Here is a 72,089-nt window from a genome sequence, read left to right as displayed (position 1 = left end):
AGAAGGAAGGAGGAGGTAAACGATCGAGTATGCGGTCAAACGACCGTGTAGAAGCCTATCTATAGACTTGATACTCGATCGTGTAGAAACGAGTACTATCGTATAGTAACTCGACACTTGATCGTTTAGTCTCGTGTAACCTTTTTACTCAATAGTGAATTCTTGTGAGATGATACGACTAAATGATTTGAAAAATAATTTTTCTTTTTATCTCACAGTTACCATAAAACCGTGAATAACCACTCACTCAATTCGGTTATTGAGAAAAAGAAATATTAATTATCATATAATTAATAAATTATAAATAAATACAATAACTAACTTATCATATTATTTTTATAACCTATAGTTTTAATATTGCATCATATGCAACATATAAACCATAGTTCTTTTTCTTTTTTTATGGAATTTAATATGAATCATACTTATATTAATTCCTTCAATCAAATAATGTATCAAACACATTATATCAATTATATTATATATAATTGAATTAATTTAATTATATCATATATGATAAAATTCCCTCTTGTTAATTTGAACACTTCAAACTAACCCAAAATCTGATTATCAACTTGAACCCATTGAGCTACCAAGGGGACCTTATAGACTTGTAGCTTAAAGCTCCAACGATACATGAATAACTAACTAAACTCTTTAATCACGATATCCACCATCCGTTAACTGTCAGACACTCCACTAAAGATCGACAGTTGCACTCTTCGTGCTACAGATATATTTATGTCCATTGGATATAACTAATCAACATTGCGATGACCTTTCACAAATCGCTTGTAAGTACAGCTGGACCAATTTACCGTTTTGCCCCTATAGTTACATCTAACTTCTTAAGTACCACTAATTCCTCTAATGAAAAATAAGTCATAGTCTCACTATGACTGCGTCCTTTCTTCCCAAGAGAGTGTATGACCACTATGTTCAAGACCCAGAATCAGCTCTTAAAGGAACAATTTATCTACTTACCCCTGCATCGGAGAAGGAGTGAATTTCGTCTTGTGTAGCTAAGTTCCCAACTCCCCAATCAGACGAATCCCCAAAATGGTAGGCTTGTTGAGTTGACAATCTGGCCACTCTCATCCATACAAATCAAGGGACCGCCCTCATAGGTAGGAGTTCCCAACTCACTCAGGATTCAAGTCATGTCACCTATGAGTCATCCTAGTGAAATGTAAGTCTTTATTATCAACGACGTTATATAAAGAGACTAATCATTTCGTGGTCTAGTCTTATACAAACTCTTTGTATAGGATATCCTGCTCGTATGTCTCCACATGAATGATTAGGGTCAGATTATTTGTAGCACTTTACAACACTTGTAACATCTATAAAGCGAGTTGTATCCGTAGTGTCACCAGGATAAGGTATCCCTCCTTTATCCATATACTACAGACCATTTAAGTTATTAATTTAAACAAGATCCACCAGTATGTCTCTATATACTTGTTTAATTTACATAAAATAACCTCGAATCTTAGTTTATTGGATTGAGTAAATGCTTATAAAATAACACTTATTTTATTAATAACAATATGTTTATAGAGTTTACAAACTATGAGACTACAAGGAGTTTAGGACACCATTCCTAACACCTGTGAAGGCCCTGAGCGAAAACATGGATCGGTCTCAATTTCAATTATTTCATAGAATGCAAATTACATAATACATTATGCATACAAAAGTTAATTTACAGCATGCTATAAAAAAAATAGGGTTTCATGAAACCCTTACCTTTGAAGAACAATCTTCTTCATGTGGAATGCCTCTTCTTGCAAATTGATCATGATCCAATTTGATCTCCAAATGGCCACCACCACGAAAATTACCTCTGTATTCTTTAAGATGAGAATCTAAGGAGTTGTGAACTTTTGAGAAAATTGGAAGAGATGGAGAGAATGAGAGGAGAAATTGAGTTATGAAAAAAAAAAGTCTATCTCACACACTCTAAGATTTTTTTTTTCACCACCCTCACACACAGTGAGTTGAGAGAGATTAGGGGAAGGAAGTTATTTCCCTCTATAAAATTCAAAATTAAAATTAATAAATTTATTTTAATATATATATATATATATATGTTATATCATATATAACATATAACCTATGTTTTAATATTGTATCATATACAATAACCTATAATCTTAATTCTCTCATCAATAGTATTAAATATAAATATTATCTATATTAAATTCAATTATAAGAATTAAATTCACATAATTAATATTTGAATCATGTTCAAATATTTATTTCTTCTCAAATAAACTTTATATTATAATATATCATATACATTATAGTAATTATATCATACATAATTATGAAAAATTAATTATATCACATATAATTAATTTTCTCAATTAATTTGAACAATTCAAATTAATCCAAAATTGTTTCTCGTTTAGTCCATGTTGAGCTACAAAGAGGACCTCATGGACCTATAAATTAAAGCTCCAATGGTACTTAAATAATTAATTAAACTCCTTTAATTAGATTATTCAACCTCTATTAGCTGTCAGACATTTCACTAAAGATCGACAGTTGCATTATTCACAATACACATATATTTTTTCATCCATTGGATATAACCAGTCAACAGCGTGATGACCCTTCACAATTGCTTGTAAGTACAGCTAGGCCAACATTAAGGTTTTACCCCTGGAGTTACATCTAACTCCTTAAGTACCACTAATCCCTCTAATGAATAATAAGTCATAGTCCAATTATGATCAAACCTCTGTTAGGCCAGGAGAGGATGTGACGCCAACTTTGTTCAAACCTTGGAATTAGCCCTTAAGGGAGTAAGTTATCTACTTACCCTGACATTGGGAAAGATGTGAATCCCGTAGCTATGTTCCCAGCTCCCCAATCAGACGAATCCCCAAAATGGTAGGCTTATTGAGACGGCGACCTGGCCACTATCACCCATACAAATCAAAGGACCGCCTTCATAGGCAGGAGTTCACAACTCACACAAGATTCAAATCATGTCACCTATAGTCATATTGGTGAAATGTAAGTCTCTATTATTAATGGGGTTATATAATGAGACTAGTCATTTTGTGGTCCGATCTTATACAAACTCTTTTGTATAGAATACTCCGATCACATATCTTCACATGAATGATCAGGATCAGATCATTTGTAGCACTTTACAAAAATTGTAACATCTACAAAACGGTCCATATTCATAGTGTCATTAGGATAAAGTATCCAACCTTATCCATCTATTATAAGACCATTTAGATTATCATTTAAACATGAAAACCTTGTATGTTAGTTTATTGATTTGTGGGTTTAATGCTACTAAATGTCAAATAAAACATCTCATATTTTATTAAATAAATAAAAAGTTTGTATAATACAATTACAAATTATAAGACCCTACGAGATTTAGGATATCAACCCCAATAACTTAAACTTGAAATTCAACTATAATATAAAATACAATAAATATATTTGAAAAAAAAAAAACGAAATCGAAATGTTGTTATAATTTTTAAAGAATGCATTACATTTGTGTTAATATATTTTTCTCTTCATTCAAACTTTCAATTCAACAATCATATTTCTTAAACTGGCAAAATTTTTTAAATAAATTTTTAAATACTACAAAATGCTTAATGTTCCGAATTGTGAGAATTGTCAAAATCAAGCAATGAGTTATAGGTTTGTGACCATTTGAAAACTTTATTATCAGCTTCTTTTTTTTTTCTCTTTTTCAAATCAATGTTGAGTTGTCATTTCGATTTAAATATCAATAATAATGTAAAGAATTTGAGTACAATAGTTACAAACCTTGGACCTTTAAAACAAGGACTATGCTAAGACTATAATAATAATCTTTGCTATAGTACATACTATTTTATAATTCTCAATTAGCCATGGTTAACATTATTTCAAAACCATCATTAGATACGATACCTACTATTTTCTACTTTTTTTACTATTTTATATTTATCATTTTTTTATTATTTACTATCGTATTTATTATTATTTTTAAATTAAAATAATTTATATCTTAAATAGATATTATTTTAATTCAAACTAAAATAATTTACAGTTGAACATAAACTATTATAACCTAAATATAATAACGTAATTCTAAATTTGGTTATTGTTACGTGGGTTTAACAGATAAATTTGTGTGGTTTTTATTTATTTTTATTATTATTCTTTTTCAACGAGTCGTATTTGGAACTTGTAAGTAATTATTATAATCAAACTAAATAATTACATGGTGGGGACAAAAATGGAAAACAAAGTACTCAATCACAGTCTCCATAATCAAAATCAAAATAAAGAAATTCCCACTCTCTGTGGTTTTCATTGGCCCCACGCAACCTTCAAATGGATTCACTTGCTTTCCAAAGCGCGTGATAATCACACAAAACGGCTCCCGTAATAATTTACGGAATCTCCTTTTTTATCATTATTTTTTTAGAGAAATCTCTTTATTTGAATTTATATGATATTCTCCACAACAGGCTTCACTGATTCGCTATTTAGCGCGCGTGACTTACAAGTTTATTATTTTTGGCGGGAAGAAACGGTTCTTTTTTTGTTAATTTTCCTGAAATCCTTGCAAGTACAAAAACAAATTTACTAATTTAATTAGTAAATTTGTTTTTTTAGACAATAAACTATTACGAGTCTGTTTAGATTTACTTGACAAAAAGTACTTTTTTTTTTTAAATTGATTAAAATAAATTTGAAAAACTATTTTGAATGATTGCTAAATATTCCATTTTCTTTCTAAATGATTTATTTTTTAGATTAAATACTTGAAATATATTCCAAATATATCCTAAATTGGTGGGTGTTAGATAAATTTTAATCTTAATATTGAGAGAAAAGTATCAATTTATAAAGTAAGACTTGTAATTGTATCAATTAAATTCTTAAACTTTCATATGTGTATCAATTTAGATCCTTAATTAGAATTTTATTTGAGAATCCTCAATGCATCAATTCAAGTCATCTTTTTTTTTTTTTTTTTTTTTTTTTTTTTTTTTTTAACTATCATTTTAAGTAGTCTACACACATATGAGAATTGATGTATGAATAATTTTCAAAGACAATGATAATGGATTGTCTAAATTGATTTGGTTACGTAATTTATGAGTTTAATTAACACAGATTCTAAGTTTCACACCATGTTTTTTTTCACACGAAATTTGGAGGTGTTAACTCATACACTTACAAAAACTTAGGATTTAAATTTGATTAAAATAGTAGTTCAAGTTTTCATTGATACAACTCTCAAAGTTTAGAAGTATAAATGGATATTTTTTATTTAATTTTTTTTAGAATCAAGTTATTCCCTAATTTTAATACTAAATGGATGTGATTAGATATAATGAATAAATTAGAAATAATATGTCAGACGTTTAACTTTAAATATTGTTCAATGAAAAAAAAAATTAAATATTGTTATAAGATAATTATTTAAGATTTTATATTAAAATACAAATAATATTTATTTTAATTATTTATTTCACAAAAGATTAAGAAAACCAAAACTTATTAAAAAAAATTATATCAGACAAATTTCATTTTAAATCCAAAAATATAAGAAAAATAAATTCAACATGGCATTGATGGTAAATCACTTTTTTACTAAAAATGTTGAAAAAAATCATAAACAATAAAACTTCAAAAAAAAAAAAAAAAAAACTCAAACATTCGGACTTGGGATCAGAGATGTCCAATTTTCCAACAGAGACGGGACCCTGCGGGACATGGCCCCAAACGGGGCAGGGATTCCCCGATTAAGCGGAGAATGGGGAGGGAGTAAGGGGGAAAATTCCCTATGAGCTAAACGGGGACGGGGACGGGGAATGCATTTCCCGCCCCTGCCCTCACCTCGTTTCCCGTCCCCGCCCCGATTAGCATCTACATATTTATTTAGTATAGTTGTCTAATGTTATATTATTATTATTATTATTATATAAATATTACTTTTAAATTTCAAATTTGATTATTTATTGGGAAAGATAATGAATATGTTGAAATTGAATATTTAAATTTAGATTACATATGTGAATAATTTGATTTATATTTATTTATTTCTACTAAAAAAATTAATTAGCCATTTTAGGCCAAAATTTGAGTAATTTATCTTTAAATTCAAATTGTCATATAAAATTAACAATTTACTGATAAAGTTAATTATTTAATTAAAATTTTTTCACATTAGTGATTTAAATTAATTGATTTTTTAGAAAAAAAAAAAAAGTAACTGGAAAAAACTCCCCATGAAGAACCTGATCCCCGTAGGGAATCCCCGACCCAATCCCATGGAGAATTTCACGGGGATGGGGAATGGTATCCCTGGCCCCACCCCGCCCCGTGGACATCTCTACTTGTGGCCTATCTGATTTGACCTGGAAAAAAATGTTTTCCAAAATTTCATTTTCATTTAAGCACTTTATCAAAACTACTTAAAATAAAAATGTACTCATGTGTTTGGTAACACTTTCTCAAAAGTATTTCTATATTTAAGTTTGTTTGTTTCATTTTTTATACATTAAAACCATTTCTATTAATGTCAAATTACTATAAAGGATGACTATAAAATGTTGCGAACTAATAATTAAAAATAATATAATGGTCGTTGAAGTTGGTAGTCTGAGGTAGTCACCATCGAGGTTGGTGGTGGTGGCCTAGGTAATCCCCAGTAGTGGTGGCTAGAGTTGGCCGATGACAGTGGAGGTTGGAGTTAGGGTCCTTTGGTGGTTGTACAAAATGGTCATCGGTGGTTGTCGGTAGAGTTGGTCACTGGAGTTGGTAGTCGATGATGGTCATTGGAGGTGGTTGTTAAACTTGGTCGTCGGTGGAATTGTCAACGTTGGTTGTCGACAGAGGTTGTTGGAGATGATTGCTGGAAGTTTCACCGGAGTAGGTTGTCGAGGTGGTCGTCGGAGGTAGTCGGTGGAGTGCAGTGGTAGTATGACAATATAGTTGAAGTGAAATAGTTAACTATTAAAGATATTTTGATAGTTTTAAGAATTATACAAATCATGGAGAGATTTATCATTAAACACTCAGCAATTGTTTTTCTAAGCATTTATTTCAAGGGTTATTGTTATTCCTCAACCAACTTATTCCATAAACTCATATTTTTCAAAAGTTATTTTGAGTGGTTGCTAAATACTCCAACTTTTTTTCAAAAATGATAATTTTCAAAATTAAACACTTAAAAAAGTTAAACAAATACAATTGCATCATAAAAAAAAAATAAAAACAAAAACAAAAGAATAATGTAGGTCAAAATTAAAACGTGTGTGTTTTTTCAATTTAGGAACAAAAAAAATTAATGGATTTTCTTAGTTTTAACAACATTTAGGGTAGGAATTTCAAACTTCAAACTTCTAATTTGTTGAGGGTTGCCCCAAGCAAGACCCAAGACAAAGGCACCCCTAGAGGAATCTGAAAGTTAAAAGCCTCGAATGTTGGGTCAGTCAGGTCGAGCTCGTCCTTATCACAAAAAGGTAATGTCTGAGTCTAGCCCAGTGACTAAAAATTTGCACCTTGAGGACTACACTAATGTTGATGTCTCTGGTATGGCATATGTCCAAACGAATGTCAAATGACGAACTCTATAAATAGTACTCCACAATTACCTCAAAAGGTAAGCAATATTCTGAGTCCTTAGCTAAATTAAACACTTCATGTGCTAACTTATGCATCGGAGTGTGCTCTGCTCGGCACCACACTTGTGTGTGTTCTCTTGTAAGTCGGCCAAGACACATTTGCAAGCCCAATAGGAACTTAGTCCACGAGCCCAACACCACGACGAGATTTGCGCACTAACAAATACAATGTTTTAATCTATTGAATTGTACTCAAATTGGCAGAAAAATAAAAATCTAGAAGATTATATAATTCAAGGGGTAAAATATAAGTTTACCTATACATTTAAGAACTACACAAACAAATTTCAACTTTTTTTTGTTTAAAGTTTCCAATTTAATCTAAGCTATCGTAGTGATGAGTCCTCTAAGTACAATTAATATATCAACCAAAAACTTATATACCAAAATATTTTGATATATAAAAATGATCATAACTCAATTAATTTAAGACATACAATTTTGATTAACAGGTGAGAGATTCGAATTCCTCAATCTAATGATTGTATTAAAAAAAAAAAACATGGACAGTTTATATGTGTTGGGCCTTTGCAAGTTGAAGACAAACGAAAACTTTTAGGCTTTACAAATAAAACTAAGGCCTAAGTAAAAGAAGAAAACCACTTGATCTATGAGGAAAACCATCTGAAGGCAAAACCACGTGCTAAAAGCACAATCCGCGTGAAAGAAAATATTAGCTCTACACGTTAATGATATGATCTTGTTCAAAGCACTCACTAAAATGAATCGCTTTGAATGACTACACTAAATGAATTTCTTTCTTTTTAGATGAATTCGAGAGAGAGGAAAAAGAGAAATGCTGTCAAAATTGCTTGAGGAAGATGAAGAATCTGGAGGTAAATAAATAAGAAGATGGAGCAGAGGAAAAGAAAGACAATGACACAAAGAATTTTATGTGGTTCGGCCCAAAATAGCCTACATCTATGGAGAGGAGCTAATATTAGTCTTGGAGAAAATTTTGAAGATCTATAGATGAGTACTTAGCTAGTTTTATTTTTTTTATTTTTTATTTTTTATTTTGTACAGTACATAAAAGGCTAGCTCCACCTTGAAATTAACTTCAAAGAGTTTCTTCCAGCTCCCCTTTTGCTAAACCTCTTATTCTTCAACCTTTGCCTCTCAGCTCAAACTCTATAGTATCGAGGCACTTCTGAAGTTTGAGCTGAATGAAAGTCTTGGTTAACGTGTTGGAGGCATTCTCTGAGGTATGAACTTTAAGTACTTTTATCTGTTTGTTTTCAATTTGTTCTCATATGAAATGAAATTTCACATTAATGTATTTCATTCGATTATGATATTGTGGATGCTTAGATAGATGTATATTACTCTGATTGTCACAGAATATTTTTACTGTATCTTGCTTAATACCAAAATCACGAAGGACTCCTTTTAGCCATAACCCCTCCTTTACTGTCTCTAAAAGAGCTATAAATTTAGCTTAATTAGTGGAAAGGGCTACTACTAACTGTAATGTAGCCTTCCAACTTAGTACACACATTCCATATAGGAAGATATAACCTGATAGGGATCACCTTTTATCTAAGTCTCCAGCATAGACAGAGTCAACATACCCCATTAATTCTGGTTCTTTGTTTGATGCTTGCTGATACAGTAGTTTGGCACTTGAAGTTGCCTTCCAATGCCTCTTACCCGGATTAGTCATGTACCTACTTACCAGACTTGTAGCATAAACAATATCTGGTATTGTAGAAATCATTAGGTACATTAGACTTCCCACAACTTGGGAATAGGGAATAGTTTACATTATCTTCAAATGTTCAATGTCTGACTCTTTTGGTGAATTTTCTACTGAAAGTTTGAAATGATGTGCAATAAGAGTACTGACTGCTTTAGCTTCTATCATGTGATATTTCTTGAGTAATTTTTGACAATATTGTGATTGATCAATGTTGAGTTTGTATGATTTTCTATTTCTGCTTATGTCAATGCCCAAAATTCTGTTTGCATTACCCATATCTTTCATTTCAAATTTTGATTTCAATAGGTCTTTGACTTGATTTAAGTCTTTCATAGTTGTTCCTGATAGCAACATATCATCTACATAGAGAAGTAGATAGATAGAACGTGCATAGGTGTTAGTGTTTATATAAACACAGCTATCATAAGAACTCTTAGTGAACTCTTAGTAAACCCATTCTTCTGTATAAAATCATTGAATCTTCTAATTCAACACCTAGGAGACTATTTAAGGCCATAAATTGACCTTTAAAGTAGACAGAAATGATCTTCTTTTCCTCTGATTTCACAGCCTTTAGGTTGGCTCATATAAATGACTTCATCTAAGAAGCCATGTAGGAAAGCTGTTTTGACATCAAGTTGCTCCAGCTTTAGGTCTTGTTGAGCCACAACGAACAATAGAAGTCTAATAGATGTTTGCTTGACCATAGGGAAAAATATCTCATTGTAGTCAACATCTTGTCTTTGAGTGAATACCTTTGCAACCAGCCTAGCTTTATATCTAGGTCCTTGATCATTAAGGACTCCTTCCTCGTACTTATAAACCCATTTGGATGCAATTGGTTTGCACCCTTTAGGTAAAAGAGTCAACTCCCAAGTGTCATTTTTTATAAGTGATTCAACCTTTTTATTCATTTTCTCTATCCACAATTTAGATTTAGGACAGCTTACTGCTTCTTCAAAGGTAGAGGGTTCAAGTTCATTGTTCAAGTCTGAAGCATTTAAAGCTAAATTGATATAGTCATCATATCTTAAAGGGGACACTATAGTTCTTCTTTGCCTATCTCTTGCTAGGCTATAACCCCTTAAGTTTGGTTCCTCTTGCTCTGGATCAGAAACAACATTTTCTACATCTTCTTCATATTGAGGTAGCTGATCAATATGTGATTCTGAGCTTGAGGGATCAGAAGTAGGATTTAGGACCTGCTCCACCTCAATTGCATCAAACATTCTTTGAAGTGTTGTAACATTTGAGCTAGGATTTTGCATAAATGTTTCAATCTCCCTAAAAATGACATCTCTGCTTGTTATACACCTTTTTTTTCTGTAGGATGCCACAATCTAAATCCCTTCACACCTTCAGTGAAACCCAAAAACATACATTTCACTACTCGGGCAGCTAACTTCCCCTTTTTCTGGTGTACAAAACCTGTGCAACCAAACACCCTTAGGTTGTTTAGATTAGAAGGGTGTTTGGTCCACCTTTCTTTTGGAGTAAGTAGATCTAGAGAGGCACAAGGGCATCTATTAAGAGTATAGACTATATAAGATGCTGCCTCAGCCCAAAACTTCTTAGGAAGAATGGCATCTGATAAGAGACTCCTCACTCTCTCCATGATTGTTCTGTTTAATCTCTCTGCCACCCATTTTACTGGGTGTGTATCTGACAGTCTTGTGTCTAATAATCCTCTACTGCCTACAAAAAATATTAGACTCTTCTATACATAACTCAAGCCCATTATCAGTCCTAAGACACTTTATTTGGCTATTAGTCTGTTTTTCAACCATAGTCTTCCATTCTTTGAATTTATCAAACACTAAATCCTTAGTTTTAAGGAAAAATACCTAACATTTTCTAGAGTAATCATCAACAAAGATTAAAAAATACTTGGCTCCGCTCAAGGATTGGAAAGGTGAGGGGCCCCATAGGTCTTAATGCACATAATCAAGGATAGCCTTGGTTGTATACTGAGCCTTGACAAAACTCTGCCTTGTAGCTTTGCCTATCACACAATGCTCACAGAAGGATAGACTTTGATGAATTCCTCTAGGTAGAATTCCTTGATTGGCAATAGCTTATAGACCTTTGGCACTAATGTGAGAAAGTCTTTTGTGCCAAAGATCTCCTTCAGTAGGCTCTTTAGAAGTCACAACTAAGGCTGAATGCACTTTTTGAACTCCTTAAACAACATAGACCCCATTTATTTTAATCCCTCTGAAAATAGGCTTACTATTATTGAAAACTTCACAGTAGTCTTCCTTTCCTCTGTATTCATAGTCAATTGAATCAAACATGCCTAGTGAAATCAAGTTCCTCTTCAATTTAGGCACATGTCTAACATTTTTAAGTAATTTGACTGACCCATCTTCAAGCTTGAGTGAAACAAAACTAATACCAATCACTGAACATGAGTTATTATTACCCATGTATACTGGGCCTCTTTATATGTGCTGAACTAATCCTTATGAGGTGTCATATGAAAAGAACACCGTGAGTCTAGAACCCAATATAGGTTCTTATCTGATCCATCATCTACCTTTTGATTTGATGTAGCTAGGGCATCTAAATAGAAAAAAGAGTCTTCACCTACTGAGGCTTCTCCTGACTGACTTGGCTGGCTTTTCTGTTGAGGCTGTGATTATGATTGTTTATTCTTCTGTTCATTTCTCCATTTCAAGGTTCTACAATCCTTGGTTAGATGCCCCAACTTCTTACAATATTTTCATCTAACCTTGGATTTTTCTTTACCTTCTTCTGTCGAATTATGCTTGCCTTTTTCTTTGTTGCTTTGTTTAGACTTCCTCTTAACAAATAAACCCTCATCACTAGGTTTCTCTTCTTTGCTGGTTAGAAGCTCCATTTCTCTGATTTTAAGGGCTGAAATTATTATATCAGTTGATAAGAAGTCTCTACGATACTTTAAAGTTGTCTTAACATCTTTGTAAGAATCTGGAAGTGAGTTAAGAAGCATAAAGACTTCATTATCGACCCAAATCTCTTCACCTTGAGTCTTATATTCAGTTCTAATCCTCTTGAAGTCGTCTAGATTTTCAGTTAATGACTTTGAGGAGCTCATCTTGAAGGTGAAAAACATTTCCCTCAAGAACAGTTTGTTCAGCAAGTTCTTTGTCTCATACACCTTATTCAATTTAGTCCACATCTTGAAGGCTGTTTCTAGGTTAATTACCTGTCTTAGTACACTATTTGACAGGTTTAGAACAAGAGTACCATGAGCAATTAGCTCCGTATTCTCTCTTTCTTCTTCTGTTACTGTGATAGGTAGTTTAGTTGGGTCTTTAAGGGCCTTGTGTGCCCTTTGTTGCCCCAAAATCGAGCCAAAATCTCATTTTTCATCAAATTTTTCAATATCATATCTTGCTACTGCCATTTTCTACTTCTTTGATTTTGAAAGCTCCAAGATTTACTTTCTTTTAGATCTTGACTAATCTTGAAGTTTTCTTGCAAGCTCTGATACCACTTGTTGGGCCTTTGTAAACTGAAGACAAACGAAAAATTTTGGGCTTTACAAATAAGACTAAGGCCCAAGTAAAAGAAGAAAACCACTTGGTCTATGAGCAAAACCAGCTGAAGGAAAACCACGTGCTAAAAAAACAATCCGCGTGAAAGAAAATCTTAACTCTACACGTTGACGATCTGATCTTGTTCAAAGCACTCACTGAAATGAATTGCTTTGAATGACTACACTAAATGAGTTTATTTATTTTCAGATGAATTCAAGAGAGAGAGAGAGAGAAAAAAAAAGAAATGCTTAAAAATCTTAAATGAATTTTGTGTTATTTAATTGTCGATTTCGTAACAGTTCCCTTAAATGTTGACTCCAAGACAAGAACAATGAGGCCCCACCTTCTTACTGGCTCGAGAAGGATTTTGTTTATGGTTAGACTATATACTGATTGTTCATTAGAGGATTAATGGTACTTAAGGAGTAGGAAGTAACTACAGGGTAAAATGGTAATTTGACGAACAACCTGTGAAGGATTGATTTACATGAAATGATTAAAAATCAATGAACATTGTAGATATTCTATAGTTCATAAGAGTGAAACTATGGGTCTATAATGGAGTACCTCATAATTAAAGAATGTTGATTAATTTAAATTAAAGAATTTAATTAATTAATCTCATATCATTTAAGCTTATAACTATAAGTCCATTAAGTACCTAAACAGGGATTTAGGTGTTGTAAATTTGAAGTGTTCAAATATTGTTTAAGGGAATTTATTGTATATGATACAATTTAATATAATGTATATAGATACATTATAGTATATAGTTTATTTAACTTAGATTGAAATTTAATACTATATAATATGAGAGAATAATATTTGAGATTCAAATATTAAATAATATGCATTGGTTGATATTAAACTTTTACAGTAAACTTAATGTGAATGGGATTCATATTAAAACTATAAGTTATGAAAGAGAGAAGTATATTTGAATATGATTCAAATATTAAATTAATTGAATATTTGATATTTAATTTAAAAATAAATAATGTTAATTTGATTAATTAATTTATTTATTTAAATTAAATTATGTTTGGTGTAATTTTAAGTTAAATTAAATAGTTGGTGCAGAGGAGTAGTCAGTGGGGTAAGGGGATTTAACTCCCCTCACGTATTATTCTAAAACGCTAACAGACAAAACAGAAATCTCTCTTCCTCACACAAAAAGAAAATAAAGAAAAGAGTTCTCTGTAATTTTTGCTTCCCTCTTCACCAAGAACCAAAAGCTCCCACACTTCCTTGTTCCTAAGAGGATAGCAGAGAAGACTGGTGGTCTAGTCTTGCTCATTTTTCGATCGTGTTGTCAATTATAGTGGATTAGGATAAGATTAAAAAAAAGGTTCTACAAAGGTACTCCTCTTTTCTTTAATCTTGTAGAACTAATGTTTAGCATAATTCTTTTGTTTATGTTATGTAATGAGGTAAAGTGATAGATCGCTTCCGAACTGGGATTCGATCCTTTCAAGGCCAACATAACTAACCAAAACAGAATAATAACAATGAATAACCAAAAGCTACCTAATTTACAAAGGTTTCTAATACCCCCTTAAAGTTGGAAGGTGGACATCAATAAAATCTAACTTGGCTAATAGTTTGGAAAGAGCTGAGGAAGACAAGGCCTTTGTAAACATATCAGTCGGCTGTAAATTTGAACGGATAGGCAAGACCCTGAAAAACCAATATACAACGTTATTACTCACAAAGTGACAATCAATCTATATATGTTTTGTTCGTTCATGGAAAGTTCGATTAGAAGCAATAGCAATGATAGCTTGGTTATCACAAAAGACCGTAGTTGGCTGTAAGCATTGTATTTCCATATCAATAAGAAACTGAGAAATCCACAAAAATTCACTTAAATACTATAAATGGAATAGCAAGTATTGAGGCAAGCTCCTCAATCAACATCAACAAATGCCTTGAGATGAAATTCATTAACTGGCTTGATCAATATATCTAGCCCTAGGGTCCTTTTTAAGTACCTTAAGAGGTGATGAGTAGCATTTCAATGAGCATCAGTCGATTTTTGTAAAAAACTTACTGAGGCAATGAATAGTAAAGCATAAACCTGACCATGATATTTGCAAGTATAGAAGTCGTCCAATCAGCCTTCTATAGCTAGTGACTTCCTTTTCTTCTAAAAAAGTACCAGTGTATTTTGAAAGCCTAATATTTGGATCCGTAGGTAGTAGGTGTTGGATTTGATGCCCTAAATCTCGTGGGTTCTGTAGTTTGTAATTGTATTGTACAGAAAATTTATTTATTTAATAAATTATGAGGTATTTTATTAGACATTTACTAGCATTAACCCATAAAACCAATAAACTATGAAGACCCTGAGTGGAAGCGGAGATCGGTTCCAAAAATTATTTTCACAGAAAGTAAATTGCATAATAGAATATGTAATAAAACATAAATTCACAGCATGCCAAAATAAAATAAAATAGGGTTAGAAGGGAGACTTACACTTGAAGAACAATTTTCTCCTTCATGAATCCTCTCCTCCGGAATTGATCACAAAAAATAGAATCCAAAATGGCCACTACCAATAGGAGCCTTCTGTATTCTCTTGGAATGAGAATCACAGGAGTTGTGTGCACTTTGTGATTTTGAAAGAGAGGGAAAGAGAGAAAGCCTGGATCTTTTTTTTTTTTGCAGAGAGTTCTCTGTACACTATTTTTATTTATTTTTTTCACAACTCTTTTGCGAAGAAGAAAATATCTTACCTAACAACTTCCCATTCACTACGTGAGGATGAGAGAATTAAGAGGAGGAAAATTATTTCCCACCATTTAAATTTAAAAATAAAATTAAAACTAAAACAAATTAATTTTAATTTAAAATAAATAAATTATATATATAAATATAATAACTAACTTATTATATATATATATATATATATGTTATATCATATATAACACATAATCTATAGTTTAATATTGTATCAAATACAATATAACCTATAATTTAATTCTCTCATTAATGCATAGAATTTAATATAAATCCAATTTATACTAAATTTAATTATATGAATCAAATTCGCGTAATTAATAATTGAATCATATTCAAATATTTAATTCCTCTCAAATAAACTTTATATTATAATGTATCAAATACATTATACTAATTATATCACATATAATTAAGTTAAATTGATTATATCACATATAATTAATTCTCTCAATTAATTTGAACAATTCAAATTAATCCAAAATTGATTCTCATTTAGTCCCTGTTAAGCTAAAGAGGGGACCTCATGGACTTGTAGATTGAAGTTCTAATGGTACTTGAATAATTAATTAAATTCTTTTAGTTAGATTATTCAACCTCCATTAACTGTCCGGCACTTCACCTAAAGACCGTCAGCTGCACTGTTCACACTACAAATATATTTTTATGTCCATTGGATATAACCAATCAACAATGTGACGACCCTTCACAATTGCTCGTAAGTACAGCGAGGCTAAAATTACTATTTTGCCCCCTGTAGTTACATCTAACTCCTTAAATACCACCGATCCCTCTAATGAACAATAAGTCATAGTCCAACTATGACTAAACCTCTCTCGTGTCAAGAAAGGGTGTGGCGCTACATTGTTCAAGCCCTAGAATCAGTCCTTAAGGGAGTAATTTATCTACTTACCCCCACGTTGGGGAATGAGTGAATTCCGTCTTGTGTGGCTATGTTCCCAGCTCCCCAAACAGACTAATCCACAAAATGATAGGCTTATTGAGTCGGCGATCTGGCCACTCTCACTCATACAAATCAAAGGACTACTCTCATAGACAAAAGTTCACAACTCACTCAGGATTCAGGTCATGTCACCTATGGTCATCCTAGTGAAATGTAAGTTTCTATTATAAATGACGTTATATAATGAGACTAGTTATTTTGTGGTCCAGTCTTATACAAACTCCTTTGTATAGAATACTCTCGCTCATATGTCTCTATATAAATGATCAGGATCAGATCATTTGTAGCACTTTACAACAATTGTAACATCTACAGAAGTGTGTTGTATTCATAGTGTCACCAGGATAAGGTATCAAACCTTATCTATCTACTACAGACCATTTAGGTTATCACTTAAACATGATCTACATGTATGTCTCTACTACATGTTTAAGCTGTAGATGATAACCTTGGATGTTAGTTTATTGATTTATTAGTTTAATGCTACTAAATATCAAATAAAATATCTCATATTTTATTAAAATATTTATACAATCTGCAATTACAAACTACAGAATCCTACGAGATTTAGGACATTAACCTTAACATAAACAAACATCCAAGGTTATCTTCTGAAGCTTAAACATGTATGTAAAGACATACAGATGTGTTTAAGTGATAACCTAAAGGGTTTGTAGTAGATGAATAAGATTGGGTACCTTATCCTGTTGACACTATGAATACGACCCGCTTTGTAGATGTTACAATTGTTGTAAAGTTCTATAAATGATCTGATCTTAATCATTTATGTAGAGACATGTGAGCAGAGGTGTTCTATACAAAAGAACTTGTATAAGACCGAACCACGAAATGAATAGTCTCATTATATAACACTGTTAATAGTAGAGATTTACATTTCATCAAGATGACCATAGGTGACATGACTTGAATCCTGAGTGAGTTGTGAACTCATGCCTATGAAGGCGATCTTCTGATTTGCATGGGTGAGAGTGACAAGTTCAAAATGCCTACCATTTTGGGGATTCATCTGATTGAAGAGTTGGGAACACAGCTATACAAGATGGAATTCACTCTTTCCCTACCATTAGTGTAAGTAGATAAATTGCTCCCTTAAGGGCTGATTCTAGGGTTTGAACAATGTGGCACTACATTCTCTCTTGGCCCGAGAGGGGTTTAGTCATAGTTATACTATGACTTATTGTTTATTAGAGGGATCAGTGGTACTTAAGAAGTTAGATGTAACTACAAGGACAAAATGGTAATTTTGGCCCAATTATACTTACGAGCAATTTGTGAAGGGTCATCACGCTATTGACTGGTTATATCCAATGGACATAGATGAAGGAAATCGGAAGTGAGATTTCCATGAGCAACGGAAGGAAGATAATTCCAAATCACAATCATGAATGAATATAACATTTACAATCAACTTCAATACAAACGATTATACAATTAATACAGAAATTACAGCATGAAAACTCAAAAGCACAAAGGGAAAAACTGTACGAACAATGGCAGAAGCGTTTCAACACTCCGTTGCACACGAATGCTCGAACAATAGCAACCTTGAACGCTCGATCTACACGACCGTAACACAACACGAACACTTCGCGCTCGTCCTCAACAATCGCCTCGGTCACGAACTCCCCAGCGACACAAACGACCTCCACAACACCATGAACGACCTCTAGAAAACCTCGAGGTTGTCGAGTTGAGTCTGACACCACCAAAAAGGTTACCTTGGTATTCTCGGTGTGAGAATCCAGAGGGTGGGTTCTGTTTGGACTTGGTATGAGGCATACGGAGGAGAAAACACCGATCGTGTACACGACTGGACAAGTGGGAGATGGCAGAGACCTATCATATAGGTCGATGCCCAATCGTATAGATAAAGCTAAGTGAACGTCTAGAAAAAGCTATGTGATTGTTTAGCTCATCGTTTAGCTCGGTCTGTCACCTACAGACTCTACACAATCAGTTACTTTGAGCAAACGATTGTCTAGTAAAACTATGTGATCGTTCAGTAAATATTGCACGATCGTTTAACTCTACTCTGCATGATAATTTAGCTCACCCAGCCGTCGTTTAGTAAATCTGTATTTACTTGGCGACTCCGTGAGTTTCTTTTGTGAGAGAGAGAAAACTCAAAACTTCTTACAAAAACTTCAACGTTTGTAAATCTCCTTTTTGAGAATAGGAAAACCATTTTCCTTTTGAACTCATGGTTACCATTTATTCAATAACCACCCACTACTTTGGTTATTAAAAAAAATAATTAATTATCCAATAATTAATATTATTATAAATATAAATGATAACCAACTTATCATACTATATTTATAACCTATAGTTTTAATATTTCATCTCATGAAACATATAAACCATAGTTCTTTTTCTATTCCATGGTACTTAATGTAAATCTCATTTACATCAATCCTCTACTAGATGTATCTCATACATCATACCGATTATTCATATATAATCAAAATACCTCTTGTCAATTTGAACATTTCAAATCAACACTAAGAACTGATCTTCAACTGAATCCATTAAGCTGCCAATGGGACCTCATGGACCTGTAGCTCGAAGCTTCAACGATACGTGAATAACTAACTAAACTCTTTAGTCATGGGATCCACCATCCGTTAACTGCTAGACACTCCACTAAAGACCGACAGCTTAACTCTCCTTACTACAGATATATTATGTGTCCATCTTAACCAATCAGCAATGTGACAACCATTCACAAATTATTCGTAAGTACAGCTGGGCGAATAACCGTTATGCCCCTGTAGTTACATCTGTCTCCTTAAGTACCACTGATCCCTCTAATGAACATAAATCATAGTCCTACTATGACTGAGTCTTCTCTTCCAAAGAAAAGTTTGGCTACTATGTTCAAGCCTCGGAATCAGCCCTCAAGGGAGCAATCTCTCTGCTTATCCCTGCTTCGGGAAAGGAGTGAATTCCATCATGTGGATTAAGTTCCTAGCTCTCAGAGCAGACAAGTCCCCAAAAAGGTAGGCATGTTGACTTGGCAATCTGGCCACTCTCACCCATACGAATCAAAGGACCACCCTCAAAGGCAGGAATTCTCAAAACACTCAGGATAGAGGTTGTGTTACCTATGGTCGTTTAGGTGAGATGTAAGTCTCTAGTATCAACGGCGTTATATACAGAGTCTAGTCATCTCTTGGTCCAGGTCTTATACAAACTCTTTGTATAGGACACCCTCGCTCGTACGTCTCTACATGAATTGTTAGAATCTATCATCTGTAGTAGTTTACAACACTTGCAAATTTCTACAAAGTGGGTCGTATCCGTAGTGTCACCAGGATCAGGTATCCCACCTTAATCCTTATACTACAGACCTATTTAGATTATCACTTAAGGCATGATCCACTTGTATATCACATATACATGCTTAAGTTCACATAAGATAATCAAGGAGCTTTGTTTATTGGATTTGAGTAAATGCCAGAATTAAATAACACTTATTTTATTCATCAAATAATGTGTGTCTTTACAAAACAACGAGACTCTAGGAGAATTAAGACACCAATCCCAACAATAGAAATATATCTGTAGTGCGAAGACTGCAGCTGTCGGTTTTTAGTGGAATGAGCGACAGTTAATGGAAGTTGATTAAATTAATTAAGGGGTTTAATTAATTGATCAAGTACCATTGGAGCTTCAATTTATAGGTCCATAAGGTCCTCTCTGAAGCTCAACTGGGATTATTGAGAATTAATTTTGGATAAATTTGAACTGTTCAAATTAATTGTATATGATATAATTAATTTAATTTAATTATATATGATTTAGTTAGTACAATGTATTTGATATATTATAATATAAAGTTTATTTAGAGAGGAAATAAATATTTGAATATGATTGAAATATTAATTATATGGATTAGATTCACATAATTAAATTGAATATAAATTTGATTTATATTAAATACCGTAAATTATTGAGAGTTCAAACTATAGGTTATATTGTATTTGATACAATATGAAAATTATAGGTTATGTGTTATATTCGATATAACATTTTGTTCAATATATACTATATGATAATTTGGTTATAATACATATATATTAAATTATTTTTTGAATTTAATTGAGGGGGAGTTATAACTCACTCCCCTTGTTTCTCTCATTAGAAAATGTGGAGAATGAGAGGTTACATAGATTATCCTCCTCCCAAAGCTACAGACGGTGTGTGATTCCGGTGAAGGTCTCTCTTAGCAAAAAAATTCCTCTCTTCTAAATTCTCCCCCTCTTCCAAAATCAACAAAGCCCACACACTCTTGTAGTTCTTAACCCCTAAAGGAGAATTCAGAGGATTATCTATTGGTGGTGTCCATTTTAATTTTTGTTAAAGGATTTTGATTGAAGACTTCGTGATAAGTTGAGGATTTTTGTGAAGATTTATGGACTTCAAGGGTTAGTATCTTTGAACCCTACTCTTTTTTCCTCTGTTTAACATGCTGTAAATTTATTGAAAATGCATATTTTGTTCTCTGTAATTTTTGTTTTGTGTGAAAAACTAAACTTGAGACACAACTCCGCTTCCGTTTCGAACTTTACAGTCCCTTCAGTATGGTAGGCTTAATATCAAGGTAACCAGTGTCTTCAAGAATCTGCAAAGAATATTTCCATTGAGAAAGAAATAAACTTTGTTGTGAACAGGATAACTCCAATCCCAAAAAATCTTTGGCTTGTTCTAAATCCTTTAGTTTAAAATGACTCTTAAGGATCTTTTTAACGAAGTTAATCTCATAAGGAGAAGGTCGTGTCAGCAGAATGTCATCAACATATACCAATAACACAATGAAGTTAGTACCATTGCCTTGAGTGAAGAGGGAATAGTTAGATTTTAATCTTAAATTGTTAATTAAATTTTAATCTTAAATTTTATGAGAAAAAATTATCCGTTTATAAATTTTGGGGTTAAATCACTTAAAACACTAAACTAATAATTAATAATTGTAACAATTTAAATCTTGAACTGTATCAATTTTATACACCCCATAATGTTTGGTTTGAAAAAATATAGTGTAAGGTTGATAATTGTATCAATTAAACTCTTGAACTTTTATAAGTGTATCAATTTAGACTCTTAATTAGAATTTCATTTGAGAATCTTCTATGCAACAATTCAAATCATCATTTTTTTTTTTCAAATTGACATTTGAAGTAGTCTATACACATGTGAGAATTGATGCATAAATAATTTCAAAGGCAATCATAATAGATTTGTCTAAATTGATTTGTTTGTGTAAATTTATGAGTTTACTTAATACAAATTCTAAGTTTCACACCATTTTTTTTCACACTAAATTTGAAGCGGGTGTTAAGTGATACACTTACAAAAGTTTAGAATTTAAATTTGATATATTTATTAGTTCAAATTTTTATTGATACCACTTTCAAAATTTAGAGGTATAAATTTGATATTTTTTCTATAATTTTAATACTAAGTGGATGTGATTGATATAATGAATAAATTAGAAATAATATGTCAGACGTTTAACTTTAAATATTGGTCAATGAAAAAAAAATTAATATTGTTATAAGATAATTATTTAACATTTTATATTAAAATACAAATAATATTTTGTTTTATTTTAATTATTTGACAAAAGATTAAGAAAACCAAAACTTATAAAAAAAATTATATCAGACAATTTTCATTTTAAATCCAAAAATATAAGAAAAATAAATTCAACATGGCATTGATGGTAAATCACTTTTTTACTAAAAATGTTGAAAAAAATCATAAACAATACAACTTTCTTTTTTTTTTTAAAAAAAAAAAAAACATTCAAAATTAGGACCTATCTGAATCGACTTGAAAAAGAATGTTTTTTAATAAGTCATTTCATTTGAATATTTTTGATAAATACTATATATGAAATACTATAAAATATGAACTAATAATTTAAAATAATATAATGGTCGCTGGAGTTGGTAATCGTGCCCGAAATTGGTGGTGATGGCTAAAGGTAGTCGCAAATAGTGGTGGCTAGAGTTGGCCAACGACGGTGGTCACTAGAGTTGGCCAGTGATAGTGGAGGTCGAAGTTAGGTGCCGATGGTGGTTGTAGAAAATGTCATCGGTGGTTGTCGATAAAGTTGGTCGTTGGAGTTGACAGCTAGTGATGGTGTCGAAGGTTGTTGCCGAACTTGGTTGTCGATGGTAGTTGTCGGGGTTGGTTGTTAGTGGAGGTCGTTGGAGGTAGTTGTTGGAAGTCTCATCAAAGTAGGTTGTTGGTGGTAGTCACTGGAGGTAGCCAGTAGAGTACAATGGTAGCCACGACAATATAGTGGAAGTGAGGTAGACGACAAGTTAGGGAGAGATTTACTATTAAACATTCAACAATCATTTTTCTAAAAATTGATTTCAAATGTTACTCCTAAACCAATTTATTTCATAAACTCATTTTTAGTATTTGCAGTGAATCCACCTGTTATGTCAAATTCACATAAAAAGAAAAATCCATTCTTCGAATTTGCACTTTGATTCCTTATATATCGTATTAACAATCGAAAGATGGTCGAAAGAAAAAATCTCTATTTGACAGGGGTTCCATTCCTTTCCTTATTATTATTCTTTATTACTTTACTAGAATCAACCAGTCTTGATCGTTACAAAGGACGATGCTATGGATTCGAACCTCCGAATAGCGGGACCAAAACATTTTCTCAAAATTTTGGCTGGCTGGTAAAGGGATCAAATGGTGATTAAAATGAATTGAATGCACAATTCAAAAAAAGAAACATTTCGGTGGTATTCCTTCCATATATTCTTTTTTTCTTTCCAGATGGGAGGAAAAGAAGGGGGGAGGATAGAACGAAAAATTTTAGAAAATGATGCGATTTCCAAAAGCTATTTTGAGTGGTTTCTAAAAAGTTCAATTTTTTTTAAAAAAGTAAACATTTGAAAATTTAAACCAAACACAACTGCATCATAAAAAAAACAAAAATAAAATATGAATGTAGGCCAGAATTAAGATGTGCATGTGTTTTCTCAATGTAGGAAACCAAAAAAAAAAAATTAATGGGTTTTCTTAGTTTTAACATGTAGGATAGGAATTTCAAACTTCTAACTTTTTTGTTAGGATATTGTTGAGGTTGTTCCAAGTAAGGCCGAAGCCAAAGGCACCTTTAGAGTACGCATAGGTGTATGCACGTCCCTAAATTGAAAGTTAAAAGCCTCGACGTTGCTGGTATGACACATATCCAAAACGAATGTCAAATGACGAACTCTATAAACAGTAGTCCACCACCACCTCAAAGAGTAAACAATTTTCTGAATCCTTAACTAAACTAAACACTTCTTGTGCTAACTTATGCTTAAGAGTATGCTCTACTTGGTACCACACTAGTGTGTGTTCTCTTGCAAGTTGACACATTCGCAAGCCCAATAGGAACTTAGTCCACGAACTCAAAACTACAACCAGAATTGCATACCAATAAATATAATGTTTTAATCCATTAAATTGTGCTCAAATTAACAAATAAATTAGAAACCAGAAGATTAAAATTCAAGGGGTAAAATATAAGTTTCCCTAAACATTTAAGAACTACACAAACAAATTTTAAAAAAAAAATTGTTTAAAGTTTCCACTTTAATCTAAGTTATAGTCCTCTAATTACAATTAATATATCAACTCAAAGACTTATATACTAAAATACTTTAATAGTGTAAAAATGAGCATAACTCAATTGGCTTAATTAAGACCTACAATCTTCATTAAGAGGTGTGAGAGGCTTGAATTCCTTAACCCAATGATTGTACTAAAAAAACATGAACAGTTTACATGCATGTAGAAATGGTATACAAATTAAGTTTGGATTAGTAAGGAAAATCGTACGGTTGGGTGGTTGATGAAGATTTGTTGGTTGTTAGGTGTAAATGAAAATGAAAGAAAAAGGAATCCCTAAAGCACCTAATGATTCATGCTCCCATTTGATTTGATTTTTAGTTTTTTTATTTTTAAAAATTAAGTTTATAGATACTACTTCCACCTCCAAATTTCTTCATTTGTTATCTACTTTTTACTAATGATTTGCAAAACCAAACAAAAATTTGAAAACTAAAAAAAGTAACTTTTAAAAATTTGACTTTGTTTTGGAATTTGACTAAAAATGTAACTATTGTACTTAATAAAATGTAAATCATTGTAAGAAATAAGGAGAAAATAGCTTAATTTTCAAAAGTCAAAAATAGAAAACGAAATAGTTACCAAAGAGGACCCCAATATCTACTATCCAACACATATGAACTTTCAAATGTTTGCTTGCATAAGAAGATATCTCAAACTTACTTAGATGGTTCAATATATCTTTTGGTGTAGGACATATTACACACACTTCAAAACACTTCAATAACTTTAATTTTCAACGAAGAAAAGGTAATCTTTCCAAAATCATCTTAAACATGGTGATTTTAAGATTGAATAAACCAATATTTATGCAAAAAAACAAAACAAAACAAAAAAACTTTCTTCTTCTTTCAATAGGTTGGCGAACTAAATATCTTAAAATTACAAGCGTATAAAACGAGGAAAAAAAAACTTGTTAAATGCTATCCTAACCAATAGCCATATAACTAACATACTCAATTAAGTTCATGGAATGAAAAATAAAACATAAACAAAAAACAAATTATCACCTTGACGTGTTTGGATAATCTCTCTTAAAATCCCTTTTTTAAGCTTCCACATCTCATTTCACAATGAGATGTTATATGGTTTTAACATAAGGTTTGGACCTTTTGTTCCAATACACACTCAAAATGACAAATTGATGTTAGATGGGTTAAAAGGGTTGGGCCTTTCAACTTCATAAAGTGTTATAAATTATATATAAATCTGACTTTTCCCTAAGGGCCATTTGGTGTCTGTTTTATATGGCCACATGGGGAGACTCATTTTGGCCTTCCTCCAAAGGTAAGTTGATCTTTTTCTATTTCATGTAAATGTGTTCCATTTGGATTTCATATACTAACAAATTTGCTTCTATATGTGGTTTTGGTCACAAATCATTTTTCGAGCTAATTAATAATGAAATTATGAATTTTGAGATCTATTCAATGGTAAAGAGTAGCATACCTTATATCTTATCCATCCATTTTAATAAATAAATCATTTTATGTGTTCGTTTATTAATTGAGGAAAATATTCAATATTGACTATATCTAATAAAATAGTTGAATATGGTATAGTCAATCAAAGAGCATTTTTTTTCAATACTAAAGATACTTGATCATTGTACTTTTTGCTATGTGTGATAATAAGAGAGGAATTCATAAAAAGAAAAGAAAACTAAGAATACAATCAAGGCAAAAGAAGTCCACCATCAATTAGATTGAGAAAACAATAAAAAGCATGGTCCCAAAACATAGTCGGCGTCGGGACACAATTGTGCCCTGGAAAAGAGCAAAATTTGACCAAGAGTACCAAATTCTTCACTCTCAAGATAGATGCATCTTACGTGCACCTTCACCTTAAACTTAGAATTTTGCAAGATTCAATTAAAAACATAATAAAACAGTAGAAATAATTCTAAATATGCAAGCTATTGACTCAAACCTTATTATTTTGAAAAACATGTTAGATCCATAAATAAAATTGTTTAAGTACATCCCAACATTTAGAAAATTCAAGACCAAATCTTTTCGTTGCTCGTGCATGTGTGTACAAACCCTTTTCATATAGTCCTTATTAGTTTAGCATCCTGTCAATAAAATTTCCTCTAGTTTTCCTGTTACTCTAGTTCAACAAAACTAGTAAGCAACTATCTATACTATTTATACAACAAAAAGATATTGTGTTAGTTTTTTTTTCATTTTTTTCTCAAAAGAACAACTCTCTCAAGACAAACTATCTTTGTTTTGGCTTGCCTGCATGGGTCACGTAAAAGAAATTTAACTACGAGCAGAGAATCTATCAAGGTGCCTAAACTTACTCACTTTAATAAATATTCATGAAGTGGAAGGAAGAGTAATCTTCTGCAAAATTTTCTTTTACTTTTTTTCTTTTCATTTTTTTAACTATATAACAACTAGAAGTAAACTCAACTAGGATTTGAATGAGGTGACAGCTGATACCATTCTATGATACATGCTAATCTAATAGGGTTTTAAATGAAATAATTTCATGCTCAAAATGTAAGAGACTCCAAAGTGACCTGAAGTTAACTTAACTCAAGATTCTGTTATCCTATTTTCAAAGCATATCATCTAACATCCATATTCAAAATGAATCCTAGGCAATCATAACCAACATTATGCATTAGATAATTTCTCACCAATTAAAGTACAATATCATAACATATTTTTCTTCTAAGAAGTTAGATAAAAAATCTCCAAATTTTAAAATTTTCAAACAATTAACATGCATAACTCATTTTTTTCTCTAACTAACATGCATAGCAAGATAAAAAAAAACACACACACACACAAAAGTACATAGTACTTATCTCACCCAAAACATAAAATCATGCATTGTTCCCAATGAATAAAGTAAAAATGAAGTAGGGAAAGTGGGGGAATCTGTTCTAATTAATGAGGTGGTCCACTTGTATCACGCCTATGAACTAGTACCTTGGAGTGCTAAAGGGCTTATATAAGCGAGATAAAGAAAAAAATATCAGAAATACGATGAAAGCCAAACTAAAATAAACATAAAATAATAAAAATAACATAAAGCAATAAACTTGGTTTGTTAATCGACCAAATGTGCACTACAAGAAAAAGAGACTCTCCCGATGCCTAAAATTTGTCAGAAAATACATTGTCGGTAGAGAGAATCTCTCCCAACTACGTAAGGGTGCCGTCAGGAATGCTCAATAACTCCCGACATCATATGTGACTCATCGGCAGTTGGTAAGAACTCTTGACTTGTCAAAACCAGGCGTTGGGAGATCAGCAGAGATGGAGCAAAATTTTGACGCTTTCAATCATGTGTCCGGTGTTTGGTAAGAACTTCTGACGCCTCACCATGCCCATCGAAAGATGGGAACAGAAGGCTAATCTAGACGGGCCAAACTCCCGACATTTGCAATCATGAATCGAGAGTTTAGTAAATACTCTCGATGCCTCACTTTGCCCATTGGGAGATAGGAAAGACTAATCTTGATGGTTCTAACTCCCCACAAATTAAATAACGGTTATGATAGCTCGTCGGGAGTTCTGATTTAAAACCCCCAATTTCCATTTTAAAACCCTAGCACAGACAAAAACCACAAATCGAAGGCAGCTGGTCGTCCGTTCGTTTGTTCGTCATCCATCGTCCGCCATCCATCGTCCATTTGTCCTTTAATTTTAAAGGCAGCGGGTCTTGTTTGGTTTTATGCCATAAAACTCGTAGATAGTAAATGTTATTAACTGATCGTCGTCAATAAAGAATTATCAATGTTAATTCAATAAATGTTATTTATTGTATTGTATTTTATTTTGTCTCAATAACTCTAAATCGTATAAACTAACATCCAAGCCTGTCTTATGAGTCTTGAACTGTATGTGGAAACATATAGGGATCAATGTTCAAGATACAACCTAAAGAGTCTATAGTATAAGGATAACATTGGGTGCCTTATCCTGATGACACTATGGATACGACCCACTTTGTATTTGATACAAACGCAATGATCCAACACGTTCGTATAGGTGAGACGTGAGTGAGGGTATCCTATGCAATGAGTTTGCATAAGATCAGACCACGAAATAGTAACCACTAGATGTAACGCCATTTACTAGTTAGGTTGCTATTTCAATTCGATGACATAGGCGACTTAGTCTTAATCTTAAGTATATTAAGAACTCTTGTTTATGAGGGATTGTCCTTTACTTTATATGGGTGAAAGTGGGCAATTCGTTGACTCAACATGCCTACCATATTGAGGACAAGATCGAGTGGGGAGTTGGGAACATAATGATACAAAATGGTATTCACTCCTTCCCCATTTCAAGGTAAGTAGATGAGTGTTCCCTTAAATGGTGTCTCCAGTATTGGGGTTGATGCCCTAAAGTCTCGTATCCTGTAGTTTGTAATCAGTTTGTACAAACGTTTATGTTATATAATATATGATATTTTACTTCACATCATAAAATTTCTGATCTTTGTAACTCATGTATGTAGTGACATACAAGTGGATCATGTCTTAAGTGATAACCAAAATGGTCTGAAGTATATAGATATAGGAGGGAAACCTTATCCTGGTAACGGTATGGATGCGGCCCGCTTTGTGGAATGGTCACAAGTATTGTGACTTGTCACAGATGATCTGATCCTGATCATTCGTGTAGGGGACATGTGAGCGGGGGTGTCCTATATAAAAAGTTTGTATAAGACCTAACCACGAAGTGTTAACGTCTCGTTATATAATACCATTCATGAAAGAGACTTCAATTCACTAGGATGACCATAGGTAACATGACCTCAATCCTGAGTGAGTTGGGAACTCGTGTCATTGAGGGCAGTTCTTTGATTTGTATGGGTGCGAGTGGTCAGGTCACCGATTCAAGCCTACCATTTTGAGAATTTTTCTAATTTGGGAGCTGGGAACCCAGCTACATAAGATGAAATTCACTCCTTCCCCGAAGCAGGGGCAAGTAGATAGATAGCTCCCTTAAGGGCTGATTCCAGGGTTTGAACGATATGGCACCACACATCTTCTCTTGGCCTGAGAGGTGTTCACACATAGTTGGACTATGTTGTATTGTTCATTAGAGGAATCAGTGGTACTTAAGGAGTGAGATGTAACTACAGGGGTAAAACGATAAATTGGTCCAATTGTACTTACGAGCATCTGTGAAGGGTCATCATACTCATGATTGGTTATATCCAATGGACACAGAAATATATCTGTGGTAAGAAGAGTTCAACTGTTGGTCTTTAATAGAATGCCTAGCAATTAACGGATGGTGGATCTCATGGCTAAAGAGTTTAGTTAGCTATTTACGTACCGTTGAAACTTCGAGCCACAGGTCCATAAGGTCCCCTAGGTAGCTTGGATAAAGTCGAGAATCAGTGTTTGGGTCAGTTTGAAATGTTCAAATTGACGAGAGGGAGTTCGACTATATATGATATAATTGAACTGGTTAATTATATACGATATAACTGGCTAAATGTATGAGATACATTATATTGGAGGAAATTAGATATATGATTTATATCAAGTGGAGGATAAATTACTATAGTAGATATGTGATATCGAACTATAGGGTAAGAATATAATATGATTATATTCATTTATTATTAAATTGGTTAATTATGAGATAATTGGCCAAAATATTCTCCTCAATCGTGCGTTAGTGGGAGAATTCGTATTTGGTTATGGTAACCGAAAAATAAAATGAAATTTTTTTTCATTTAGCAAAAAGTTCGAAAAAATCGCAATCAGTGTGAAAAAGTATCGGTCGCTTATCCGAGAGCCTATACGATAGAGTTTCACCGCCTAAACGATCGTATACCTCGCGTCTAAACGATCTTACGCCTTTCTCTAAACGAACACTTAACTTTCCTAAACAATCGCCTAACGTGCCGCGTTTTCTAAACGATCGTTTACCTATTACTAGACGATCGCTTAGTAAAACCTACACGATCGTGTGGCTTTGCCTAAACGATAAGCACTCCGCTATACAATAGCTTCCTCTCCCACTTGCTTATTGTCTACACGATCAGCTTTTCCTTCTACCTCTACTAAATTCACTAAAGACCACACTTTGGATTCTCACTCCGAGAATACCAAAGGCTCCAACTAGTGGTGTCACCCCCGCTTCTGCTTGTTCGTGCTTGTTCGTGTTACTGCCGTTCGTGTAGACGATCGTGTTGTCGTAGTCAACTGATTTGTTGGGCGATAGTGTTCATAGAGGTTCTTTCGCTGCGTTGAGTTTGATATTGAAGAGAGTCTTCAACTCGTATGAGAACTCATTCCCTTGTATTTGATTTATCAAAGCATTCCATTAATTAGTGTTAAATTGCATAACTATATGTTAGAATGTATATGTTGTATTTCGGTCACAATGAAATCAGAAAGATCTGAACGCACTCATGGATGCTCTTTGTCAAGAGTTCTTTCATCCGGGACTTGAACAAAGGACCTTACTCTCTTATTGGCCCGATGGAGGTTTCTGTTTATTGGTTGGACCATAAATAGGTTATTCATTAGAGGAGCACTGATACTTAAGAAGTCAGAGGTAACCCAAAGGTAAAACAATAATTTGACCTAGTTGATGTTACGAGCACTCGTGAAGGACTAACTTATTGTTATTAGTTATATCCATGGACACATAAATATATCAACAGTGCAAAGAGTGGGCTACTGTTTTTAGTGAAGTGTCCGATAGTTAATGAAAATTGATTAATTTAATTAAAGAGTTTAATTAATTAATCTTATATCATTGAAGCTTCTAATATGTATGTCCATAAGGTTCCCTTGATAGCTCACTAAAGGAAAAAAGTAATGATTTGAATTGTTCAAATCAGTTTTTGGGTTAATTTGAAATGTTCAAATTAACAAGAAGAAATTTGATTATATATGATATAATTAAATTAATTAAATTATATATAATATAATGGATATAATGTATTTGATACATTATTGTTTGATTGGAGGAACTAATATTTGAATATGATTCAAATATAATTTCTATGTATTAGATTCATAGTTATTAAATTTAATATAAATATAATTTATATTAAATGCCATAAAATAGAAAAAGAACTATGATTTATATGTTGTATATGATGCAATATTAAAACTATAGGTTATAAATATAATATGATAAGTTAATTTTCATATTTATTTATATTTATTAATTGTTTGATAATTAAAAATCTTTTTCACAATAACCACCCTTAGTAGGTAGTTACACGGTTTTATGGCAATAGTGGAATAAAGATGAAAAATTGGTTTTGAATTATTCAACAAAAGAACGAAACACGAGATATGAGATATACTATCGAGTTACTACACGATAGCTTCAGAGACAACACAATAGCCTTGATATCTAAACGATCGAGTATCCAGTCTATACGATAGACTTTCATCTTCTATATGATACTGTCATCGCTTACTCGATCGTCTACTCCTTCACTCTAAATCTTCCCTCAACCCAAAATAAGCCAGAGCCCACCACTCCTGGATTCTCACACCGAGAATACCAAGGTAATCTTGTGGTAGTGTCCGATTGTTCGAGGATCGAGTTGCTACCTAAGGGAGATCGAGTTCTTACTTATTGCATTTGTGACTGATCGAGGGATTATCTTGAAGAAGTGTTCTTCAAAGGTATTGTCTCTCTAACCTTTTTATTTATTTCAAGAAGCATGTTGTAATTTATGATTTAATGAATAATCTGTTTAGTATGATTGTAAATATTTGAGTTCTTTCACAATGGAGTTTGGATGATCCGCTTCCGCTCATAGATCCTCTGTAATTAGAGTTCCTTCAGTTTATTCTATGACCCTCAAGAAAATAAGGTGTTTATATCGAAAAATATTATATTTTTTGAGGAAGACCACATGAGAAATCATAAACCACGTAGCAAAATAGTTTTAAGTGAAGCTACTAAAGAATCAATAAGAGTTGTTGATGTAGCTGGTCTTTCATCAATAGTTAATGAAGAAGCCAACACTTCAAGTCAGTTTCATCCTTCTCAATTGTTGAGAGTGTCTCGATACAGTGGGAGGGTTGTGATACAACTTGACTATTGAAGGAACTCTTATCAAAGAGAACTCATGAGCGGAAACACGATCGATCCAAAATCATTGTGACAGAATTACAAGTATTCACATACATACAAACTAGTTATGCATTTTTTAACCAATTACAGCATGCTTTAGTAACTAATAATAAAAGGGATGAGAGACATAACTTTGAAGAACTTTTCTTTTAAAAACCTCTCGCTCTCGTGAAGACTTGGACCAACAACCTCTCGCTGTCTCTACGATCGTCTAGCCAATCGTCTGGTTAATCACGAACAATCTTCTCCACGAACAAGTAACCTCTCGGACACCACCACTCAGTAACCTTGGTATTCTCTGAGTGAGAATCTAGGAGGTGTGGGCTCTGTTATAAATTTGGTAGAGGGTTGGAGGAGGCGAAATTCGAACCAAATGACCAACCAAGTGGGATAAGGAAATGTCTTTCGCATAGACTTTGTATGCTTGATCGTTTCGTAAAACTCCGCAAGTACACGATCGTTTAGAAAAATAGGCTTGATTGTTTACACGATCGTTTAGTAAAATGCTACACAATCATTTAGTGAATCTCGCTTGCTATGCGATCATTTAGTAAAATGCTACACGATCATTTAGAGAAAAGCGTATGTACACGATCGTTTAGAAAAAACACTTGAAGGCTATCATGTAGTCTCTCGTGAGCTAAATGATTAGAAGTTTAATTAATGAAACGATTCTTACAAAATGAAAACATTTTTCATTTTATCCTTCAGTTATGAAAAATGAACACAACTTCCCTCTTTCACGCTCGGTTAAAGGAGAAACTACCCACAATTATCGTATAATTGTTTTAATTATAAATAAATATAATAACTAACTTATCATATTATATTTATAACCTATAGTTTTAATATCACCATATGTAACATTTAAACCATAGTTCTTTTCTCCTTTACTTGATATAAATCATATTTATATCAAATTCCTCCAATTAATGTATCTCATACATCATATCAATTATATCACATATAACTGAACCAATTTAATCATACCATATATAATCAAACTCCTTCTTGTCAATTTGAACACTTCAAACTGACCCAACAACTAATTCTCAACTTGAATCATTTGAGCTACCAAGGGAACCTTATGAATAGTTGACTAAACTCTTTAGTCACGAGATCCACCATCCGTTAACTATCAGACACTCTACTAAAGACTAACAACTGTACTCTTCTCACTAAAAATATATTTATGTGTCCATCAGATATAACCAATCAACATTACCATAACCCTTCACAAATCGCTCGTAAGTACAGCTAAACCAATTAACCGTTTTGCCCCTGTAGTTACATCTAACTTCTTAAGTACCACTGATCCTTCTAATGAACAATACATCATAGTCCTACTATGAGTGGACACCTCCTAGGCCATGAGAAGGTGCACATCATTCAAGTACCAGAATCAGCCCTTAAGGGAGTAATCTATCTATTTACCCTTGCTTCGAGGAATGAGTGAATTCCATCTTGTGTAGTTAAGTTCCCAGCTTTCTAATCAGACGAATCTCCAAATTGATAGGTTTAAGTTGGCAATCTGTCCATTCGCACCCATACAAATCAAAGGATCGACCTCATAGGTAGGATTTTTCAACTCACTCAGGGTTAAGGTCATGTTACCTATAGTCATCCTAGTGAAATGAAAGTCCCTATCATGAACGACGTTATGTAACAAGACTAAACATTTCGTGGTCCGGTCATATACAAACTCCTTTGTATAGGACACTCCCGATCGCATATCTCCATATGAATGATCAGGATCAGACCATCTGTAGCACGTCACAACACTTGTAACTATCTACAAAGCGGGTCGTATCCATAGGTCATCAGGATAAGGTTTCCCTCCTATACCCATATACTATAGACCATTTAGATTATCACTTAAGGCATGATCCACTTGTATGTCTCCACATATATGCTTAAGTTACAACGACAACCAGGGTTCTTAATTTATTGGTTTATGGTAAATACAAATAAAATATCTCATATTTCATAGACAACAGTGAAGAAAATATCTCATATTATTACATTACAAGTGTTTATTCATACAGGTGTTTACAAACTACAGGACCCTACGAGAGTTTAGGGCATCAACCCCAACAACTGTTACTTGGGTTTAACCAAAACTTAGATTGTCATACCAAATGACGGTGTTGAGGATCCATTGTTCTATAAACAAGCAATGAAAAACATAGACAATGACCAATAGGCTAAATCCATGGACCTTGAAATGGAGTCTATGCACTCCAATTCAATATAGAAGTATGTAGATCCACCTAAAGGTGTCAAACCCATAGGGCATAAATGGATCTATAAAAGAAAGATAGAAGTAATTGAAAAGGTATAGACCTTCAAAACTAGACATTTGTAGCAAAGGGTTATACCCAGAGGGAAGGGGTTGACTATGAGGAAACTCTTTCCCCTGCTGCTATGCTTAAGTCTATAAGAATTCTCTTGTCTATAGCCATATATTATAACTATGAGATATGGCAAATGGATGTCAAAACTGCTTTTCTGAATAGCAATCTTGAAGAGAACATTTTTATGTCTCAGTCGAGGGGTTCATAGCCCAAGGTCAGGAACAAAAAGTTTGTACAAGCTGAATCGATCCATTTATAGGCTGAAGCAAACGTCCAGATCTTAGAACATTAGATTTGATACAATGATCAAATATTTTTGTTTTGATTAAAACATTGATGAACCTTGTATCTACAAGAAAATCATCAATGATAAAGTAACTTTCTTAGTACTTTATATGGACGATATTCTACTAATTGAGAATGATGTAGGGTACTTATCGATATAAAGGAATGGTTGGCAGCCCAATTCCAAATGAAAGATTTGGGAGAGGCGCATTATGTACTTGGGATCCAAATCATTAAAGATCATAAGAGCAGAACGCTGGCTCTGTCTTAAGCGACTTATATCGACAAAATGTTGACTCGATATTCAATGCATAACTCTAAGAAGGGCTTATATCCTTTCAGGCACGGGGTCCACGTATTTAAGGAATAGTATCCTAAGACACCCCAAAAAGTTGAGGATACGAGACATATTCCCTATGCCTTAGCTATGTGCAGCTTAGTGTATGTTATGCTCTATATTAAGCCAAAAATTTGTTATATAGTGAGAATGGTCAGTAGGTACCATTCCAATCTAGGGTTAGACCACTAAACTATGTTTAAGAACATCCTCAAGTATCTTAGGAGAACGAGGAACTACAAGCTGGTGTATAGAGTTAAGGATTTAATCCTTACAAGATACACCGACTCTGATTTCCAAACTAATAAGAATTCTAGGAAATCCACGTCAGAATCAATGTTTACTTTGGACGGGGGAGTTGTAGTATTGTGTAGTATCAAGCAAGGGTGCATTGCAGATTCCACTATGGAAGCTGAGTATGTAATTGCTTGTGAAGCAGCAAAAGAAGTAGTTTGGCTCAAGAAGTTCCTAAGAAATTTGGAAGTGATTCAAAATATGGACTTGCACATCACTTTATATTGTGACAACAGTGGGGAAAAAGCCAACTTTAAAGAACCTCATAATCACAAACGAGGAAATCATATTGAGAGGAAGTATCATCTGATACGGGAAATTGTGCAACAAGGAGATGTGATCGTCACAAAGATTGACTTGGAGCACAACATTGTTGATCTATTTATGAAGGCTCTCTCAGCTAAAGTGTTCGAGGGTCATCTAGAGAATTTAGGTATACGAGACATGTATATTGTATAATCTAGGGCAAATGGAGATGTGTAACAGGTATATGGATGCCCTAGTTTATTGTATTTATTTATCATATTCTCACTGTTTTGGATTCTGATTTAAGTACAACAACTTACTAGAGTTCTAGTTCAAGTGGGAGTTTGTTGAGTTTTATGCCCTAAAACTCGTAGATAGTAAATGTTGTCAATTGACCGTCATCAATAAAGAGTTATCGATATTAATTTAATAAATGTTATTGATTGTGTTGTATTCTCTTTTGCCTTAATAACCCTAAATCGAATAAACTAATATCCAAGATTGCCTTATGAGTCTTGAACTATATGTGAAGACATATAAGGATCAATGTTCAAGATACAGCCTAAAAGATCTTTAGTATAGGAAGAAGGTTGGGTATCTTATCTTGGTGATAATATGGATACGACCCATTTTGTATTTGATACAAACGCAATGATCCAACGTGTTTGTGTAGGTGACACATGAGTGGGGGTATCCTATGAAATGAGTTTGCATAAGACCGAACTACCAAATTGTAACCACTAGATATAACGTCGTTAACTAGTTAGGTTTCTATTTCAATTGGATGACCTATACAACTTAGTCTTAATCCTGAGTGTATTATGAACTTCTGTTCACGAGGGATTGTCTTTTGATTTGTATGGGAGAGAATGACCAGTTCGCCTACTCGACCATCCTACCATTTTGGGGACAAAACCGAGTGGGGAGCTGGGAACATAATGATACAAGATGAAATTTACTCATTCCCGACTTCAGGGTAAGTAAATGAGTGTTCCCTTAAGTGGTGTCTCTGGGACTTGAACAAAGGGCCCTACCCTCTTATCGGCCCGATAAGGGTTTCTATTTATTAGTTGGACCATAAACTGGTTATTCATTAGAGAAGCACCGGTACTTAAAGAGTCAGAGATAACCCAAGGGTAAAATAGTAATTTGATCCAGTTGGTGTTATAAACATTCATGAAGGACTAACTTGCAATTATTGGTTATATCCATGGACATAGAAATATATCTACAGTGTGAAGACTGTAGCTACGGTCTTTAGTGGAGTGTCCGATAGTTAATGAATATTGATTAATTTAATTAAAGATTTTAATTAATTAATCTCATATTGTTGGAGCTTCTAATCTGTATGTCTATAAGATCTCCTTGTTAGCTCACTAAAGAAAAAGAGGAATGATTTGAATTGTTCAAATCAATTGATGTAATAACATATTAATGAGATTAATATGATACAGTTAATTATAGACCTAATCTATAATTAAGAGAGAAATATTTGAATAGGATTCAAGTATTAAATTCTTATGAATTTGATTCATAAAGAATTAATTAATTAATTATGAGAGGTGGAGGCAAATAAACATATGATGTTTATTAATTAATTAATTATATATATATATTAAATTGCATTTAATATGTTATTTAATTAATAGGCTAATTAATTAAATAATGGTTATTTAATTAAATAAGACCTAAGGGTAATTTTGGAAAACTGTGGAGAAAGTCTCCATATAAATTTGTTATTTTGCCCAAATTAGGGTAAGGGAATTCATTTGGTGAAATGAAACCCCATCCTCCAAATTAATCTCTTCTCAGAATTTTCCTTCTCCATATTCTCTATTCTTCTTCTTCATCTAAGTTGTAGAGACCACTCTTCTACCCTTGAATTCCTAAAAGAACAATGAGGTCTCACTTACGGTAGTGTTCGTCGTTCGCTGGAGAATCGTTTCAGGGAAGACGACAAGGAAATCTTAAAGAGTTAGGGAACTGACAAGGTTATAGAGACCACTCTTCTACCCTTGAATTCCTAGGAGAATAATGAGGTCTCACTTACAGTAGTGTTCACCGTTCGCTAGAGAATCATTTTAGGGAAGACGATAAGGAAATCTTAAAGAGTTAGGGAACTGACGAAGGTAGTGATATTCTTCTTCCCCTTTTTACTCTTCAATTAGCATGTTGGTTTATTACATGTTTATTCCCTCTTTGATTTTATTTTATGTGCTGATTTTGTTTCATTTAAACCGAAAAATCAAAATGCAAGGCATTCTCACTCTTCCGCTCAAGATTCCAATCCTTCAGTCGTCCATCCTTTGGTAAGTTAAACTTTGAATCTGCACTTTTAAATTGAAGGAATCGAGCTTAGGTAGGCTGTAATTTGTTTAAAATGGGGGGAAATTATGAAACTAGTCCAATTATGAGATAATTTTGTAGCTGTTTTCATAATTTTGTTGTTGTTTTTCATGCTTTTAGTTGCTCATTTTTCATTTCTTCACTTGAGTAATCTAGCTCCAAGCTCGAATTTCACAATCTTTCTCATTCTCAATGTCTTACAGTTGTTCTTTACTCGGGTTGGGTCTCAAGTGTCCTAAAATATGAGGTTAGGAATAAATTTGTTCCCTCATTTTCCTTTTAATTTTTAGCATATATTATATTTTATATTCTTGGTGTTACATTCTATATCTATCATAATGGATGTTTAGTACTATAAGTTTCACATAATTAGGAAATTATTTTCAATTAATTTTTTATAATTCATTATGATTGTATCCACAACTTTGGTAATAAATGAATTGATTCCATTGCAAGGAAAAAAAAAGTAAGTAAATAAATAAATGAATTGATTTCCACATGAAGAATTTTGTAAATTAATTTAGCATTAATCTCCTTTTGGCATTGAACTTGTTGAATAGGTTTGTAGAATGAAAGGGTAATGAAAGGAAAGAATAAATAGGATAGGCCATACTTGTTGGGTTGGGTCTACTCACATGGGTTGTTTGAGTTCATGCACCTTGACAATCTCTCCCATGTCCCATTGGCCATTGTTTTCTAATATCCTCCCGTCTTAAATTTTTAGTTAGATTAATAATACTTTAAAATTTTCCATTTACTTCTTAAAAAATGTTTTTTTCTTATAAAGTTGTAATATTACCTCAACCTTATAGTTGGGAATGACTTTGAACCCATGATCCACAAAAAAAAAAAAAAAAAAAAAAAAAAAGAGGTATTTTAAGGGAAATGTAGTAGTTTGTCATTCATTAAAGATTTTGATTTACTAAAGAGGTATATATACAAATGTTTTTTAATGAATTTATGTTTTATGTAAAGTGTTCTCACCATCTCTCTCTTTTGAAATTAGAAATTTGGAAGTGTTATGATGTTCCTAGAAGATGGTTGTGCTTTTGCCCTCTCCCAAATTTCTTTTGCTATGTTATTGTCCTATAGCTTTGTTGATAAGGTGTTGTGGCTTCTATTATTATTATTTTTTTTTATAAGACATAGATTTGCTCAAAGAAAGTAAGACTTGGGTAAAATGTACCTTGAATGAAAAGATGATGTGATGAGATTTTATTCCTCATTCCCTTTATTCATGAACCGACATCTATTAAATTGTTTCGATTTGATCTTTGTATTATTCATTATCTAAATAATACAGACTATAATTTGTTTTGGATTACAAGTTGGTCAGAAAAGGTTTATTTTTAAAGATAAATAAAGAATGGATCAAACTTAGAAATACGTTATCGGTGGAGTATAGAGTCCCAGTTTTTAGATATGGCAAAGTTAGAATATCTATTAAACTTAGAGTTTCAGGTTATAATAATTGAGGATGTCTATCATTTACTCGATTTACTATTATGGAATATCTTCTTAATTTTTTGTTTTAACGTAGGAAATTTCGGAGGTGAGTAGGAAGAATTGACATAAATCATTGTTCGACCGTGTAGACGAGTAAAAGTTCTTCCTGCAAATTCAATTTGAGTTGCACGAAAAACAAGGTCGAGAAGTGGGACTTGTTGACCTATTTAGAGAAACACACTCTAAAAATGACAAGTTTGTGAATCAGGAAGCTGAGGATGCACATGTAATCAATTTGTTTTTTTAAAAAAATTTTTTTTTTCAATTTGTAAGTTCAATCACTCGTATTTACGCAAGTTAAATAATATGTGCAAAAAAAATTTTAAATTTACAATCCAACCTCACTCCAGAGGATTCCCAACCAGTAACAGGGGATGAAATTTGTGAGATAGTCTTGGGTAGACAACTTGATCATATAAAAGGTATAGGTTGGGACCCTAAACATAAGTCAATGAGGGGTAGCAGTTCATCGAGCTCGTCATCTACTCAAGAAGTGCATGATAGGGAGGTAAGTGAACTAAAACCCAATGTTGAACAATCTCAATCGAAGATTAAGGAACTTGAAGACGTCCAAAAACAAATGAGAGAGGATCATGCAAGACAGTTGGAAGAAATGAAAAAAATGATTGAAGATATGATACGATCATAGAGAAAAGGGTCATCGAATTAGGTATGATTACTTCATTATCTAATTGGTTAATATGTTGCTATCTTATAGTAGCAAAGTAGTTATATCTTACTAGTGTTTAGTTTTATGTCCTAGAACTCATAAATAGTAAATGTAATTAATTAACCGATATCAATAAAGAGTTATCAAAATTATTTAATCAATAAAGAGTTATCGATGTTATTTCAATAAATGTTATTGATTCTGTTGTATTCTATTTTGTTTTAATAACCCTAAATCCAATAAACAAATTCTTAGGTTGTTTTATGAGTCTTGAACAGTAAGTGGAGATATACAGGGATAAATGTTCAAGATACAACCTAAAGGGTCTATAGTATAGGGATAAGACTGGGTACCTTATCCTAATAACACTATGGATATGGCCTACTTTGCATTTGATATAAATGCAATTATCCAACGTGTTCATGTACGTGATATGCGAGTGGGGGTATCCTATACAATGAGTTTACATAAGACCGGACCGTGAAATAGTAACCACTAGAGGTAACATTGTTGACTAGTTAGGTTTCTATTTCAATAGGATGGTCTAGGCAACTTAACCTTAACCCTGAGTATATTATGAACTCCTATTTATGAGGGATTTTCCTTTGATTTGGATGGGTGAGAGTAGCCAGTTTCTTGATTCAATAATCCCACAATTTTGGAGACAAGACCGAGTGGGGAGATAGGAACGTAATAATACAAGATAGAATTCATTTCTTTCCGACTTTAGGGTAAGTAGATGAGTGTTCCCTTAAGTGGTGTCTCTAGAACTTGAACAAGGACTCTACCCTCTCGTTGACCTGAGAGGGGTTTCTGTTTGATGGTTGGACCATAAACAGGTTATTCATTAGAGGAGCACTAGTACTTAAGGATGTAGAGGTAACCTAAGGGTAAAACAATAATTTGTTCCAATTGGTGTTACGAACACTCGTGAAGGACTAACTTGCTTTTATTGGTTTATATTTATGGACACAGAAATATATCTACAGTGAGAATAGTGCAGTTATGGGTCTTTAGTGAAGTGTACTCACAGTTAACAAATATTGATTAATTTGGTTAATGAGTTTAGCTAATTAATCTCATATCGTTGGAACTTCCAATCTGTAGGTCCATAACGACTCCTTGTTAGCTCAAGAAAGGATATTGATGAAGAATGATTTGAATTGTTCAAATCAATTGAGGAATTTGTATATTAATGTGATTAATATAAAATTAATTATAGATGTGATCTATAATTCACATCAAGTGAGAAAGATATATTTGAATAAGATTCAAATATCAGATTTATGGGAATTGGATTTCTAAAGTGTTTATAAATATATGATATTTATATGTTAATTAACTCTATATTAAATATTATTTAATATAGTTAATTGATTAATTAATGGTTAATTAATTGATTAATAAATTTTATATAGAGGTGGATGCATATAAACATGTGATATTTATAATTATTAATTAACTCTCTCTCTCAATATATATATATAGATATAGATATAGATATAGATGTTAAGTTGAATTTAATATATATGGTTATTTAATTGATGTGCTAATTAATTAAATAAAGGTTATTTGATTAATTTAGCATAAGGCTGGAAAAGGAAATACTTGGAGAAGGGGTTAACCCTTCTCCATATAAATTCCTCCTTATGGCTCTTTTTAGGGTAAGTTTTTATTTGGTGAGATTTTAACCTAGGCCATCAAAAGGAAAATCCTCCCTTCACTCTCTCAAAAAAGAAATTTATCTACCTCTCCCTCTTCCAATTATCCACCTATCCAATTATTGGAGTCCTAAAGAATAACAAGGTTATTCTTGTGATCTTGTCTGAGATCAATTGAGGAGACGTTCGTTTGAAAGACTAGAGGAAATTTCGAGAGGCTTGGGAATCTTAAATGGTAAGCAACAGTTCTTCTCCTTCTATTTCCTTTCAATAAAGCATGCTTTCATGATGTTTATCCTATTTATACTATTCTGTTTAGTTGTTGTTTTTGTTTCCTATAAAATGAAAACTCGAATGCAAGATGGTCCACACACTTCCGCTCGAGATTCGATTCCCAGCAACTAGTAGCTTTATGATAATGAATTATTTGCTATCTTGCAATTATGGTAGCCAAACAACTGAATTTTAATGTGTTTTAAGGATTTTTTGTGTGTTTGTAGAGTTTTTATGTGTGTTTGTGGAGGTTTATAAAGTTCGAATATTGTGTGGGGTGGGTTGAGATTAGTATCTTTCTTTTGGAGTTCAACTTATGGTTTTTGTGTGTTTATGGAGGTTTAAGGTTGAGAACATATAGCCTTGGAAGTGTGTTGATTTTCTTTGTTTTGTAGGATTGTAAGATTTTCTTTGTTTTGTAAGATTGTAGGATTCACCTTATGGTTTTTGTTTGTTTTGTAGAATGCTGTTTGGAGATGTTGTTGGAAATGTTGTTGGAGATGTTGTTTGGAGATGTTGTATGGAGATGTTGTTTGGAGATGTTATTTGGAGATGATGCTTGGACATGATGTTGAGAGTTTTGTCTTCTATATATTAGTCAAGACATATTTCTTTTGTAGACCATTTTACCAACTTTTCTCTCTTTTGTGTAGTAAAGAATATATGACTTTGTTTGTTTGTTTTGTTCCTCATGTGAATATCTTTGATTTGTTTAATAATGTTATAAATTTTAGGTTATTTAAATCAAAATAAAAAAATAAATATTAAAATTTTAAAAATTATACTATCTCTGAGTTCTTAATATCCCAATACTTGATAAATCATCGAGAGTTCAATTCAGAAACTCATTGTTTGAATCGATGGTTGTTAAGTCGTCAGGAGTTCGATTAAGGCAATGAGTTTTTTAATTGAACTCCTGATACCAGCCATCGGGAATTCAATGAATTCTCGACGATGTCTATACATCCGTTGAGAATTCTAAACTATTGACGTGGTATATCAAGTTTATTGTTTAATTGTTTTCATAATTTTCCATATTAATAAGTTGCCATATAAAAAAATTTGAGACTAAACTCGTAGACGAGGTCCACGATTTCCATATTTTTATTTTCTAATTGTTTTCACAATTTTTCATATTAATAAGTTATCATATAAAAAAATTCGAGAAAATTTTGAATTTGTTACATGTCGTTATTATATTAATTTCTGTATTAAATGAAATTTTAATGAAAGGTATATATATATATATATATATAATATTTCTTCTTTGAATGAAAAAAATCTCGTGGTGAAATTTTGGAATATATAAAAAAGATTCAATTTTTGTTCAAGCTTCATCCAACGAATTTGTTAACGTAACATTATATTCAGATTCTCACTTAAAAGAGAAAAAAAAAACTCGACTTCATGTTAATGGTAGCAGTTTCTTTTTTTAAAAAGGAAATGAAAGGATTTGCTTTAAAAATCATAATTATTAAAACCAACTCTAATTGTCAATACTTTCGAACCAACTTTATTTTTGTCAATAAATATTAAAATAACATTATTTTTTAAAAAAAAATCCTAAAATTAAATTCGAGTTAAATGTAATGCTTGTTTTTAACTCATTCATGAATTTTTTAAAGAAATGCATAAGTAGATATTGTCAAAAAAAAAATCTCATAAATAGATTTAAATTTAATTGGTATATAAAATATGGAAATCAATATTTTCAAATTCTATAACAAAAAATTTCGTAACTTTTAATGGTCAAACATTAATGTCTCTTCTATTTATTTATTTTTTACTCTTAAATGGTTAAACATTAATATCCCTACCAAAATGGTTCAATCTCATTCATGATTTGCCTTAAATCTCACTTATGGATCCAATTTTAGTTTTTGTGAATACTTTCAAACTAATTCTATTTTTGTAAATAGATATTAAAATACCATTATTTAAAAAAAAATCAAAAGTTTATGAAAACCTTAATAAAATACCCAAATATAAAACTAGCAACACTTCATGTGCAGAGAGAAAAATAGCTAAACAATTCATGCCAATCACACTCATTAGCACACAAGACATCATAGAACCAGAAAAAAAATCAATAGAAGAATTTGATTGTATCCTAGTTTCTCTCGGAAAGAATAAGCAGTCCATCTCCAAAGTTGTGTGCAGACAATCAATGAGATATCAAATATCATATACTTTACAATCGACAAGTGAATAAAGTTTTGAATTGAAATTAGGGGTGTTGGGTTAGGTTGAAAGACTTTTTAGACACAACTCAATTGTTCGGATTGTAAATTTTTCAACCCAAATCCTTATTAAAAAATGAACTCAACCCAACTCAGATGAAATATTTGGGTGGGATTGATTCGGGTTAATCGGGTCATTTATTTAAAATTTTGTTTTAAAAAAAAACAATATGTAAAAATGTAAAAATCTAATTTAATTATTTTCATATATTGAATTAAGATTAACAACTCAATTTCAATTAAAATTTTCTTTCTAAGTGTAAAGAAACTATTTTTAAAGTTGTTGAAAAATAAATTATTCAAAAAATATTGGAATTAAATAAAACTAAAATTAATATATGTATAAATAATTGTGTTATCAGTAATAAAAGAATATATTTTAAAGTTAATAATAAATTCAGTTGATTTGGGTTATATCAGGTGAACTCGTGAACTAATCCATCCCATAAAATTTTCATTTATTTGAACTCAACATAACCCAAATGAGTTGGTAGCCCAACCCAAACCGTACGGGTTGGGTTGGGTTGATCGGCTTTTTCAGGTGTAAAGGTTGCCAGAAATGATTGGATAAAACCCCAATTCAAAAGTCATCCATACCTGATTGCAAAACAATAAAATAATAAGAGTTTGAAGTAACTTTTTGAAACTAAGCACGAAACAAATAAATTATTTTAACTTCTACAATATATAACAACAAACTTCTACAGCATTAGCTATAAAGTTTACTCTCTATACCTTCGTTCTTCGTTTTTATTCTTCAAGTTTATATCATCATCAATAAACTTCCTAGATCACCTAAGCCTTTCAGCCACCACAAGAATATCAAAGCTCCCTGAAACGCAGACAACCTGATATGATAGCAAGGTAAATAATAAAGACAACATGTGAAGCAAATTTAAAGTCGCATGCCAACTAGCAGAGGTAGGATAACAATCTATTGAAATATACACAAGCATAGAACAATACCCATATAATCCAATTACATATTACAGATGTGAATACAACGTGTTTGATAAAGTGCCCCAAAGAACTTGAAGAACCAAATGCTACTCAAAGTGTAGAACTGATCAAAACAAGCATGACAGACAAAGATAGAGACTAGAAAGTGATACCCAAATTTCCTTTTTCTTGGAAGGTTTAGTGAAGAGGATCTTGGAGGCGGTCATGAAGTCCAAGTTATCCAACTGCTTGTATGCCTCGTTGAAGTTGCTCAAATCCGACTCAATCGTATTGTCGCCATTGATCTTGCCATTGTTGTTGCTCTTGTTGGTCTAAATGTGGGATTTAGAGCAAAATGATCTAGTTTCGAATGGCTTCAATCGCTTTGATAATCGACTTCGACTAGCTCTAGTGTGAAACATTGTCAAAGAAGATGGTCGTGGGGAAAAGTGGAATGATTATATTGAAGGACTGTGACGTCTTTAGAAGAAGTAGAGATCGTTCCCAATTTTTAGATCTCACAAAATTAAAAACACAAAGAATATTAATATGCATTTTACAGAATTTTACAGCATGCTTTTAGAGATTAAACAGAGAATGTGAGTTGGGGTTTGGATCATACTTACCTCTGGAGAACCAAAACCTTCATGATCTCCTCTCCAAAAGGTCACGAACACTTCTTTTGATCACAAACAAAAACAACCAACAATTTGGACAACACCAAAAGAGAGTCCTTTGTATTCTCCTTAGGGTGAGAATAAGAGCAAGAGTTGTGGGTTTTGCTCTTAACTTTAGTAAAAGTGAGGGAGAAGAATTCTAGAGAGGATTTTTGGCAGAGACCTTCACATACACATTAAGAGTGTCTACGTGAACCATCAGGGAGAAGGAAGAAGAAGATCGCATGACTCCCTCTGCGTCATCCCACGATTCCTGAGAGAAATTAAGGAAGGGAATTGTGGAATTAGTGGATTTTTGGCAAAGACCTTCACATACACATTGAGAGTGTCACGATTCCTGACAGGGCTCTACACTCTTTTCCCTTTTAATTTGTAGTGAGAATAGTGCAGTTGTGGGTCTTTAGTGAATTGTACTCATAGTTAACGAATATTGATTAATTTGGTTAATGAGTTTAGCCAATTAATCTCATATTATTAGAGCTTCTAATCTACAAGTCCACCAAGTCTCCTCGTTAGCTCACTAGAGGATACTTGAGAGATACTTTGAATTGTTCAAATTAATTTGAGGAAACTATATATTATTGTGATTAATATATAATTATGGATATGATCTATAATTAAATTGAAAAGTGATATTTGAATAAGATTCAAATTAATTAATTCAAGTGAATTAAATTCACAAAGAATTAATTAATAGAGATATTTTGCACATATATATGGGATGTTTATTATAATTAAATATATATATTATATTAGGTTTAATGTATAAATAGTCATTTAATTATTGTGTAAATTAAAATTAAATAGGTGTTATTTAATTGGGCTAATTAATTAAATAAGTGTTATTTATTTAATTATAGTATAAATAGTCATTTAATTATTGTGTAAATTAAAATTAAATAGGTGTTATTTAATTGGGCTAATTAATTAAATAAGTGTTATTTATTTAATTATAGAAAATAAAAATATTAGGAAAATGGTTTGGTCCTTTCTCTATATAAAGACCTCCCTATGGCCCTTTGGAAATACACAAACATAATACACAATACCATAGTGTTATTATGCAGAATCTTTTCTCTAAGCCATAAAGAAAATCATCTCTATTCTCCAAAACTCTTTTCCCCTCTCCCTCTCCTAATAGTTGGATACCAAGGTAAGAATCGTTCAAGAAATTGTGATCAATATCGTTGGAGATTCGTTTGTTGGAATAGGAAAGGATTGTTCGTGGCACTTGGGAATCTACAAAGTTAAGAATCGTTCTAATCTTATCCCTAATGCATGCTAATTTACATGTTTATATATTTTGTTTTGTATAATGATTTTGTTTAATGTAAAATCGATTTACGGGATGCAAGACATTCTAACAAAATGCTTCCATTGCGGGATTCGATCCCCCTACAACTTTTGCGCATAGCACCACTATTATCATAATAAAGGGCAATGGGCTTTGACATGTCTGGAATAACTTTCAGATCAGTCAAGCACTTCCTGAGCCACACAGCTTCCTTAGCAGCTTCACAAGCTGCTACATACTTAGCCTCCATAGTGGAGTTAGTAATGCACCCTTGCTTGGTGCTCCTCCAGACTACTACCCATCCACTAAGAGTGACTGATCCTAATGTGGATTTCTTAGAATCCTTATCAATCTAGAAATCAGAGTTTGTGTATCCTGTAAGGATCAAATTCTTAGAACCATACACGAGCATGTAGTCCTTCGTTCTCTGAAGATACTTGAGGATGTTCTTAATAGCAGTGTAATGATCAAATTTTGGATTAGATTGATATCTATTGACTATGCTTACCACATCGCAGATGTTTACATAACATCGCATATATTAGACTACCAACAGTCGATGCGTAGGGGATCCGTCTCATTTTCTCATCCTCTTGAATAGATATGTCCAATTTCCCCATGGAGACGGGGTCCCGCCTCGAACGGAACGGGGATTTCCCGATTAGGCGGGGAATGGGGGAGGGAGTGGGGAAAAAATTTCCCGTGAGCTAAACAGGGATAGGGATGGGGACGGAGAATGCATTCCCGGCCCCGACCCCGCCCTCGACCCCAGCCCCACCCCGTTCCCCGTTCCCCGTCCCCGCCCCGATTAGCTTTTACATATTTATTTAGTATAGTTATTTAATGTCATATATTATTATTATTATATAAATATTACATTTAAATTTCAAATTTGATTATTTATTGGGAAAAATAATGAATATGTTTAAATTTAGATTAAATATGTGAATAATTTTATTTATATTTATTTATTTCTTAGCTTTTTTAGGCCAAAATTTGTGTAATTTATCTTTAAATTCAAATTGTCATATAAAACTATCTATAATAAACAATTTAGTGATAAAATTAATTATTTAATTAAAATTTGCCCACATTAATGATTTAAATTAATTGACTTTTTACAAAAAAAGAAAAAAAAGTAATGGGAAAAAATTCCCCGGGACATGGGGAATTTCACAAGGATAGGGAATGAAATGGGGAACGGGGACGGGGATGGGGAATAACATCCCCGGCCCCGCCTCGCCCCGTGGACATCTCTACTCTTGAGATGTTTTAGGACACTATTCCTTAAACAAAATAACTCCATGCCTGAAAAGGAGCAAGCCTCTCTTAGAGTTCTGTATCGAAAACTTTACAAGTATCTTCTCAATGTATGATGTCTGAGACAGGGCCAGCGATTTATTCTTTCGATCTCTAAAGATCTGAATGCCTAAAACAAATTGTGCCTTTCCCAAATATTTCATTTGGAATTGCATCGTTAGCCAATTTTTAATTTCAATCAGTAGACCTACATTATTCTCAATTAGTAGGATATTGTCTACATACAACACAAGAAAAGCTACTGTACTGTTGATGATTCTCTTGTAAACACAAGGCTCATCAACATTTTGATCAAAGCCATAAGATTTGTTCGCAGTATGAAATCTTATATTCCAAGATCAAGAAGCTTGTTTCAATCCATAAATGGACTGATTAAGTCTGCAAACTTTTTGCTCTTGACCTTGGGTTATGAATCCCTCAGATTGCTCCATATCTATGGTTTTATCAAGATTGTCATTCAGAAAAGTAGTCTTGACATCAATTTTTCAAATCTCATAGTCAAAATATGAGGCAATGGGCAAGAGTATCCGAATAGACTTCAACATGGCAACAGATGAGAAAGTCTTTCCATAGTCAACTCCCTCAACTTGGGTATAACCCTTAACTACAAGTCTAGCCTTGAAGGTATGCATCTTCCCATCAACACCTCATATTCTCTTGTAGATCCATTTTCAGGTTTAACCCTATCAGGTTGATCTACAAGATCCCAAACCGAACTGAAGTACATAGACCCCATTTCGAGATTCATAGCTTTGATCCATTCATTTTTGTCAACATCCTTTATTGCCTTCTTATAAGACAATGGATCCTCAACATCTTCGTCAACTACGATAGTTAGGATTTCTGTTAAACCTTAACGAATAGGCAGATTTGCAATCCTACCACTACGGCGAGGCTCCCTCAACGTTTGAGGTAGATGTGACCTACTAGATGTTCCAACTTCAACAACTCTTGTTGAGGTATTGGGTTCTTCAACAACTATTGTTGAAGGTTTAGTAGTTTCACTAGAAAGTTCATTTAACACTATCTTACTGCAAGGCTTATACTCCCTTATGTGATCCTCTTCTAAAAAAATAGTGTTTATCGACACAAACACTTTATTATCTTTAGGATCGTAGAAGTAACCACCTCTCGTTCCTTCAGGGTAACCTACAAATAGACACAGTTTTGAACGAAGTTCCAATTTCTTAGGATTTGCCTCAAGCATGTGTGCTAGGCAACCGTAGATCCCAAAATGGCATAAACTACCTTTACGACCATTTCCTAATTCCAAAGGTGTTCTGGCAATACTTTTAGATGGAACACAGTTCAAAATGTAAGCTACAACCTATGCTGCATAACCCCAAAACGAGTCAGTTAAGGAAGCATGACTCATCATAGATTGAACCATATCCAACAGGATTCAATTTCTCCTTTTTTATACAACATTCTGCCCGTTGAGATACAATTCTATGTTCTATCAAACAGTCTTGAAATTTTATATCCATATACTCTCCACCTCGATTAGATCGAAATGGTTTGATTGTTTTTATTTAATGCATTTTCAACTTCAGTCTTATACTCTTGGAACCTTTCAATGGCTTCAGACTTATGTTGCATTAAATAAACATACCCATATCTAGAATAATCATCAGTAAAATTGATGAAATATTCAAACCCTCCTCTTGCCTTAACATTCATCAAACCACATAGATCTGAATGTACAAGTTTTAAGGGTTCTTTGGCTCTTTGTCCTTTTCCAGTAAAAGATCTTTGAGTCATTTTGCCTTCAAGGCATGACTCACATATAGGTAAAGAATTTTCTTCTAACTCACTTGAAGTTTATTCTTAACCAATCTCTCAATCCTAATGAGATTTATGTGTCATAATCTTAGGTGCCAAAGATGAGCATTTTCTTTAAGAGAAATTTTTTGTCTTTTATTCTGAGTTATCGCAGTTTTAAACGGTTTAGTATTTAGGTGCCAAAGATGGACCATCATGTTTAGAACGTGTTCTCGAACAGAGGTCCCCTCTTGCATACGAGCATTGAAGGTGGATTTAAGAGTGTCATGCCTAAGCTAAGTGGACGGTTATCCGAACATTCCCCACAGGGATTCCATGATCTCGCCAACAGTGAGCATGGCCTCATGCTTCTTGGCCAATACTTCAGAAAGGCTTGCCAAGATATATATTTGGGCCTTTTCATTTTTCCTTACCCAGCACTTATATGCCTCTTGAACGTTTCGAGCGGCATTTTAAGCTGACTGGAGGACATTCCTCCACTAGGACAAATCTCAAATCATCAATGATCAGAATTGTGTTAATAGTGTTTTTCCAGGTGATTTAATTATCGCCAGTTAATTTGTTTATGGCGAGCATATTTAATGCTACGAAAGCCATTTTGGAAAAAAATGTTGAAACATACAATTTATTTATATTAGTAGTTCATGCATTACTCAGTTTAAAAAACCAATCAAATTTAGCAAAATAATTTAATGCACCCTATATGACATCTATTTTGCAATGATGTTTCAATGAGGCAAGGTAAAAGCTACCATAGAGTGATCAGGTACCCTTTTCATTGAAATGAGACCATCTCGACCAATATACAGAACAACTCCTTGTTCCTGTAAATATTAGTCCCCATTGTTCGGTCCAAAAATTGTTAACCAGCTTAACATTTTCTTGTGAAGTATAATCCGTCATTTTAGATTCTAAAGTTCCACCCCAATGAGCCAACCGTAGGGAAAAACTGATTGAGGCAAAAACTAAAACAACCCTATTCATTTCTGGAGTTTGAGTAAAGAGTCATACAAATGTCATCCGTAGAAGGACACAAGCAAAGGTGCCTCGAGGCCGAGCATGAAAATTTACTACAAACTAATGAGAGATTATGGGATGTGTTGACATACGTCTCGCTTCCACTTACTATAAAAACTCTCTCCATTCACCTTGGTATTGACCTATATAAACACTACTCGCAGAGGGACACAAGCGAAGGTGCCTCAAGGCCGAGTATAGATCTCACGATGTGAACTATGAAGGATAAACGTGAAAAATAAAAAATGAAGTATCATATACCCCACTTTCCTCCCACTGAGTGTTTTACCTAAGGTTAATTTTGAAGGATCTCATATCTAAGAGTTCCATGAGAACGTTCGGATCGCTCCGATCTCACCGTGACCGAAATACATATTATATATTCAAGATACAATTATATAAACAAATCTTAATTAACGGCATGCTTCGAACAAGAAAATAACAAGGGAAAGAGTTTAATACCAGTTGAAGACGTTCTTCACACTTCGGAACTCCAACACAGCGGAAACCTCCACGCGATCTACCAACACCCAGCAGCACCGTCGACAACAGCAGCACGAACAACGCACGAACACGAACGTCGCGGGGACGACACCACCATTAAAGAGCCCCGGGTATTCTCGGAGTGAAAACCCAAAGGGTGGTCTTTGGTGAATTTAGTAGATAAGGGAGGAAAAACAAATCGTGTAGGCGATAAGCAAGTGGGAGGGAAAAAGACATTATTGCATAGCAGAATGCTTACCATTTAGGAGAAACTACACGATCGTGTAGGATTTCTTGAACAATCGTTTAAGAAAGGTATACGATCGTTTAGCAAAATCGGCACACTATACGATCGTTTAAAGAAGTTATCCGATCGTATAGGAAATAGCGTACGATCGTTTAGGTGCGAGGTAGACGATCGTTTAGGCGGAAAGGAGCTATCGTATAGTCTCTCGATTTTCTTAAGCGATTGTTTTCTTTTCTACCAACGTGTGCTTCACAAAATTCTTTTGGGTGATTGAACTCCGGGCGATTCAAAATGAAAACATTTTTCATTTTTATTTCATCGGTTACAATAACGACTCATTCCCACTAAGCCACGTCCAAACGCAATTTTTGGATTAATTATCATATAATTAACCAACTAATTAATTAATAAATATAATCATATTATATTTTTATCCTATAGTTTGATATCACATATCTACTATAGTATTTTCTCCTCTACTTGATATAAATTGTATTTGTATCTAATTTCCTCCGAAATAATGTATCTCATACATTTAGCCAATTATATCATATATAATTAACCAGTCCAATTATATCATATATAATCGAACTTCCTCTTGTCAATTTGAACATTTCAAATTAACACAAATACTTGTTCTCGACTTTATTCAAGCTACCCAGGGGACCTATGGACCTGTGGCTCGAAGCTTCAACGATCCATGAATAGCTGACTAAACTCTTTAGCCACGAGATCCACCTTCCGTTAACTATCAGGCATTCCACTAAAGACCAACAGCTGAACTCTTCTTACCACAGATTTATTTTTGTGTCCATTGGATATAACCAATCATGAGTACGATGACCCTTCACAGATGCTCGTAAGTATAGTTGGGCCAAATTACCGTTATGCCCCTGTAGTTGCATCTCACTTCTTAAGTACCACTGATTCCTCTAATGAACAATACAATATAGTCCAACTATGTATGAACACCTCTCGGGCCAAGAGAAGGTGTGTGGCGCCACATTGTTCAAGCCTTGGAATCAGCCTTTAAGAGAGCCATCTATCTACTTACCCTACCTCGGGGAAGGAGTGAATTCCCTCTTGTATAGCTGAGTTCCCAGATCCCAAATCAGACGAATCCCCAAAATGGTAGGTTTGAATCAGAGACCTGGCCACTCGCACCCATACAAATCAAAGGACTGCCTATCACATTCCACCCCAGATTACCCTCTAAACCTGGATAGAATGGTGACTGTAGCAGTTACCAACCCTTTTACTGACACTTACCGCCTAACTATCCTGTTAACTTTTACTCAAACCCTGAATACATACATATCATCAATATACCAACATATTAACTCGGAACTTAACATATTTACATTACAGGGTTTCGCAACATTGTTCATACATGAATATTACAACTTAGTGAGCCTCATCTAGTATACTAGTCACTAGACAGACACATGTGTACTAACTAACATAGGTCTTTAATTACACTTCCTTTAACCTGTTTCTTTGAGTGGCAGAGCAGCAGCAGAATAGTCTTTTGGGAATTGACCACTACCTGAAAGAAAATATTTGAAAACGTGAGCTAGAAGCCCAGTGAGTGACTTAATAAAAATATAAATCTCATGCTCAAAACCGGAAGCTTGAAACCATAATACTGAAACTAAAGTAAATCAAGAAAACGTGTACATAAAACCTTTAAACCACCATTAAACATTATTATTCCTTAGTTGAGAACGAGCATACATTGCTCTAGCTCCCAACGTCTATTACCGGCCAAGAGACCCATACTTCGGCCTCTTTTTGCTAGTACATAGCCTAGGAGACCCATACTTCGGCCTCTCATTCGGAACTACCTACGGCACATGGAGTTTTCTATATACCGTTAACACCTTGGTACATTTATTCAAATACCTTCCTTGCCTTCAGTATCCGGCTCACTTAAGTTATCAATTTCTCGAATATAGCATAGAAAACTCTTTAGGATACCTTTCCTACCTTTAGTATCCCTTTTCATTATGTTTAGGAATACCAACACATGTACTTTGACAATCTTAGGTATTTAAAACATAGTACATCAAGTTTCATTCAACCTTAGCTTTAACCCTAATGCATGCTTCATACTTTGTAAAATAAGTTGACTTAAATCATGTTGAACTAGCTTGTAAAAACTATTAGCATGCGTTAGATATGGAAAACATACTTGGAAAACTCATACATTAGTAACATCATGCGTTGATAAACATTCATAAGCATTAACAATTCCAAACTATCCTTTTAGCCTAGGAGAAGATATGACTGCCCTTATCTTTAGTTGAGAGTGAACTATTAGATCTAACCCTCAATGTCAACCTTGGTCGGGGAGAACCCTTTTGCTAAATCCCTCGACGTCGTATTACCTATGTGCACGTGGTTATAACTGAGTACCATCATACCTTAGGTACTTGACTATGATACCTTCTCATTGTCCTTCAGTATCCGTCATATAACTAGTCATAAATATTTAGTTGAAAGGACACCTTCTCATTGTCCTTCAGTATCCGTCATATAACTAGTCATAAACATTTAGTTGAAATGATACCTTCTCATTGTCCTTCAGTATCCGTCATAAACATTTAGTTGAACACTAAGGCTTAGTGCTCAAATCATCATACTAGTTCATCCATCATACTGGTTCATCATAAAAATGGAGTTACTTAAACATACTGATAGTATTTGGACAAGATAACATATCTAAATCATGTCAATTCCATGGAAAACATGCTTTACTAAACATGAGAAACAGTTTCACAAATATGTTGCTTGACAATCCATTTAAACACTTAGCATGGGAAATATCTTCAAGAAATCATAGTTTCTAAATCATTAAAATAGTAAGTCATCACATAGTCACTCACAGCTTGTTAGCCTCTTAACGGGTTATACGCCTCTCCTAACTTTTATTGGCCTGAAAGGACATAATTCCCGATTAAACTACTCAGAATTCGTAGCAAAATACCTCAAAAGTTTCTTTACTAAAGGAACTTTCATCAACAAAGACAGTTTTACTAACGAGATCCTCCTCATGAGTGAGATCAAGCTTTTCCTGACAAACTGTCATCCTAGCATTACTAACCTTACCAGCGAGATTCAGCCCAATTTCTAGCGAGATTCCCTTCTAGAACGAGATCCTCATCATAAAATTAGCGAGATTTCCTTCATTAGTGAGATCCTCAGCACAAAATTAACGAGATTTCCTTCATTAGCGAGATCCTCTTTCTCTATATGAGTTGTTTGCTTGTTTTCCCAAGCAGATGTCTGCTTATGCACAACTTCTCTGTTACAACTTCAAAAATTCATAACTCAAAATCCAGCCCGTTTTTGAAGAAACTTCCTTATACAAACATGTTTAGAATTGAGTTAATAATAGTATCTTAAAATTTCAACTTAAAAGTTCCCGTCGTTTAATCTGAAGATTCAAAACTTCATCATTGACCCCAATTCAAGCAGTTGTCTGCTTGTTCAACAATTTCCAGTTCAAACTTCAAAATTATATAACTCGATTTCCATGCCTCATCTTAAAAAGTTTCATTCTATAAGATTGTTTATAACTGAATAATATTTTCTCAAATTTTTAGCTCAAAATTCTACGTAATTCGTCCTGGAGCTTCAGTTTTTCACTGATGGCCTAGATTCATCTGAGAAACGAATCCTTCGTCTTTATTTTGCCCCTCCGACCTTATTCCAGCGAGTTTTCCTTCTAGCAGCCCAGCCATAGAAAATAGACACACAGAGCTTTCGAATGCCACTGAAATTACACAAATAACCTAAGTAATTTGTCCAAACCGACCCAATGAACTCGACCATCTTGCTTATATTACTGCCCAAAATCCAGCATGAACCCTCCTTGTGCCACCTGGCCCACTATTGGTGATGAAGGGCTAGGATTTAGAAAATTTCCTTTTGCTAACTTCACTCACAATATTACTTCAGCATCATACCTCATTAGATGGCATGATCTCATTCATATGCTTATTATGCATTCCATCATCAAGCATGACCTTCCTTAGCCTAGCCGAGTTGTTTCCTACTTTTACACTTAGTTATCCAAGAGCCTATTTCTTCTTGCTTACATCTTCTACCCTTCCTAAGACATGGCTTCATTTAGCTTATTAGAAGACATCACATTACTTACTCTTACTTGAAGTAATTAGGATTCGGGTTTTACACCACCTTCAATGGCAGAAGTTCCCAATTCACTCAAGATTGAGGTCATGTCACCTATGGTCATCCTAGTGAAGTGAAGTCTCTGTCATGAACGGTGTTATATAACGAGACGTTAACACTTCATGGTCAAGTCTTATAGAAACTCTTTGTATAGGATGCCCCCGCTCGCATGTCCCCAACACAAATGATCAGGATCAGACCATCTATGACAAGTCACAACACTTGTGACCATGCCACAAAGCAGGTCGCATTCGTAGCGTTACCAGGATAATGTTTCTCTCCTATATCCATATACTACAGACCATTTTGGTTATCATTCAAGACATGATCCACTTGTATGTCACCACATACATGCTTAAGTCACATACAAATAATCAGGGATTTTATGGTTTGTGGTAAAGCAAATAAAACAAACAATTGAACAAAATACAAGATGTGAAGTAAATATCATATATCAACAACACAAGTGTTCGTACAAACTGTTTATAAACTACAGGACACGAGACTTTAGGGCATCAACCCCAACAAATTTAACTTAGAAAGATACGGCTAATTATTTTTACTACGTTATTGTTTAAATTTGCCCAAAAGTAACACTTAATTTGGATTGTTAAACAATTTTGATTAATGTTCATTAAACATTTTAACAAACTTTAATCAACAATTGCATTCTTATAGCAAATCTGTCTAATTCACCTTCTACATTAATTCCAAGGTAGGGGTATTCCGTTTCCGTCAGCTTAAATACCCCAGCCTCGACAAAACTAGTTTTAGACAAAGGTCCCTTATAGATACATTTGCTACAATTTTAATATTTTATTACAACAAATTTAATCCTATTAAACTTATTAAAAAAATTAAACTAATTTCTAATCATATTAGAAATATTGTGAACTTAGGTCTATATGAATCATATTTTAAAACTATTTTAAAAATGATTTTAGTCTAAGTTTATATACAATTCTAAATTATTGGATTTAGTTTCTAATTTCATTTAATATTTAATTATCACGATTATAAAATAAATGAAACAAATTAAAACCATATATTGCATTTAATGACATACTTAGTAAAACTATAACATTTATAAAATTATCTAAAGTAGTGTCATACTTCATGTAATCTCAATTTCATTACTTAACATACATAACAATTATATACTAAAGTAATGAAATAAAAATAATAAAACTCATACATACATCCAACTATATATTATAAATTTTATAATATAAATGATGCATGACAATATTATTATGCATGCAAACATATATTATAACACTTATATTATATGATGCATGAGCATGTTATAAAATAAATCATGCAACTATATTATAACATTTATAATATTCATGATGCATGATTAATGCATAACCTATGGTGGGATTTTTCTATATGACATACATTATGACATATAAAATAATAAAATTAAACTATACATCAAATGCATAATTTGAAGAGCAATAATTGGATTGGGATTGGACTATCAATTAATTAATATAATATAATCTTTATATTAATTTAATTAATTAAAAACTAACTGACAACAAGAGAGCTGCTTGAACTGGACAAAAAAAAACTGGAGTCGAGCCGCGAACTGCTTGAACCAAGCAAATCGGACGTAAACCAACCGAACCACGAACCGAACCGGGGACAAACTGCGTCATTCTTTTTATCTCGGAGCATTGCAATATTGTGACCCGTTATGGAAAAAAATTTGTTCGCCTCTTTGATGCATTGCAACGCTAGGGCACAACGTTATAACTGTTGGGATTGGTGTCCTAATTCTCCCGGAGTCTCGTTGTTTTGTAAAGATACACATTGTTTGATGAATAAAATAATTGTTATTTAATTATGGCATTTACTCATATCCAATAAACAAAGCTCCTTGGTTATCTTATGTGAACTTAAACATGTATACGTGATATACTAGTGGATCATGCCTTAAGTGATAACCTAAATAGGTCTGTAGTATAAGGATTAAGGTGGGGTACCTGATCCTGGTGACACTACGGATACGGTCTGCTTTGTAGAGGTGTGTAAGTGTTGTAAACTACTACATATGGTTGATCCTGACCATTCATGTGGAGACGTGCGAGTGGGGGTGTCATATACAAAGAGTTTGTATAAGACCTAGACCACGAGATGACTAGACTCTATATATAACGCCGTTGATACTGGAGACTTACATCTCACCTAAACGACCATAGGTGACACGACCTCAATCCTGAGTGTTTTGGGAACTCCTGCCTTTGAGGGCGATCCTTTGATTAGTATGGGTGAGAGTGGCCAGATTGCCAACTCAACACGCTTAGCTTTTTGGGGACTTGTCTGATCTGGGAGTTGGGAACTCAATCCACAAGATGGAATTCACTCCTTTCCCGAAGTAGGGATAAGTAGAGAGATTGCTCCCTTAAGGGCTGATTCTGGGGCTTGAACATAGTGGCCACAACTTCTCTTTGGAAGAGATGACTCAGTCATAGTAGGACTATGACTTATATTCATTAGAGGGATCAATGGTACTTAAGAAGTTAGATGTAACTACAGGGGCATAACGGTTATTGGCCCAACTGTACTTAGGAGCAATCTGTGAAAGGTTATCATACTATCGATTGGTTAAGATGGACACATAATATATCTGTGGTAAGGAGAGTTCAGTTGTTGGTCTTTAATGGAGTGTCTAGCAGTTAACGGATGGTGGACCCCGTGACTAAAGAGTTTAGTCAGTTATTCACGTACCATTGGAGCTTCAAGCTACAGGTCCATAAGGTTCTTTTGGTAGCTCAATGGATTCAGTTGAGGATTAGTTCTTGGTGTTGATTTGAAATGTTCAAATTGACAAGAGGTAATTCGATTATATATGATATGATCGGTATGATGTATGAGATACATCTAGTGGAGAATTGTTATAAATGAGATTTACATTAAGTACCATGGAATAGAAAAAGAACTATGGTTTATATGTTTCATGAGATGAAATATTAAAACTGTAGGTTATAAATATAGTATGATAAGTTGGTTATCATTTATATTTATAATAATATTAATTATTGGATAATTAAATTTTTTTCTCTAATAAACAATTGAGTGGGAGGTTATTGGTGGTTCATGGTCACCATGAGATAAAAGGAAAATTGTTTTCCTAATTTTATTAAGTTTTTGTCAAAAAAAAAATTGATTTGAGTTTTTCTCTCTCGGAAAAAGAATCTCACGGATCTTGTCAAGTAAATACGAATTTACTAAACGAAAGCTTGACAAAAAGTAAACGATCGTGTAGTATTTGTAGGTGACAGATACGCAGTTAAACGATGAGCTAAATGATCACTTAGCTTTTGCTAGACGATTGCTTAGCTTTTGCTAAACGATTTGGCATACGATAGTTCAGCCTTTTCCCACTTGCCTAATCGTGTACACGATTGTTAAATCCTCTTTCGTCTGCCTTAATCCAAGTCCACACAGAGTCCACCCTCTGGATTTTCACACCGAGAATACCAAGGTACCCTTCTTAGTGGTGTCATACTCAACTCGACACCGTCGAGGTTCTGTGGAGGTTGTTCGTGTTGTTGGGGTGTTCGTGATCTAGGCGATTGTTGAGGACGAGTGTGCGGTGTTCGTACTGTGTAACAGTCGTGTTGTTCAAGTGTTCGAGGTTTCTATGTTCGAGTGTTCATGAGCAAGGAGTGTGGAGACGATTCTACAAATGTTCGTAGAAATTTCTCCTTAATTTCTTGTTGTTTCATGTTGTAATTTCTATATTGATTGCATAACCATATGTCTCTGTTCACGACTATAATTGTAATGTTTATACATGATTGTAATTTGGAATGATCTATTTCACTGCTCATGAAAATCCCCGTGTTTGATTTCCTTCAATAACGTTGTTGTAGAGTTGCGAACTTCGTCGTTTTTGCTCCGATTTAAGCCTCATTTTCTCCAGAAATTCGCAGGGAAAGACACGAATGACACGAGACAATGAATTATAGACTCGATTGGAATAGTTATGCCCAAAACACCGAGCTCTTACAAACCAAATTTGTAAAGAAAAGCAGTAAAGCTACCGACCAATCTCGAAAACATCCATAAATTGCAAACCATTCATTCATTCATTCATCATCATGAACAAAACTAAAGAATGCAACCCACCATAAACTGAATTTTAATTCTAAAAAAATAAAATTTGGACCAAAAACGCCGCTCTAATATCCATTGAAGGACTGTGAAATCCATAGCGGAAGTGGGGATCGTTCCCAATTTTTAGATTTCACAAAATTAAAAATACCTAGAATATTAATATTCATTTTACAGAATTTTACAGCGTGCTTTTAGAGATTAAACAGAGAAGGTGAGTTAGGGTTTGGATCATACTTACCCTTAAAGAACCAAAACCTTCACAATCTCCTCTCCAAAAGGTTAGGAACACTTCTTTTGATCACGAACAAAAACAACAACTAACAATTTGGACAGCACCAAAAGAGAGTCCTCTGTGTTCTCCTGATAGTGAGAATAAGAGCAAGAGTTATGGACTTTGCTCTTGACTTTGGTAAAAGTGAGGGAGAAGAATTCTAGATAGGATTTTTGGCAGAGACCTTCACATACACATTGAGAGTGTCTACATGAACCACCAGGGAGAAGGAAGAAGAAAATTGCATAACTCCCTCTACCTCATCCCACGATTCTGGAGAGAAATTAGAGGAGGGAAATTATTTTTAATAACACATAACATTATTTATTATTTAAATTAAAATTTGATATTAAATCAAATTTTAATTTAAATAATAAAATATGTTGTGTGTTATATCAAATATAACACATAACATATGGTTTATATTATATCAAATATAATATAATCTATAATTTGTAATACTCTTAATAATAATATATTAAACTTATATTAAATACATTTATATGAATCCAATTCATATAATTAATATTTGATCATATTCAAATATTTATATCCTTTCAATAAACTTTATATTATAATGTATCACATACATTACATTAATTATATCATATATAGTTAATTTAAACTAATTATATCATATATAATTAATCCCTTAATTAATTTGAACAATTCAAATTAATCCAATTCAAATTAATCTAAAATTAATTTAAGGGAAATTTCATTGTATGGCAAATACATTTTAAGAAACCAAAGCCATGACTTCAATTTTTTTTATAATTGCAGGTGTGGCAATCACATAGCAATCACATAGAAATCAGGTAGCAATCACATAACGATCACATAGAAATCAGATAGCAATCAAATTTTCAGACGGAAGTTTTCTGACATGTTTGCAAAAAGCAAAACCTAGGGACACGCGCCCAATTTTCAATTTATTTTTTTTAAAGTTGCAATTGTCTCTTAATTTAATTCTCAATAATCTCAAGTTGACCTTATGGACCTATAGATTGAAGTTTCAATGATACTGGATAATTAATTAAACTTATTTAATTAAATTATCCAACATCTATTAACTGTCGATCACTCCACTAAAAACTGATAGTTGCACTCTTCGTACTACAGATATATTTCTTTAGAGCGAGATGATAAACAATGAAATTAATTAATTGAAGACCAAGCAACCAAAAGAATTAAGAATAATCATGTGAAAAAGTATCATTGCAAATTAAAATTCAAGATCCACGATAGAGTTTAGAAATAATCCATAGCTACATCAAACCTTAGAACAACAATAAATCAACTTAACATGGGTTCCCTAGACAGAACCATATCAGAGTACCAAAAATATAGAAGAAAATTAAAAGATAAGAAAAGTAGAGAAATCACTATCTTGCAATCCAACTCCGTCTCTGAGGTAGAATTGTCCCTTAATTGCTATTCGATCGTCTTTAGTTCCAAAGACCCTCTGAATTCTATTCTAACCTCTCTCTCTGTCTCAAAGAGCCCAAGACTCATAACCCTAACCAAATGAAATGAAAGGATTTCATAAGCTAAAAAAGACAATGGCGTTGTGGTGATGGCCCAAAAACACCTTAGCGCATTGCAACGTTGGCACGCGCTCCCCGTGAAAATCTTGTGATGTTGTGACATTGTCTAGTTTTGCAGCTAAGGTTTTCCAGTACCGAGCCTAGCAATGAGGTGCCACTTGCACGCCCTTTTTAGCTTCTTTTAGCCTCTTTTCATGACTTGGGACCATAGTGCCCTTTCTAAGGCGATTTTCTTCAACTAATCTCCAAATTTCTTCTAATTTCACTCAAATGCTCGATTTCTAGATATTAATATAAAAGCACATCGAAGAACACATTTAACAATTAAAAAAACTAACAAAAATCTACGCCAAAAAAAGCACTTTTTGAGTACCTTTCAGCACATAGTTTTAGAATCTCTTGTTTAGCTTAATTCGATTATTCAAACCTAATATAGGAGGAAAATTGGAAACTCAAAGTCAGCTTTGATATGTTATTTTGACATCTTGAAGGTAACCTTTTTCCTCATATTCAACCTTAGCTTGTTGCACCTTATCTCTTACCTCTTACATCTCACTCTATTGACTAACTTAGATATTGGAGCATGTGCGACAAGTACTATATCGATGTGGAATTTTTTTTTTTTTTTTTTTTTATAAGTCATCTTTTTTCACAAAATCAGCAAATTCATTGTTGAGACATGTGCATGTCAGACGAAAATTTTCTGTCCAAATTGTGCGACAACATTTTTTAATTATACAAGTTTAGATGAAATTAAAGTTAGGGTTTTTCAAAAAGAAGAAAAAAAATGGTTAAGGTGTGTCTATATTTGTGGTTTACATTTTATTTTCAACTTTGAACGTTAGCTAGCTCTTTGGTTGGACAAGAGCTCTAAAGAGTTGCAATATTTGCTTTAAAATTGAATTACTATTCAAACCCTAATTCCCAATCATTTATTTCCTTTGTAGGGAGTAGAAGACAGCAAAGTTTCATAATTTTGGTTACAATTTTCCCCTCTTCCAAAGTGAACCTGATAAGGAATAAGGTGGGCAAATATGGGAATTGTGTTAGGCTTATAAAAGGACATAGAATTTAATTCGAACCCATCTAAGGCATCATATAGAAAGCTTGTCAAAAACATAAGACAAAGTTCAGTTAATGACTTCCAATTTGAGGGACTGCCTGAAGATCAACAACTTTAAGTCTCTAAATATAACAACAAAACCAACATTTGTGTACACATTAAAAGTTAGGTGATACAATTCTTTCCAACCAAAAAAAAAAGTTTGATGATAAGATGATTAAATAGTGAGTTAATCTCCTCACTATTCAGTATTTAATACTCTTTTCACTTCAAAATTTCTTGATTTATTATTTACCTTTTACCAATATTTTCAAATTTCAGGTCGAATTTTGAAAACTAAAAAAGTGGCTTTTGAAAAACTTGTTTTTGTTTTTAGAAATTGGCTAAGAATTCAACTATTTTACATAAAAAAATGTGCAAACTATTATAAAAAAATTAATCATTTGATAATGTTCGCATTTTCTATTTTTGTTTCTTATTTCTTGTTTTTTGTTTCTTGTTTCTTTTCTTATGTTTTTTAAGAATAAGAAACGGAAATATGTTTGATAACTATTATTGTTCCCTGTTTCTTGAAAACAAAAAACAAAAACATGTTTGATAACTATTTCTTGTTTATTTCTTTTTTTTAATAATATAATATAAAAAAGATATGTCATACATTAAATATCGTAAAAGAAATTATCAGAAGTTTATATCATTGATACATATAATAAGTCTCAATCGCAATTAAAAACAATAACCAATTTGCAACTATACTTCAAATATTGCCCAAATTTGATCGACAATATTAACTCTCACTCGAGCCATTTATAAATATTTCAATTAAAAACAATAGCAATGTCTTAAATTATTTTGACTCACATCTAACTCAATTATACAACTCTGAAAATTGTATAGTATATACTCTATGTGTTTTCAATGATCATTGATTCAATACTAAAGTAGTTGAATATATTATCTTGGCAATCATTGAATCTAATGTAATTATGAATTGTGCAACATGCTATTAGTATAGTTTTTGTGTATTGAGTGGGTAAGGAGGTATTTTTTGATAATATTTGATCGAGTATGTGATAAAAAAATATTAAAGTGAAGCAAAATGAATGTTCTAGAAAAGGTTTGTATGTGGTAAAATTGTAACTAGTTTTAAATGCAATAAAAATTAAAATAAAAAAATATATATAAACATAATATTGCAATATTTAAAATTAAAAATTAAAAAATTAAAATAACATATAAAGAGATTTTTTTTAGAATTAAAAATTAAAATAATATATAAATAAATAAAATTAAGTAATACAAGAAAGACAATTAAAAAAAAAAAAAAAAAGACAAATGCCTTCGATAGGGTTTGAAGCCATGTCCTACAAGGCCCCTTACACTTTTGAATCACCTCTGACCAACAAACCAGAAGGTATTATTAAATTAAGGCTAGTTGCATAAATGAAATTCAAGCCCAAAATAATATAATATGTAGTACAAGAACAAAATAATTACATATATAGAATGAAAAATGGTAAAAGATAAAAAAAAAACCACGTCCACCACCATTTTGCACACTGCTTCCCGAATTTCTCAAATTGAAAGCTAACACTAATAGCTTTTATCATTGATAGCTTTTAATTTGAGAAATGTGCTATTAATGGCTATCAGTAATAGCTTTTATCACTAATAATAGCTGCTATCAGTGGTAGCTTTTCAATTTGAAAAGTATACTATCAGTTGCTATCATGATAGCTATTATTAGTGAATATCATTGATAGTTGATATTAGTAATAGCTTTCAATTTGAGAAGTGTGCTATTAATTACTATCGCTGATAACTGCAATCAATGATACTGCTATCAGCGATAACTTTCAATTTAAGAAATGTTCAGTTGCTATGACTAATAACTGCTATCGATAAATATCACTAATAGCAGCTATTAGTGATAGCAACTGATAGCTATTATTAGTGATAACTTTCAATTCGAGAAATGTGCTATCAGTTGTTATCATTGGTAGCTGTTATTTTAGTGATGTTGATATTAGTTATAGCTTTCAATTTGAGAAATTGGCTATTAGTTGCTATCACTGATATGTTTCTATCAATGATAGCTAAATAGTGGCTTTGTTAATATGTTTCTATCAATGGTAATGTTTTGATGCTTTTTGTTGTTTGAATTTGATATCATGTTATACTTGTTTGTAAGTAATCGGGGTCTTTTGATTAATTTATTGATACATGTAGTGTGTTTGTATGTCATTATTGATGCATATAGGTATAGAATGGTATCCTTCTACATTGTTAGTCATAAATGATATCATTGATAGTTAATGTCAGTGATATCTTTCCATTGCTATCAATATAAAGGATATCATTAATAGTATTTATGTATTATGTAATATCGTATTTAAGATGAAATGATTCCTCGAGATTGTTTGATTGTGCATAAAAGTTTTCATTGATAGCATAATATCATAGTATCACTGATAACATGTTATCATGGATAGATTTCATACTCTTAAAGTCCTATAAAAAGAAGAAAAAAACTATTGGCTTATTTGATAACGTTCTCATTTCTCATTTTTTGATAAATAAACTTGTTTAATAACTATTACCGTTTCTTATTTCAAACTTTTAATAAATTTTTCTAAAAATGGTGCAAACTTGTGGACTAAGAAAAGTAGTTTCTATGTGCTTAGGGAGTGGTCGTTATTGGCGGTTCGTCCGGAGATGGGGTGGTCGTGGTGTTTAAGGGCGATTTAACACTGTCGGGATAGGCTTAAGTCATTGGTTAGGTTGCTAATTGGTAATGGGAGGAAATGTTTTGTTTGGTGGGATTTGTGTCTGCCTGTGGGGTCAATCTTGGAGAATTATAGGGAGCATGTGATTTATGATGCTACCAACCATCGTAAGGCTAGACTGTCAGACTTCTTATATGTTGATGGCTATTGGTATTAGCCTTCGATTTCGTGGAAACTTCTTGAATTGTGGAGTTTGGTTCAGGGTGTGGTGCCGAGGGTGAATGTGGAGGACAGTTGGGTTTGGGTTCCAAGTGGTAATGGTCATTTTACTGTTGCTAGTGCGTGAGAGAGTTTGCGTCCCAGGTATCCTAGGGTATCTTAGGCTCGTCTGGTTTGGTTTGGGAGTAATATCCCAAGGTATTCATTTTGTGCCTGGCTGGCAGTGAAAGATAGATTAGGTACTCGGGATTAGTTGAGGAGACGGGATCGGTCGGTGGATGATGTTTGTTTGCTTTGTGTAGGTGGGGTAGAGTCTCTGAATCATTTTATTTTTTTACTGTGTGTTTGGGAGTGAGATTAGGATGGTATGGTGCATCTGTTGGGTTCGTCTCATCGGTTTGTTGGGTGGGATTTGGAGTTGTGTTAGGTGTGTCGATTGGGGTCTGGTAAGGATGTGCGAAGTAAATTATTTTGAGTCTTCTAGTGTGCATCAATTTACTATATTTGGCAAAAGAGGAATCATCGGTTGCATGGAGGGCGTCCGAGAATGGCGTCTACCTTATTTCAACTTATTGTCTCTATGGTTCGTGCGCGTGTTGATTCTTGGCAGATTGATCTTCTTGGCCTTCTCTAGCTTGTTTGTTTTTGTTGTCTTTAATTGTCTCTTGGTTACTTTGGTTTTTGTGTTCCCCGACTTGTGGGGTTTTTTCTTCTGGTTGGTTTGTTTATTTTTCCTTTTAGGTTGTCTTTATACTATGGTTCTGCTTGTTTCATCTGTGCGCTGTTTATGTAGGTGCTTTATTTGCTATGGTGCCTTGATCCTAAGCTGTAGAATCCCTCTTGTTATTGTATAATAATATTACCTATTAAAAAAAAGTAGTTTCTTTCATATCTGCTTTCATTTGTTATTTATATTTAACGTTTCGTTATAGTAATCAAACTTGATGATTGGCTTGTTGGTGTTAAGTCACTTATGAATTAGGCACTTTCAAGTCTTGGGTTTGAAACTCTTACAGGCAAAAAAACAAGGGAGGACAAAGTTGGAAATTAGAAAAAAAATCAAAAGTTGATTGATCAACACTTTCATATTTGTAAATATTTTAAAGAGGTGCTATATTTTTATTTTATTTTTTTCTTATTGTTCTATCTAGTACAAATACCCTATTAATTATCTAGGATTAGAAATAGATAAACTAGAAACGAAACAAGATAGTTTCTCAAAATTTGCTCATTTTTTAGAAATATTTCTCAAATTTTAGAAACAAGAAAGGAGAACGATTATCAAACAAGTCTATTTTTGAAAAATGAGAAACAGAAACAACAAGCGGGAATGTTATCAAACAGACCCTTAAAGGAAATAAGCTTAATTTTCAAAAACCAAAAACCAAATTGTTACCAATAGAAGTTTTTTTAAAATTTTTAAAAATTAAGTCTATAAACACTAATTACATCTCTAAATTTCTTGTTTTATTATTTACTTTCTAATAATGTTTTAAAAAACCAAGCCAAATTTTAAAAACTAGAAAATAGTTTTTTAAGAATTTGTTTTTGTTTTATGTAATTTTTGTGTAGAATTCAACTCTTTTACTTAAGATAGATGAAATCTATGGTAAGAAAGTGAGATGAAATTGAAATGATCTAACTCCACTGTGGAAGCGAGTGATCGCTTTGTTTGGATTTTGTTTTAAATTTACAATACAGAAAAGGAGAAACAGTACATACATTATGCATTTCTACAAGTTAAACATTAAAACTCAGGGAAGAAAAAAATACTGACCTTTGGAGAACCCTTTTTCTTATTGTCCACAACAACCATCTTCTTCCTCTCGAACAGAACTCCACAACAATGAATTTCCCATGAACAAAATGGTAACGTCATCATAGGGTTTTTCCTATTATTCTCTTGATAATGACCGGTTTGTGGAAACTGACTTTTGAAAGAGAAGGAAATTTTGTATGTGTAGGATAGCTTTTCCAGAGAAACTATTTCTTAGTAAAATAAAGATTGGGAGAGATTGAAAAAAGGGAGGGAAAGTGCATAACAATTCTATATCTATCTATAGGGAAAAAATAAAAGAAAACTTTCCATCCTTGTTTTTCAACATGAAGTGGGATGGAAATAACCACCACTTTATTCCCTCTTTAATTTAATTAAAATATTAACTAAATCAATTAAATAAATAAATAATTTACTAAATTAAGTATCTAATATTTAATTAAATATTTTGAATCTTATTCTAATATTTATCTCTCTCTTAACCTATAATTTAATATGAATCACATTCGTATTGATTCATATTAAATTTTAACATATAGTTTTAATATAAATCTTATTCATATTAATTTAATATTTGAATTATATTCAAATATATTAAATCTCCTTTTTATTATATATAGTCTAATTTTGAATCTCATTCAAAATAAACTTTATATTATAATACATCTATATACATTATATCAATTGCATCATATACAATTAATATTATTCCTTTAAATAATTTGAACAGTTTAAATTCTTTCAAAATTATTGGTCCTTGTTTACCCGTTGTGAGCTAGAAGGGGAACCTAATGAATCTATAGGAAGCTCCAATGATCCGAGATTAACTAATTAAACTCTCTAATTACGTTAATCAACATTCATTAACTGTGGGTCACTCCACTAAAACCTATAGCTACACTCTTTGTACTGTAAAATATTTTTGCATCCATGGATTTAACCATTACAGTAAGTCAATCCTTCACGAGTAGTTCGTAATTACAGTTGGTTCAAATTACCGTTTTACCCCTGTAATTACCTCCTACTTCTTAAGTACCGTTGATCTCTCTAATGAACAATCTGTTTATGGTCCTACCATAAACCAAGTCCCTCTCAGGCCAGTGAGAGGGCAGGTACCCTTTGTTCAAGACCCGGAATCAGAACTTAAAGTAACTACTCCTATACTTAGACTAAAGACAAGAAGGAGTGAGTTCCATCTTGTGTAGCTATGTTCCCAATTCCCTACTTGGACAAATCCTCAAATGGTAGGCTTATTGAGTCGGTGATTGGGGTCACTATCACCCATATAAATCAAAAACTACCCTCATAGACAAGAGTCCATAACTCACTCAAGAGTGAGATCAAGTTGCATGGTTATCCTATGAAATATTAATCTTTTTAGTCAATGGTGTTACAAAGATAGATTAAATATTTAGCGGTCCAGTCTTATACAAACTCTTTGTATAGAATACCTCCACTCGCATGTCTCCACATGAGCGATTTAGATCATTATCATTTGTAACACTTTACAACAATATTGTAATATTTACAAAGTGATTAATCATATCCATAGTGCTATCAAAATAAGGCACCCAACCTTATCTATATACTATAGACCTTTTAGGTTATTACTGAATATGATCCACATGTATGTTCATTACATACAGTTTAGGTCTCATGAAGTAATCTTTGATTTTTCCTTAATGAATAATTGCATATATAAAATGTTCAACCATTATTTCAAATAGCTTATAAAATACGAGACTTTAGAGCATACATCCCATAAATAAGCTTAATATTCAAAACGTAAAAAAAAAATCAAATACTTACTAAATTGGGACAAAATGATTTTGTTTCAAGAAAAAAAATTGACAACAAGAAACAAATATACATAAACAGACATGTTATTGAATGAGCTTCAATAGCTTAAAATCTCCCTAAAGAAACAACATACACATAATAACATAAACAAAAATAACGTTATCAACTCCACTCCGTATTTAATTTAAGAAATTCGTAAACCCACTTTGAGTCCCACAATTTATTAATATGAATTTTACGATTTACATTTTACACGATGACGTTTATGACTAAATAACTTTTCAAAGTAAGACTTTGTTTGGATTGATTAGAGGAAAAAAATGTTTTTATGAAAAATCATTTTTATTTAATCTCTTTTGATAAAAAAAAATTCAAAATATACTTGAAAATATTTTAAAATCTATTTTAAATAATTGACAAATACTTCAATTTTTTTTAAAAGCTAATTCTCAAAATTAAAAATTTCAAAAGTTTTAAAAAAAAAACTTTATTCTATTGTTTTTTAAAAAAAGGAAAAAGCTTAATGTCTATTAGTAAACTTGTTTTCGTAGCATGTATATTATCTAATATTACATGCAAAAATAAATAAATAAATAAAGAAGGATTAAAATAAAATAAAGAAGGAAAGAAAAATGGAAAAAAGAAATGGAAAGCGTAAATTTAGGGGACGTAAGGTTGCTACCAGAAAATTAAATGACTTTCCCATTCGATCAACTGCCAAAAGAATCAGTTTAAGTATCACAAACCATGACGTCTTTAAATAGTAGGCCGACACGTCGTTTCGTACAAATAAGGAATTCTTTTATTATTATTATTATTTATTTCTTAACAAAGAGGCGCGTGGACTGCAGTTTCGGAGAGATGAGAGTGGGTGATTTTCAAGCTTGGCGTCCAAGGAAGAAAAAATTAAAAAAGGAAGAAAAAATTGGAGGAGTAGAGAAATAAAAAATTGCACTTTCCACCTAGCCACTCCCAAAGGGAATCCAATGACTTGTTCCCATTTTTCAACTCTCTTTCTCTCTCTTCAATATCTCATTTTCTCACGAGATTTTGCTCTCTCTCTTTCTCTCATTTTTATATTGATCATTTTCTGCCAGTAAAATTTTTATATATATCATTATTACTACCATTTTTATTATATTTAGATTTTCTTTTAGTAGAATATAAAGTAAGGGATTACGATTCCAACTATAAATCTCATTATCATTTATACATATTAATATATTAGTTGAGTTATATTCGTTATTTTTAATTTTTTTTTTTTATTTTGTCTTCTATTGGAGAATATTAAAATTGAATGATGCATAATATTTCATAAATTACAAAAATTTAAGAGTTGGGAAAATCTCATTTCAAGTAGAAAAGTTTCTAATTTCTCAAATAAATATGTTGGTCAGTTTTATGATCAACTAACTGTAACATTCACAAACAATGAGTGTTGGAAAGAGAAATGTTAAATGTTAAGAGACTAATTTGGAACTTTTTATAAACAATAGGACTAGATTAGAAAAACAACATAAGCATACTGACTAAAATATGTATTTAGGCTTTTGTTTGTCTAAGTAAATTATGAGTTTCGTATTATAATACGTCCTGACAATTTAATCTATTACTTCACAAAATTTGTATACTTAAGCTTTCAAACTCATTTTCTAAAGATTTATAATTTAAAAAGACTTTTGTTCAGTTGTAAGTTATTAATTTTGTGTCAATTTAATATGTTTATGTCGTCAAACACTTCAACCTATACGATATTAACTAGCTACATAATCTTTAACATCAGATAACATCAAGATCTTATAATAAACTTTGAAAGTTGAGGACATAGGAAAAAAAAACTAAGAATTCAATGTTTATACTTTAACTATACCTTTTTTGTATAGCTAAAACAGTTTATAGTTTTTGTTAGGTGATCAAACCCTTCAACATTAAAAAAAATATATGTCAAAGCGGGCATAGTTCATTTGACATACAATATGTGTTAGTGATCAAGAAGTATGTGGTTCGAATCCCCCAATTTTCTGTTATACTAAAAAAAGAAGGTAGTATGT

At 32.7% G+C, this 72,089-nt stretch overlaps 1 long non-coding RNA gene across 4 annotated transcripts; it reads left to right on the top strand.

The window, feature by feature from the left end:
- The first annotated feature begins 37,630 nt into the window (after positions 1–37,630).
- On the top strand, positions 37,631–42,992 carry LOC120092899 (uncharacterized). 4 transcript variants are annotated; one of them, XR_005486213.2, is made up of 4 exons: positions 37,631–37,987; positions 38,116–38,167; positions 38,408–38,451; positions 39,745–42,992. It is a non-coding gene; the product is annotated as an uncharacterized LOC120092899 (long non-coding RNA). The 4 variants fall into 4 exon arrangements; XR_016525150.1 differs by lacking the exon at positions 38,408–38,451; XR_016525149.1 differs by having other exon boundaries at positions 38,408–42,992.
- The last annotated feature ends 29,097 nt before the right edge of the window (positions 42,993–72,089 follow it).

The sequence above is a fragment of the Benincasa hispida genome, chromosome 12, assembly GCF_027475165.1.
Source record: "Benincasa hispida cultivar pf3 chromosome 12, pf3_genome.v1.1, whole genome shotgun sequence".
NCBI lineage: Eukaryota > Viridiplantae > Streptophyta > Magnoliopsida > Cucurbitales > Cucurbitaceae > Benincasa > Benincasa hispida.
Note: the sequence above shows the minus strand (reverse complement) of the source record. Positions and strands in the feature narration are given on the sequence as shown.